Raw genomic sequence first — 72,089 nt, 5'->3', positions numbered from 1 at the left:
ATGTGAAGATATTTCCTTTTCCAGCATAGGACTCAAACGGCTCCAAATATCCACTTGCAGATTCTACAAAAAGAGTGTTTCCAAACTTCTCTATCAATTGGTAGGTTCAACTCTGTGAGTTGAATGAACTCATCACAAAGAAGTTTCTGAGAATCCTTCTCTCTAGTTTTTATGTGAAGATATTTCCTTTTCCAACATAGGCCTCAAGGTGCTCCGAATAAACACTTGCAGATTCTACAAACGTAATGTTTCAAAACTGTTCTATCAAAAGAAACGTTCAAGTCTGTGAGTTGAATGCACTCATCACACAGAAGTTTCTGAGAATGCTTCTGTCTAGTTTTTAGGTGAAGATATTTCCTTTTCCAGCATAGGCCTCAAAACGCTCCAAATATCCTCTTGCAGATTCTACAAAAAGAGTGTTTCAAAACTGTTCTATCAAAAGGAAGGTTCAACTCTGTGAGTTGAATGAATGCATCGTGAAGAACTTTCTGAGAATGCTTCTCTGTAGTTTTTAGGTGAAGATATTCCATATCCCAGCACAGGCCTCGAAGTGCTCCAAATAACCACTTGCAGATTTCACCAATAGAGTGTTTCAAAACTGCTCTTTCTACAGGTAAGTTCAAGTCTGTGAGTTGAATGCACTCAACACAAAGAAGTTTCTGAGAATGCTTCTGTTCAGTTTTTATGTGAAGATATTTCCTTTTCCAGCATAGGCCTCAAACGGCTCCAAATATCCACTTGCAGATTCTACAAAAAGAGTGTTTCCAAACTTCTCTATCAATGGGTAGGTTCAACTCTGTGAGTTGAATGAACTCATCACAAAGAAGTTTCTGAGAATCCTTCTCTCTAGTTTTTATGTGAAGATATTTCCTTTTCCAACATAGGCCTCAAGGTGCTCCGAATAAACACTTGCAGATTCTACAAACGTAATGTTTCAAAACTGTTCTATCAAAAGAAACGTTCAAGTCTGTGAGTTGAATGCACTCATCACACAGAAGTTTCTGAGAATGCTTCTGTCTAGTTTTTAGGTGAAGATATTTCCTTTTCCAGCATAGGCCTCAAAACGCTCCAAATATCCTCTTGCAGATTCTACAAAAAGAGTGTTTCAAAACTGTTCTATCAAAAGGAAGGTTCAACTCTGTGAGTTGAATGAATGCATCGTGAAGAACTTTCTGAGAATGCTTCTCTGTAGTTTTTAGGTGAAGATATTCCATATCCCAGCACAGGCCTCGAAGTGCTCCAAATAACCACTTGCAGATTTCACCAAAAGAGTGTTTCAAAACTGCTCTTTCTACAGGTAAGTTCAAGTCTGTGAGTTGAATGCACTCAACACAAAGAAGTTTCTGAGAATGCTTCTGTTCAGTTTTTATGTGAAGATATTTCCTTTTCCAGCATAGGCCTCAAACGGCTCCAAATATCCACTTGCAGATTCTACAAAAAGAGTGTTTCCAAACTTCTCTATCAATGGGTAGGTTCAACTCTGTGAGTTGAATGAACTCATCACAAAGAAGTTTCTGAGAATCCTTCTCTCTAGTTTTTATGTGAAGATATTTCCTTTTCCAACATAGGCCTCAAGGTGCTCCGAATAAACACTTGCAGATTCTACAAACGTAATGTTTCAAAACTGTTCTATCAAAAGAAACGTTCAAGTCTGTGAGTTGAATGCACTCATCACACAGAAGTTTCTGAGAATGCTTCTGTCTAGTTTTTAGGTGAAGATATTTCCTTTTCCAGCATAGGCCTCAAAACGCTCCAAATATCCTCTTGCAGATTCTACAAAAAGAGTGTTTCAAAACTGTTCTATCAAAAGGAAGGTTCAACTCTGTGAGTTGAATGAATGCATCGTGAAGAACTTTCTGAGAATGCTTCTCTGTAGTTTTTAGGTGAAGATATTCCATATCCCAGCACAGGCCTCGAAGTGCTCCAAATAACCACTTGCAGATTTCACCAAAAGAGTGTTTCAAAACTGCTCTTTCTACAGGTAAGTTCAAGTCTGTGAGTTGAATGCACTCAACACAAAGAAGTTTCTGAGAATGCTTCTGTTCAGTTTTTATGTGAAGATATTTCCTTTTCCAGCATAGGCCTCAAACGGCTCCAAATATCCACTTGCAGATTCTACAAAAAGAGTGTTTCCAAACTTCTCTCTCAATGGGTAGGTTCAACTCTGTGAGTTGAATGAACTCATCACAAAGAAGTTTCTGAGAATCCTTCTCTCTAGTTTTTATGTGAAGATATTTCCTTTTCCAACATAGGCCTCAAGGTGCTCCGAATAAACACTTGCAGATTCTACAAACGTAATGTTTCAAAACTGTTCTATCAAAAGAAACGTTCAAGTCTGTGAGTTGAATGCACTCATCACACAGAAGTTTCTGAGAATGCTTCTGTCTAGTTTTTAGGTGAAGATATTTCCTTTTCCAGCATAGGCCTCAAAACGCTCCAAATATCCTCTTGCAGATTCTAGAAAAAGAGGGTTTCAAAACTGTTCTATCAAAAGGAAGGTTCAACTCTGTGAGTTGAATGAATGCATCGTGAAGAACTTTCTGAGAATGCTTCTCTGTAGTTTTTAGGTGAAGATATTCCATATCCCAGCACAGGCCTCGAAGTGCTCCAAATAACCACTTGCAGATTTCACCAAAAGAGTGTTTCAAAACTGCTCTTTCTACAGGTAAGTTCAAGTCTGTGAGTTGAATGCACTCAACACAAAGAAGTTTCTGAGAATGCTTCTGTTCAGTTTTTATGTGAAGATATTTCCTTTTCCAGCATAGGCCTCAAACGGCTCCAAATATCCACTTGCAGATTCTACAAAAAGAGTGTTTCCAAACTTCTCTATCAATGGGTGGGTTCAACTCTGTGAGTTGAATGAACTCATCACAAAGAAGTTTCTGAGAATCCTTCTCTCTAGTTTTTATGTGAAGATATTTCCTTTTCCAACATAGGCCTCAAGGTGCTCCGAATAAACACTTGCAGATTCTACAAACGTAATGTTTCAAAACTGTTCTATCAAAAGAAACGTTCAAGTCTGTGAGTTGAATGCACTCATCACACAGAAGTTTCTGAGAATGCTTCTGTCTAGTTTTTAGGTGAAGATATTTCCTTTTCCAGCATAGGCCTCAAAACGCTCCAAATATCCTCTTGCAGATTCTACAAAAAGAGTGTTTCAAAACTGTTCTATCAAAAGGAAGGTTCAACTCTGTGAGTTGAATGAATGCATCGTGAAGAACTTTCTGAGAATGCTTCTCTGTAGTTTTTAGGTGAAGATATTCCATATCCCAGCACAGGCCTCGAAGTGCTCCAAATAACCACTTGCAGATTTCACCAATAGAGTGTTTCAAAACTGCTCTTTCTACAGGTAAGTTCAAGTCTGTGAGTTGAATGCACTCAACACAAAGAAGTTTCTGAGAATGCTTCTGTTCAGTTTTTATGTGAAGATATTTCCTTTTCCAGCATAGGCCTCAAATGGCTCCAAATATCCACTTGCAGATTCTACAAAAAGAGTGTTTCCAAACTTCTCTATCAATGGGTAGGTTCAACTCTGTGGGTTGAATGAACTCATCACAAAGAAGTTTCTGAGAATCCTTCTCTCTAGTTTTTATGTGAAGATATTTCCTTTTCCAACATAGGCCTCAAGGTGCTCCGAATAAACACTTGCAGATTCTACAAACGTAATGTTTCAAAACTGTTCTATCAAAAGAAACGTTCAAGTCTGTGAGTTGAATGCACTCATCACACAGAAGTTTCTGAGAATGCTTCTGTCTAGTTTTTAGGTGAAGATATTTCCTTTTCCAGCATAGGCCTCAAAACGCTCCAAATATCCTCTTGCAGATTCTACAAAAAGAGTGTTTCAAAACTGTTCTATCAAAAGGAAGGTTCAACTCTGTGAGTTGAATGAATGCATCGTGAAGAACTTTCTGAGAATGCTTCTCTGTAGTTTTTAGGTGAAGATATTCCATATCCCAGCACAGGCCTCGAAGTGCTCCAAATAACCACTTGCAGATTTCACCAAAAGAGTGTTTCAAAACTGCTCTTTCTACAGGTTAGTTCAAGTCCGTGAGTTGAATGCACTCAACACAAAGAAGTTTCTGAGAATGCTTCTGTTCAGTTTTTATGTGAAGATATTTCCTTTTCCAGCATAGGCCTCAAACGGCTCCAAATATCCACTTGCAGATTCTACAAAAAGAGTGTTTCCAAACTTCTCTATCAATGGGTAGGTTCAACTCTGTGAGTTGAATGAACTCATCACAAAGAAGTTTCTGAGAATCCTTCTCTCTAGTTTTTATGTGAAGATATTTCCTTTTCCAACATAGGCCTCAAGGTGCTCCGAATAAACACTTGCAGATTCTACAAACGTAATGTTTCAAAACTGTTCTATCAAAAGAAACGTTCAAGTCTGTGAGTTGAATGCACTCATCACACAGAAGTTTCTGAGAATGCTTCTGTCTAGTTTTTAGGTGAAGATATTTCCTTTTCCAGCATAGGCCTCAAAACGCTCCAAATATCCTCTTGCAGATTCTACAAAAAGAGTGTTTCAAAACTGTTCTATCAAAAGGAAGGTTCAACTCTGTGAGTTGAATGAATGCATCGTGAAGAACTTTCTGAGAATGCTTCTCTGTAGTTTTTAGGTGAAGATATTCCATATCCCAGCAAAGGCCTCGAAGTGCTCCAAATAACCACTTGCAGATTTCACCAATAGAGTGTTTCAAAACTGCTCTTTCTACAGGTAAGTTTAAGTCCGTGAGTTGAATGCACTCAACACAAAGAAGTTTCTGAGAATGCTTCTGTTCAGTTTTTATGTGAAGATATTTCCTTTTCCAGCATAGGCCTCAAACGGCTCCAAATATCCACTTGCAGATTCTACAAAAAGAGTGTTTCCAAACTTCTCTATCAATTGGTAGGTTCAACTCTGTGAGTTGAATGAACTCATCACAAAGAAGTTTCTGAGAATCCTTCTCTCTAGTTTTTATGTGAAGATATTTCCTTTTCCAACATAGGCCTCAAGGTGCTCCGAATAAACACTTGCAGATTCTACAAACGTAATGTTTCAAAACTGTTCTATCAAAAGAAACGTTCAAGTCTGTGAGTTGAATGCACTCATCACACAGAAGTTTCTGAGAATGCTTCTGTCTAGTTTTTAGGTGAAGATATTTCCTTTTCCAGCATAGGCCTCAAAACGCTCCAAATATCCTCTTGCAGATTCTACAAAAAGAGTGTTTCAAAACTGTTCTATCAAAAGGAAGGTTCAACTCTGTGAGTTGAATGAATGCATCGTGAAGAACTTTCTGAGAATGCTTCTCTGTAGTTTTTAGGTGAAGATATTCCATATCCCAGCACAGGCCTCGAAGTGCTCCAAATAACCACTTGCAGATTTCACCAAAAGAGTGTTTCAAAACTGCTCTTTCTACAGGTAAGTTCACGTCTGTGAGTTGAATGCACTCAACACAAAGAAGTTTCTGAGAATGCTTCTGTTCAGTTTTTATGTAAGATATTTCCTTTTCCAGCATAGGCCTCAAACGGCTCCAAATATCCACTTGCAGATTCTACAAAAAGAGTGTTTCCAAACTTCTCTATCAATTGGTAGGTTCAACTCTGTGAGTTGAATGAACTCATCACAAAGAAGTTTCTGAGAATCCTTCTCTCTAGTTTTTATGTGAAGATATTTCCTTTTCCAACATAGGCCTCAAGGTGCTCCGAATAAACACTTGCAGATTCTACAAACGTAATGTTTCAAAACTGTTCTATCAAAAGAAACGTTCAAGTCTGTGAGTTGAATGCACTCATCACACAGAAGTTTCTGAGAATGCTTCTGTCTAGTTTTTAGGTGAAGATATTTCCTTTTCCAGCATAGGCCTCAAAACGCTCCAAATATCCTCTTGCAGATTCTACAAAAAGAGTGTTTCAAAACTGTTCTATCAAAAGGAAGGTTCAACTCTGTGAGTTGAATGACTGCATCATGAAGAACTTTCTGAGAATGCTTCTCTGTAGTTTTTAGGTGAAGATATTCCATATCCCAGCACAGGCCTCGAAGTGCTCCAAATAACCACTTGCAGATTTTACCAAAAGAGTGTTTCAAAACTGCTCTTTCTACAGGTAAGTTCAAGTCCGTGAGTTGAATGCACTCAACACAAAGAAGTTTCTGAGAATACTTCTGTTCAGTTTTTATGTGAAGATATTTCCTTTTCCAGCATAGGCCTCAAACGGCTCCAAATATCCACTTGCAGATTCTACAAAAAGAGTGTTTCCAAACTTCTCTATCAATTGGTAGGTTCAAATCTGTGAGTTGAATGAACTCATCACAAAGAAGTTTCTGAGAATCCTTCTCTCTAGTTTTTATGTGAAGATATTTCCTTTTCCAACATAGGCCTCAAGGTGCTCCGAATAAACACTTGCAGATTCTACAAACGTAATGTTTCAAAACTGTTCTATCAAAAGAAACGTTCAAGTCTGTGAGTTGAATGCACTCATCACACAGAAGTTTCTGAGAATGCTTCTGTCTAGTTTTTAGGTGAAGATATTTCCTTTTCCAGCATAGGCCTCAAAACGCTCCAAATATCCTCTTGCAGATTCTACAAAAAGAGTGTTTCAAAACTGTTCTATCAAAAGGAAGGTTCAACTCTGTGAGTTGAATGAATGCATCGTGAAGAACTTTCTGAGAATGCTTCTCTGTAGTTTTTAGGTGAAGATATTCCATATCCCAGCACAGGCCTCGAAGTGCTCCAAATAACCACTTGCAGATTTCACCAAAAGAGTGTTTCAAAACTGCTCTTTCTACAGGTAAGTTCACGTCTGTGAGTTGAATGCACTCAACACAAAGAAGTTTCTGAGAATGCTTCTGTTCAGTTTTTATGTGAAGATATTTCCTTTTCCAGCATAGGCCTCAAACGGCTCCAAATATCCACTTGCAGATTCTACAAAAAGAGTGTTTCCAAACTTCTCTATCAATTGGTAGGTTCAACTCTGTGAGTTGAATGAACTCATCACAAAGAAGTTTCTGAGAATCCTTCTCTCTAGTTTTTATGTGAAGATATTTCCTTTTCCAACATAGGCCTCAAGGTGCTCCGAATAAACACTTGCAGATTCTACAAACGTAATGTTTCAAAACTGTTCTATCAAAAGAAACGTTCAAGTCTGTGAGTTGAATGCACTCATCACACAGAAGTTTCTGAGAATGCTTCTGTCTAGTTTTTAGGTGAAGATATTTCCTTTTCCAGCATAGGCCTCAAAACGCTCCAAATATCCTCTTGCAGATTCTACAAAAAGAGTGTTTCAAAACTGTTCTATCAAAAGGAAGGTTCAACTCTGTGAGTTGAATGACTGCATCATGAAGAACTTTCTGAGAATGCTTCTCTGTAGTTTTTAGGTGAAGATATTCCATATCCCAGCACAGGCCTCGAAGTGCTCCAAATAACCACTTGCAGATTTTACCAAAAGAGTGTTTCAAAACTGCTCTTTCTACAGGTAAGTTCAAGTCCGTGAGTTGAATGCACTCAACACAAAGAAGTTTCTGAGAATACTTCTGTTCAGTTTTTATGTGAAGATATTTCCTTTTCCAGCATAGGCCTCAAACGGCTCCAAATATCCACTTGCAGATTCTACAAAAAGAGTGTTTCCAAACTTCTCTATCAATTGGTAGGTTCAAATCTGTGAGTTGAATGAACTCATCACAAAGAAGTTTCTGAGAATCCTTCTCTCTAGTTTTTATGTGAAGATATTTCCTTTTCCAACATAGGCCTCAAGGTGCTCCGAATAAACACTTGCAGATTCTACAAACGTAATGTTTCAAAACTGTTCTATCAAAAGAAACGTTCAAGTCTGTGAGTTGAATGCACTCATCACACAGAAGTTTCTGAGAATGCTTCTGTCTAGTTTTTAGGTGAAGATATTTCCTTTTCCAGCATAGGCCTCAAAACGCTCCAAATACCCTCTTGCAGATTCTACAAAAAGAGTGTTTCAAAACTGTTCTATCAAAAGGAAGGTTCAACTCTGTGAGTTGAATGAATGCATCGTGAAGAACTTTCTGAGAATGCTTCTCTGTAGTTTTTAGGTGAAGATATTCCATATCCCAGCACAGGCCTCGAAGTGCTCCAAATAACCACTTGCAGATTTCACCAAAAGAGTGTTTCAAAACTGCTCTTTCTACAGGTAAGTTCAAGTCGGTGAGTTGAATGCACTCAACACAAAGAAGTTTCTGAGAATGCTTCTGTTCAGTTTTTATGTGAAGATATTTCCTTTTCCAGCATAGGCCTCAAACGGCTCCAAATATCCCCTTGCAGATTCTACAAAAAGAGTGTTTCCAAACTTCTCTATCAATGGGTAGGTTCAACTCTGTGGGTTGAATGAACTCATCACAAAGAAGTTTCTGAGAATCCTTCTCTCTAGTTTTTATGTGAAGATATTTCCTTTTCCAACATAGGCCTCAAGGTGCTCCGAATAAACACTTGCAGATTCTACAAACGTAATGTTTCAAAACTGTTCTATCAAAAGAAACGTTCAAGTCTGTGAGTTGAATGCACTCATCACACAGAAGTTTCTGAGAATGCTTCTGTCTAGTTTTTAGGTGAAGATATTTCCTTTTCCAGCATAGGCCTCAAAACGCTCCAAATATCCTCTTGCAGATTCTACAAAAAGAGTGTTTCAAAACTGTTCTATCAAAAGGAAGGTTCAACTCTGTGAGTTGAATGAATGCATCGTGAAGAACTTTCTGAGAATGCTTCTCTGTAGTTTTTAGGTGAAGATATTCCATATCCCAGCACAGGCCTCGAAGTGCTCCAAATAACCAATTGCAGATTTCACCAAAAGAGTGTTTCAAAACTGCTCTTTCTACAGGTTAGTTCAAGTCCGTGAGTTGAATGCACTCAACACAAAGAAGTTTCTGAGAATGCTTCTGTTCAGTTTTTATGTGAAGATATTTCCTTTTCCAGCATAGGCCTCAAACGGCTCCAAATATCCACTTGCAGATTCTACAAAAAGAGTGTTTCCAAACTTCTCTATCAATGGGTAGGTTCAACTCTGTGAGTTGAATGAACTCATCACAAAGAAGTTTCTGAGAATCCTTCTCTCTAGTTTTTATGTGAAGATATTTCCTTTTCCAACATAGGCCTCAAGGTGCTCCGAATAAACACTTGCAGATTCTACAAACGTAATGTTTCAAAACTGTTCTATCAAAAGAAACGTTCAAGTCTGTGAGTTGAATGCACTCATCACACAGAAGTTTCTGAGAATGCTTCTGTCTAGTTTTTAGGTGAAGATATTTCCTTTTCCAGCATAGGCCTCAAAACGCTCCAAATATCCTCTTGCAGATTCTACAAAAAGAGTGTTTCAAAACTGTTCTATCAAAAGGAAGGTTCAACTCTGTGAGTTGAATGAATGCATCGTGAAGAACTTTCTGAGAATGCTTCTCTGTAGTTTTTAGGTGAAGATATTCCATATCCCAGCAAAGGCCTCGAAGTGCTCCAAATAACCACTTGCAGATTTCACCAATAGAGTGTTTCAAAACTGCTCTTTCTACAGGTAAGTTTAAGTCCGTGAGTTGAATGCACTCAACACAAAGAAGTTTCTGAGAATGCTTCTGTTCAGTTTTTATGTGAAGATATTTCCTTTTCCAGCATAGGCCTCAAACGGCTCCAAATATCCACTTGCAGATTCTACAAAAAGAGTGTTTCCAAACTTCTCTATCAATTGGTAGGTTCAACTCTGTGAGTTGAATGAACTCATCACAAAGAAGTTTCTGAGAATCCTTCTCTCTAGTTTTTATGTGAAGATATTTCCTTTTCCAACATAGGCCTCAAGGTGCTCCGAATAAACACTTGCAGATTCTACAAACGTAATGTTTCCAAACTGTTCTATCAAAAGAAACGTTCAAGTCTGTGAGTTGAATGCACTCATCACACAGAAGTTTCTGAGAATGCTTCTGTCTAGTTTTTAGGTGAAGATATTTCCTTTTCCAGCATAGGCCTCAAAACGCTCCAAATATCCTCTTGCAGATTCTACAAAAAGAGTGTTTCAAAACTGTTCTATCAAAAGGAAGGTTCAACTCTGTGAGTTGAATGAATGCATCGTGAAGAACTTTCTGAGAATGCTTCTCTGTAGTTTTTAGGTGAAGATATTCCATATCCCAGCACAGGCCTCGAAGTGCTCCAAATAACCACTTGCAGATTTCACCAAAAGAGTGTTTCAAAACTGCTCTTTCTACAGGTAAGTTCACGTCTGTGAGTTGAATGCACTCAACACAAAGAAGTTTCTGAGAATGCTTCTGTTCAGTTTTTATGTGAAGATATTTCCTTTTCCAGCATAGGCCTCAAACGGCTCCAAATATCCACTTGCAGATTCTACAAAAAGAGTGTTTCCAAACTTCTCTATCAATTGGTAGGTTCAACTCTGTGAGTTGAATGAACTCATCACAAAGAAGTTTCTGAGAATCCTTCTCTCTAGTTTTTATGTGAAGATATTTCCTTTTCCAACATAGGCCTCAAGGTGCTCCGAATAAACACTTGCAGATTCTACAAACGTAATGTTTCAAAACTGTTCTATCAAAAGAAACGTTCAAGTCTGTGAGTTGAATGCACTCATCACACAGAAGTTTCTGAGAATGCTTCTGTCTAGTTTTTAGGTGAAGATATTTCCTTTTCCAGCATAGGCCTCAAAACGCTCCAAATATCCTCTTGCAGATTCTACAAAAAGAGTGTTTCAAAACTGTTCTATCAAAAGGAAGGTTCAACTCTGTGAGTTGAATGACTGCATCATGAAGAACTTTCTGAGAATGCTTCTCTGTAGTTTTTAGGTGAAGATATTCCATATCCCAGCACAGGCCTCGAAGTGCTCCAAATAACCACTTGCAGATTTTACCAAAAGAGTGTTTCAAAACTGCTCTTTCTACAGGTAAGTTCAAGTCCGTGAGTTGAATGCACTCAACACAAAGAAGTTTCTGAGAATACTTCTGTTCAGTTTTTATGTGAAGATATTTCCTTTTCCAGCATAGGCCTCAAACGGCTCCAAATATCCACTTGCAGATTCTACAAAAAGAGTGTTTCCAAACTTCTCTATCAATTGGTAGGTTCAAATCTGTGAGTTGAATGAACTCATCACAAAGAAGTTTCTGAGAATCCTTCTCTCTAGTTTTTATGTGAAGATATTTCCTTTTCCAACATAGGCCTCAAGGTGCTCCGAATAAACACTTGCAGATTCTACAAACGTAATGTTTCAAAACTGTTCTATCAAAAGAAACGTTCAAGTCTGTGAGTTGAATGCACTCATCACACAGAAGTTTCTGAGAATGCTTCTGTCTAGTTTTTAGGTGAAGATATTTCCTTTTCCAGCATAGGCCTCAAAACGCTCCAAATATCCTCTTGCAGATTCTACAAAAAGAGTGTTTCAAAACTGTTCTATCAAAAGGAAGGTTCAACTCTGTGAGTTGAATGAATGCATCGTGAAGAACTTTCTGAGAATGCTTCTCTGTAGTTTTTAGGTGAAGATATTCCATATCCCAGCACAGGCCTCGAAGTGCTCCAAATAACCACTTGCAGATTTCACCAAAAGAGTGTTTCAAAACTGCTCTTTCTACAGGTAAGTTCACGTCTGTGAGTTGAATGCACTCAACACAAAGAAGTTTCTGAGAATGCTTCTGTTCAGTTTTTATGTGAAGATATTTCCTTTTCCAGCATAGGCCTCAAACGGCTCCAAATATCCACTTGCAGATTCTACAAAAAGAGTGTTTCCAAACTTCTCTATCAATTGGTAGGTTCAACTCTGTGAGTTGAATGAACTCATCACAAAGAAGTTTCTGAGAATCCTTCTCTCTAGTTTTTATGTGAAGATATTTCCTTTTCCAACATAGGCCTCAAGGTGCTCCGAATAAACACTTGCAGATTCTACAAACGTAATGTTTCAAAACTGTTCTATCAAAAGAAACGTTCAAGTCTGTGAGTTGAATGCACTCATCACACAGAAGTTTCTGAGAATGCTTCTGTCTAGTTTTTAGGTGAAGATATTTCCTTTTCCAGCATAGGCCTCAAAACGCTCCAAATATCCTCTTGCAGATTCTACAAAAAGAGTGTTTCAAAACTGTTCTATCAAAAGGAAGGTTCAACTCTGTGAGTTGAATGACTGCATCATGAAGAACTTTCTGAGAATGCTTCTCTGTAGTTTTTAGGTGAAGATATTCCATATCCCAGCACAGGCCTCGAAGTGCTCCAAATAACCACTTGCAGATTTTACCAAAAGAGTGTTTCAAAACTGCTCTTTCTACAGGTAAGTTCAAGTCCGTGAGTTGAATGCACTCAACACAAAGAAGTTTCTGAGAATACTTCTGTTCAGTTTTTATGTGAAGATATTTCCTTTTCCAGCATAGGCCTCAAACGGCTCCAAATATCCACTTGCAGATTCTACAAAAAGAGTGTTTCCAAACTTCTCTATCAATTGGTAGGTTCAAATCTGTGAGTTGAATGAACTCATCACAAAGAAGTTTCTGAGAATCCTTCTCTCTAGTTTTTATGTGAAGATATTTCCTTTTCCAACATAGGCCTCAAGGTGCTCCGAATAAACACTTGCAGATTCTACAAACGTAATGTTTCAAAACTGTTCTATCAAAAGAAACGTTCAAGTCTGTGAGTTGAATGCACTCATCACACAGAAGTTTCTGAGAATGCTTCTGTCTAGTTTTTAGGTGAAGATATTTCCTTTTCCAGCATAGGCCTCAAAACGCTCCAAATATCCTCTTGCAGATTCTACAAAAAGAGTGTTTCAAAACTGTTCTATCAAAAGGAAGGTTCAACTCTGTGAGTTCAATGAATGCATCGTGAAGAACTTTCTGAGAATGCTTCTCTGTAGTTTTTAGGTGAAGATATTCCATATCCCAGCACAGGCCTCGAAGTGCTCCAAATAACCACTTGCAGATTTCACCAAAAGAGTGTTTCAAAACTGCTCTTTCTACAGGTAAGTTCAAGTCGGTGAGTTGAATGCACTCAACACAAAGAAGTTTCTGAGAATGCTTCTGTTCAGTTTTTATGTGAAGATATTTCCTTTTCCAGCATAGGCCTCAAACGGCTCCAAATATCCCCTTGCAGATTCTACAAAAAGAGTGTTTCCAAACTTCTCTATCAATTGGTAGGTTCAACTCTGTGAGTTGAATGAACTCATCACAAAGAAGTTTCTGAGAATCCTTCTCTCTAGTTTTTATGTGAAGATATTTCCTTTTCCAACATAGGCCTCAAGGTGCTCCGAATAAACACTTGCAGATTCTACAAACGTAATGTTTCAAAACTGTTCTATCAAAAGAAACGTTCAAGTCTGTGAGTTGAATGCACTCATCACACAGAAGTTTCTGAGAATGCTTCTGTCTAGTTTTTAGGTGAAGATATTTCCTTTTCCAGCATAGGCCTCAAAACGCTCCAAATATCCTCTTGCAGATTCTACAAAAAGAGTGTTTCAAAACTGTTCTATCAAAAGGAAGGTTCAACTCTGTGAGTTGAATGAATGCATCGTGAAGAACTTTCTGAGAATGCTTCTCTGTAGTTTTTAGGTGAAGATATTCCATATCCCAGCACAGGCCTCGAAGTGCTCCAAATAACCACTTGCAGATTTCACCAATAGAGTGTTTCAAAACTGCTCTTTCTACAGGTAAGTTCAAGTCTGTGAGTTGAATGCACTCAACACAAAGAAGTTTCTGAGAATGCTTCTGTTCAGTTTTTATGTGAAGATATTTCCTTTTCCAGCATAGGCCTCAAACGGCTCCAAATATCCACTTGCAGATTCTACAAAAAGAGTGTTTCCAAACTTCTCTATCAATTGGTAGGTTCAACTCTGTGAGTTGAATGAACTCATCACAAAGAAGTTTCTGAGAATCCTTCTCTCTAGTTTTTATGTGAAGATATTTCCTTTTCCAACATAGGCCTCAAGGTGCTCCGAATAAACACTTGCAGATTCTACAAACGTAATGTTTCAAAACTGTTCTATCAAAAGAAACGTTCAAGTCTGTGAGTTGAATGCACTCATCACACAGAAGTTTCTGAGAATGCTTCTGTCTAGTTTTTAGGTGAAGATATTTCCTTTTCCAGCATAGGCCTCAAAACGCTCCAAATATCCTCTTGCAGATTCTACAAAAAGAGTGTTTCAAAACTGTTCTATCAAAAGGAAGGTTCAACTCTGTGAGTTGAATGAATGCATCGTGAAGAACTTTCTGAGAATGCTTCTCTGTAGTTTTTAGGTGAAGATATTCCATATCCCAGCACAGGCCTCGAAGTGCTCCAAATAACCACTTGCAGATTTCACCAATAGAGTGTTTCAAAACTGCTCTTTCTACAGGTAAGTTCAAGTCTGTGAGTTGAATGCACTCAACACAAAGAAGTTTCTGAGAATGCTTCTGTTCAGTTTTTATGTGAAGATATTTCCTTTTCCAGCATAGGCCTCAAACGGCTCCAAATATCCACTTGCAGATTCTACAAAAAGAGTGTTTCCAAACTTCTCTATCAATTGGTAGGTTCAACTCTGTGAGTTGAATGAACTCATCACAAAGAAGTTTCTGAGAATCCTTCTCTCTAGTTTTTATGTGAAGATATTTCCTTTTCCAACATAGGCCTCAAGGTGCTCCGAATAAACACTTGCAGATTCTACAAACGTAATGTTTCAAAACTGTTCTATCAAAAGAAACGTTCAAGTCTGTGAGTTGAATGCACTCATCACACAGAAGTTTCTGAGAATGCTTCTGTCTAGTTTTTAGGTGAAGATATTTCCTTTTCCAGCATAGGCCTCAAAACGCTCCAAATATCCTCTTGCAGATTCTACAAAAAGAGTGTTTCAAAACTGTTCTATCAAAAGGAAGGTTCAACTCTGTGAGTTGAATGACTGCATCATGAAGAACTTTCTGAGAATGCTTCTCTGTAGTTTTTAGGTGAAGATATTCCATATCCCAGCACAGGCCTCGAAGTGCTCCAAATAACCACTTGCAGATTTTACCAAAAGAGTGTTTCAAAACTGCTCTTTCTACAGGTAAGTTCAAGTCCGTGAGTTGAATGCACTCAACACAAAGAAGTTTCTGAGAATACTTCTGTTCAGTTTTTATGTGAAGATATTTCCTTTTCCAGCATAGGCCTCAAACGGCTCCAAATATCCACTTGCAGATTCTACAAAAAGAGTGTTTCCAAACTTCTCTATCAATTGGTAGGTTCAAATCTGTGAGTTGAATGAACTCATCACAAAGAAGTTTCTGAGAATCCTTCTCTCTAGTTTTTATGTGAAGATATTTCCTTTTCCAACATAGGCCTCAAGGTGCTCCGAATAAACACTTGCAGATTCTACAAACGTAATGTTTCAAAACTGTTCTATCAAAAGAAACGTTCAAGTCTGTGAGTTGAATGCACTCATCACACAGAAGTTTCTGAGAATGCTTCTGTCTAGTTTTTAGGTGAAGATATTTCCTTTTCCAGCATAGGCCTCAAAACGCTCCAAATATCCTCTTGCAGATTCTACAAAAAGAGTGTTTCAAAACTGTTCTATCAAAAGGAAGGTTCAACTCTGTGAGTTGAATGAATGCATCGTGAAGAACTTTCTGAGAATGCTTCTCTGTAGTTTTTAGGTGAAGATATTCCATATCCCAGCACAGGCCTCGAAGTGCTCCAAATAACCACTTGCAGATTTCACCAAAAGAGTGTTTCAAAACTGCTCTTTCTACAGGTAAGTTCACGTCTGTGAGTTGAATGCACTCAACACAAAGAAGTTTCTGAGAATGCTTCTGTTCAGTTTTTATGTGAAGATATTTCCTTTTCCAGCATAGGCCTCAAACGGCTCCAAATATCCACTTGCAGATTCTACAAAAAGAGTGTTTCCAAACTTCTCTATCAATTGGTAGGTTCAACTCTGTGAGTTGAATGAACTCATCACAAAGAAGTTTCTGAGAATCCTTCTCTCTAGTTTTTATGTGAAGATATTTCCTTTTCCAACATAGGCCTCAAGGTGCTCCGAATAAACACTTGCAGATTCTACAAACGTAATGTTTCAAAACTGTTCTATCAAAAGAAACGTTCAAGTCTGTGAGTTGAATGCACTCATCACACAGAAGTTTCTGAGAATGCTTCTGTCTAGTTTTTAGGTGAAGATATTTCCTTTTCCAGCATAGGCCTCAAAACGCTCCAAATATCCTCTTGCAGATTCTACAAAAAGAGTGTTTCAAAACTGTTCTATCAAAAGGAAGGTTCAACTCTGTGAGTTGAATGACTGCATCATGAAGAACTTTCTGAGAATGCTTCTCTGTAGTTTTTAGGTGAAGATATTCCATATCCCAGCACAGGCCTCGAAGTGCTCCAAATAACCACTTGCAGATTTTACCAAAAGAGTGTTTCAAAACTGCTCTTTCTACAGGTAAGTTCAAGTCCGTGAGTTGAATGCACTCAACACAAAGAAGTTTCTGAGAATACTTCTGTTCAGTTTTTATGTGAAGATATTTCCTTTTCCAGCATAGGCCTCAAACGGCTCCAAATATCCACTTGCAGATTCTACAAAAAGAGTGTTTCCAAACTTCTCTATCAATTGGTAGGTTCAAATCTGTGAGTTGAATGAACTCATCACAAAGAAGTTTCTGAGAATCCTTCTCTCTAGTTTTTATGTGAAGATATTTCCTTTTCCAACATAGGCCTCAAGGTGCTCCGAATAAACACTTGCAGATTCTACAAACGTAATGTTTCAAAACTGTTCTATCAAAAGAAACGTTCAAGTCTGTGAGTTGAATGCACTCATCACACAGAAGTTTCTGAGAATGCTTCTGTCTAGTTTTTAGGTGAAGATATTTCCTTTTCCAGCATAGGCCTCAAAACGCTCCAAATATCCTCTTGCAGATTCTACAAAAAGAGTGTTTCAAAACTGTTCTATCAAAAGGAAGGTTCAACTCTGTGAGTTCAATGAATGCATCGTGAAGAACTTTCTGAGAATGCTTCTCTGTAGTTTTTAGGTGAAGATATTCCATATCCCAGCACAGGCCTCGAAGTGCTCCAAATAACCACTTGCAGATTTCACCAAAAGAGTGTTTCAAAACTGCTCTTTCTACAGGTAAGTTCAAGTCGGTGAGTTGAATGCACTCAACACAAAGAAGTTTCTGAGAATGCTTCTGTTCAGTTTTTATGTGAAGATATTTCCTTTTCCAGCATAGGCCTCAAACGGCTCCAAATATCCCCTTGCAGATTCTACAAAAAGAGTGTTTCCAAACTTCTCTATCAATTGGTAGGTTCAACTCTGTGAGTTGAATGAACTCATCACAAAGAAGTTTCTGAGAATCCTTCTCTCTAGTTTTTATGTGAAGATATTTCCTTTTCCAACATAGGCCTCAAGGTGCTCCGAATAAACACTTGCAGATTCTACAAACGTAATGTTTCAAAACTGTTCTATCAAAAGAAACGTTCAAGTCTGTGAGTTGAATGCACTCATCACACAGAAGTTTCTGAGAATGCTTCTGTCTAGTTTTTAGGTGAAGATATTTCCTTTTCCAGCATAGGCCTCAAAACGCTCCAAATATCCTCTTGCAGATTCTACAAAAAGAGTGTTTCAAAACTGTTCTATCAAAAGGAAGGTTCAACTCTGTGAGTTGAATGAATGCATCGTGAAGAACTTTCTGAGAATGCTTCTCTGTAGTTTTTAGGTGAAGATATTCCATATCCCAGCACAGGCCTCGAAGTGCTCCAAATAACCACTTGCAGATTTCACCAATAGAGTGTTTCAAAACTGCTCTTTCTACAGGTAAGTTCAAGTCTGTGAGTTGAATGCACTCAACACAAAGAAGTTTCTGAGAATGCTTCTGTTCAGTTTTTATGTGAAGATATTTCCTTTTCCAGCATAGGCCTCAAACGGCTCCAAATATCCACTTGCAGATTCTACAAAAAGAGTGTTTCCAAACTTCTCTATCAATTGGTAGGTTCAACTCTGTGAGTTGAATGAACTCATCACAAAGAAGTTTCTGAGAATCCTTCTCTCTAGTTTTTATGTGAAGATATTTCCTTTTCCAACATAGGCCTCAAGGTGCTCCGAATAAACACTTGCAGATTCTACAAACGTAATGTTTCAAAACTGTTCTATCAAAAGAAACGTTCAAGTCTGTGAGTTGAATGCACTCATCACACAGAAGTTTCTGAGAATGCTTCTGTCTAGTTTTTAGGTGAAGATATTTCCTTTTCCAGCATAGGCCTCAAAACGCTCCAAATATCCTCTTGCAGATTCTACAAAAAGAGTGTTTCAAAACTGTTCTATCAAAAGGAAGGTTCAACTCTGTGAGTTGAATGAATGCATCGTGAAGAACTTTCTGAGAATGCTTCTCTGTAGTTTTTAGGTGAAGATATTCCATATCCCAGCACAGGCCTCGAAGTGCTCCAAATAACCACTTGCAGATTTCACCAATAGAGTGTTTCAAAACTGCTCTTTCTACAGGTAAGTTCAAGTCTGTGAGTTGAATGCACTCAACACAAAGAAGTTTCTGAGAATGCTTCTGTTCAGTTTTTATGTGAAGATATTTCCTTTTCCAGCATAGGCCTCAAACGGCTCCAAATATCCACTTGCAGATTCTACAAAAAGAGTGTTTCCAAACTTCTCTATCAATTGGTAGGTTCAACTCTGTGAGTTGAATGAACTCATCACAAAGAAGTTTCTGAGAATCCTTCTCTCTAGTTTTTATGTGAAGATATTTCCTTTTCCAACATAGGCCTCAAGGTGCTCCGAATAAACACTTGCAGATTCTACAAACGTAATGTTTCAAAACTGTTCTATCAAAAGAAACGTTCAAGTCTGTGAGTTGAATGCACTCATCACACAGAAGTTTCTGAGAATGCTTCTGTCTAGTTTTTAGGTGAAGATATTTCCTTTTCCAGCATAGGCCTCAAAACGCTCCAAATATCCTCTTGCAGATTCTACAAAAAGAGTGTTTCAAAACTGTTCTATCAAAAGGAAGGTTCAACTCTGTGAGTTCAATGAATGCATCGTGAAGAACTTTCTGAGAATGCTTCTCTGTACTTTTTAGGTGAAGATATTCCATATCCCAGCACAGGCCTCGAAGTGCTCCAAATAACCACTTGCAGATTTCACCAAAAGAGTGTTTCAAAACTGCTCTTTCTACAGGTAAGTTCAAGTCTGTGAGTTGAATGCACTCAACACAAAGAAGTTTCTGAGAATGCTTCTGTTCAGTTTTTATGTGAAGATATTTCCTTTTCCAGCATAGGCCTCAAACGGCTCCAAATATCCACTTGCAGATTCTACAAAAAGAGTGTTTCCAAACTTCTCGATCAATCGGTAGGTTCAACTCTGTGAGTTGAATGAACTCATCACAAAGAAGTTTCTGAGAATCCTTCTCTCTAGTTTTTATGTGAAGATATTTCCTTTTCCAACATAGGCCTCAAGGTGCTCCGAATAAACACTTGCAGATTCTACAAACGTAATGTTTCAAAACTGTTCTATCAAAAGAAACGTTCAAGTCTGTGAGTTGAATGAACTCATCACACAGAAGTTTCTGAGAATGCTTCTGTCTAGTTTTTAGGTGAAGATATTTCCTTTTCCAGCATAGGCCTCAAAACGCTCCAAATATCCTCTTGCAGATTCTACAAAAAGAGTGTTTCAAAACTGTTCTATCAAAAGGAAGGTTCAACTCTGTGAGTTGAATGAATGCATCGTGAAGAACTTTCTGAGAATGCTTCTCTGTAGTTTTTAGGTGAAGATATTCCATATCCCAGCACAGGCCTCGAAGTGCTCCAAATAACCACTTGCAGATTTTACCAAAAGAGTGTTTCAAAACTGCTCTTTCTACAGGTAAGTTCAAGTCCGTGAGTTGAATGCACTCAACACAAAGAAGTTTCTGAGAATGCTTCTGTTCAGTTTTTATGTGAAGATATTTCCTTTTCCAGCATAGGCCTCAAACGGCTCCAAATATCCACTTGCAGATTCTACAAAAAGAGTGTTTCCAAACTTCTCTATCAATTGGTAGGTTCAACTCTGTGAGTTGAATGAACTCATCACAAAGAAGTTTCTGAGAATCCTTCTCTCTAGTTTTTATGTGAAGATATTTCCTTTTCCAACATAGGCCTCAAGGTGCTCCGAATAAACACTTGCAGATTCTACAAACGTAATGTTTCAAAACTGTTCTATCAAAAGAAACGTTCAAGTCTGTGAGTTGAATGCACTCATCACACAGAAGTTTCTGAGAATGCTTCTGTCTAGTTTTTAGGTGAAGATATTTCCTTTTCCAGCATAGGCCTCAAAACGCTCCAAATATCCTCTTGCAGATTCTACAAAAAGAGTGTTTCAAAACTGTTCTATCAAAAGGAAGGTTCAACTCTGTGAGTTGAATGAATGCATCGTGAAGAACTTTCTGAGAATGCTTCTCTGTAGTTTTTAGGTGAAGATATTCCATATCCCAGCAAAGGCCTCGAAGTGCTCCAAATAACCACTTGCAGATTTCACCAATAGAGTGTTTCAAAACTGCTCTTTCTACAGGTAAGTTTAAGTCCGTGAGTTGAATGCACTCAACACAAAGAAGTTTCTGAGAATGCTTCTGTTCAGTTTTTATGTGAAGATATTTCCTTTTCCAGCATAGGCCTCAAACGGCTCCAAATATCCACTTGCAGATTCTACAAAAAGAGTGTTTCCAAACTTCTCTATCAATGGGTAGGTTCAACTCTGTGAGTTGAATGAACTCATCACAAAGAAGTTTCTGAGAATCCTTCTCTCTAGTTTTTATGTGAAGATATTTCCTTTTCCAACATAGGCCTCAAGGTGCTCCGAATAAACACTTGCAGATTCTACAAACGTAATGTTTCAAAACTGTTCTATCAAAAGAAACGTTCAAGTCTGTGAGTTGAATGCACTCATCACACAGAAGTTTCTGAGAATGCTTCTGTCTAGTTTTTAGGTGAAGATATTTCCTTTTCCAGCATAGGCCTCAAAACGCTCCAAATATCCTCTTGCAGATTCTACAAAAAGAGTGTTTCAAAACTGTTCTATCAAAAGGAAGGTTCAACTCTGTGAGTTGAATGACTGCATCATGAAGAACTTTCTGAGAATGCTTCTCTGTAGTTTTTAGGTGAAGATATTCCATATCCCAGCACAGGCCTCGAAGTGCTCCAAATAACCACTTGCAGATTTTACCAAAAGAGTGTTTCAAAACTGCTCTTTCTACAGGTAAGTTCAAGTCCGTGAGTTGAATGCACTCAACACAAAGAAGTTTCTGAGAATACTTCTGTTCAGTTTTTATGTGAAGATATTTCCTTTTCCAGCATAGGCCTCAAACGGCTCCAAATATCCACTTGCAGATTCTACAAAAAGAGTGTTTCCAAACTTCTCTATCAATTGGTAGGTTCAAATCTGTGAGTTGAATGAACTCATCACAAAGAAGTTTCTGAGAATCCTTCTCTCTAGTTTTTATGTGAAGATATTTCCTTTTCCAACATAGGCCTCAAGGTGCTCCGAATAAACACTTGCAGATTCTACAAACGTAATGTTTCAAAACTGTTCTATCAAAAGAAACGTTCAAGTCTGTGAGTTGAATGCACTCATCACACAGAAGTTTCTGAGAATGCTTCTGTCTAGTTTTTAGGTGAAGATATTTCCTTTTCCAGCATAGGCCTCAAAACGCTCCAAATACCCTCTTGCAGATTCTACAAAAAGAGTGTTTCAAAACTGTTCTATCAAAAGGAAGGTTCAACTCTGTGAGTTGAATGAATGCATCGTGAAGAACTTTCTGAGAATGCTTCTCTGTAGTTTTTAGGTGAAGATATTCCATATCCCAGCACAGGCCTCGAAGTGCTCCAAATAACCACTTGCAGATTTCACCAAAAGAGTGTTTCAAAACTGCTCTTTCTACAGGTAAGTTCAAGTCGGTGAGTTGAATGCACTCAACACAAAGAAGTTTCTGAGAATGCTTCTGTTCAGTTTTTATGTGAAGATATTTCCTTTTCCAGCATAGGCCTCAAACGGCTCCAAATATCCCCTTGCAGATTCTACAAAAAGAGTGTTTCCAAACTTCTCTATCAATGGGTAGGTTCAACTCTGTGGGTTGAATGAACTCATCAGAAAGAAGTTTCTGAGAATCCTTCTCTCTAGTTTTTATGTGAAGATATTTCCTTTTCCAACATAGGCCTCAAGGTGCTCCGAATAAACACTTGCAGATTCTACAAACGTAATGTTTCAAAACTGTTCTATCAAAAGAAACGTTCAAGTCTGTGAGTTGAATGCACTCATCACACAGAAGTTTCTGAGAATGCTTCTGTCTAGTTTTTAGGTGAAGATATTTCCTTTTCCAGCATAGGCCTCAAAACGCTCCAAATATCCTCTTGCAGATTCTACAAAAAGAGTGTTTCAAAACTGTTCTATCAAAAGGAAGGTTCAACTCTGTGAGTTGAATGAATGCATCGTGAAGAACTTTCTGAGAATGCTTCTCTGTAGTTTTTAGGTGAAGATATTCCATATCCCAGCACAGGCCTCGAAGTGCTCCAAATAACCAATTGCAGATTTCACCAAAAGAGTGTTTCAAAACTGCTCTTTCTACAGGTTAGTTCAAGTCCGTGAGTTGAATGCACTCAACACAAAGAAGTTTCTGAGAATGCTTCTGTTCAGTTTTTATGTGAAGATATTTCCTTTTCCAGCATAGGCCTCAAACGGCTCCAAATATCCACTTGCAGATTCTACAAAAAGAGTGTTTCCAAACTTCTCTATCAATGGGTAGGTTCAACTCTGTGAGTTGAATGAACTCATCACAAAGAAGTTTCTGAGAATCCTTCTCTCTAGTTTTTATGTGAAGATATTTCCTTTTCCAACATAGGCCTCAAGGTGCTCCGAATAAACACTTGCAGATTCTACAAACGTAATGTTTCAAAACTGTTCTATCAAAAGAAACGTTCAAGTCTGTGAGTTGAATGCACTCATCACACAGAAGTTTCTGAGAATGCTTCTGTCTAGTTTTTAGGTGAAGATATTTCCTTTTCCAGCATAGGCCTCAAAACGCTCCAAATATCCTCTTGCAGATTCTACAAAAAGAGTGTTTCAAAACTGTTCTATCAAAAGGAAGGTTCAACTCTGTGAGTTGAATGAATGCATCGTGAAGAACTTTCTGAGAATGCTTCTCTGTAGTTTTTAGGTGAAGATATTCCATATCCCAGCAAAGGCCTCGAAGTGCTCCAAATAACCACTTGCAGATTTCACCAATAGAGTGTTTCAAAACTGCTCTTTCTACAGGTAAGTTTAAGTCCGTGAGTTGAATGCACTCAACACAAAGAAGTTTCTGAGAATGCTTCTGTTCAGTTTTTATGTGAAGATATTTCCTTTTCCAGCATAGGCCTCAAACGGCTCCAAATATCCACTTGCAGATTCTACAAAAAGAGTGTTTCCAAACTTCTCTATCAATTGGTAGGTTCAACTCTGTGAGTTGAATGAACTCATCACAAAGAAGTTTCTGAGAATCCTTCTCTCTAGTTTTTATGTGAAGATATTTCCTTTTCCAACATAGGCCTCAAGGTGCTCCGAATAAACACTTGCAGATTCTACAAACGTAATGTTTCAAAACTGTTCTATCAAAAGAAACGTTCAAGTCTGTGAGTTGAATGCACTCATCACACAGAAGTTTCTGAGAATGCTTCTGTCTAGTTTTTAGGTGAAGATATTTCCTTTTCCAGCATAGGCCTCAAAACGCTCCAAATATCCTCTTGCAGATTCTACAAAAAGAGTGTTTCAAAACTGTTCTATCAAAAGGAAGGTTCAACTCTGTGAGTTGAATGAATGCATCGTGAAGAACTTTCTGAGAATGCTTCTCTGTAGTTTTTAGGTGAAGATATTCCATATCCCAGCACAGGCCTCGAAGTGCTCCAAATAACCACTTGCAGATTTCACCAAAAGAGTGTTTCAAAACTGCTCTTTCTACAGGTAAGTTCACGTCTGTGAGTTGAATGCACTCAACACAAAGAAGTTTCTGAGAATGCTTCTGTTCAGTTTTTATGTGAAGATATTTCCTTTTCCAGCATAGGCCTCAAACGGCTCCAAATATCCACTTGCAGATTCTACAAAAAGAGTGTTTCCAAACTTCTCTATCAATTGGTAGGTTCAACTCTGTGAGTTGAATGAACTCATCACAAAGAAGTTTCTGAGAATCCTTCTCTCTAGTTTTTATGTGAAGATATTTCCTTTTCCAACATAGGCCTCAAGGTGCTCCGAATAAACACTTGCAGATTCTACAAACGTAATGTTTCAAAACTGTTCTATCAAAAGAAACGTTCAAGTCTGTGAGTTGAATGCACTCATCACACAGAAGTTTCTGAGAATGCTTCTGTCTAGTTTTTAGGTGAAGATATTTCCTTTTCCAGCATAGGCCTCAAAACGCTCCAAATATCCTCTTGCAGATTCTACAAAAAGAGTGTTTCAAAACTGTTCTATCAAAAGGAAGGTTCAACTCTGTGAGTTGAATGACTGCATCATGAAGAACTTTCTGAGAATGCTTCTCTGTAGTTTTTAGGTGAAGATATTCCATATCCCAGCACAGGCCTCGAAGTGCTCCAAATAACCACTTGCAGATTTTACCAAAAGAGTGTTTCAAAACTGCTCTTTCTACAGGTAAGTTCAAGTCCGTGAGTTGAATGCACTCAACACAAAGAAGTTTCTGAGAATACTTCTGTTCAGTTTTTATGTGAAGATATTTCCTTTTCCAGCATAGGCCTCAAACGGCTCCAAATATCCACTTGCAGATTCTACAAAAAGAGTGTTTCCAAACTTCTCTATCAATTGGTAGGTTCAAATCTGTGAGTTGAATGAACTCATCACAAAGAAGTTTCTGAGAATCCTTCTCTCTAGTTTTTATGTGAAGATATTTCCTTTTCCAACATAGGCCTCAAGGTGCTCCGAATAAACACTTGCAGATTCTACAAACGTAATGTTTCAAAACTGTTCTATCAAAAGAAACGTTCAAGTCTGTGAGTTGAATGCACTCATCACACAGAAGTTTCTGAGAATGCTTCTGTCTAGTTTTTAGGTGAAGATATTTCCTTTTCCAGCATAGGCCTCAAAACGCTCCAAATATCCTCTTGCAGATTCTACAAAAAGAGTGTTTCAAAACTGTTCTATCAAAAGGAAGGTTCAACTCTGTGAGTTGAATGAATGCATCGTGAAGAACTTTCTGAGAATGCTTCTCTGTACTTTTTAGGTGAAGATATTCCATATCCCAGCACAGGCCTCGAAGTGCTCCAAATAACCACTTGCAGATTTCACCAAAAGAGTGTTTCAAAACTGCTCTTTCTACAGGTAAGTTCACGTCTGTGAGTTGAATGCACTCAACACAAAGAAGTTTCTGAGAATGCTTCTGTTCAGTTTTTATGTGAAGATATTTCCTTTTCCAGCATAGGCCTCAAACGGCTCCAAATATCCACTTGCAGATTCTACAAAAAGAGTGTTTCCAAACTTCTCTATCAATTGGTAGGTTCAACTCTGTGAGTTGAATGAACTCATCACAAAGAAGTTTCTGAGAATCCTTCTCTCTAGTTTTTATGTGAAGATATTTCCTTTTCCAACATAGGCCTCAAGGTGCTCCGAATAAACACTTGCAGATTCTACAAACGTAATGTTTCAAAACTGTTCTATCAAAAGAAACGTTCAAGTCTGTGAGTTGAATGCACTCATCACACAGAAGTTTCTGAGAATGCTTCTGTCTAGTTTTTAGGTGAAGATATTTCCTTTTCCAGCATAGGCCTCAAAACGCTCCAAATATCCTCTTGCAGATTCTACAAAAAGAGTGTTTCAAAACTGTTCTATCAAAAGGAAGGTTCAACTCTGTGAGTTGAATGAATGCATCGTGAAGAACTTTCTGAGAATGCTTCTCTGTAGTTTTTAGGTGAAGATATTCCATATCCCAGCACAGGCCTCGAAGTGCTCCAAATAACCACTTGCAGATTTCACCAATAGAGTGTTTCAAAACTGCTCTTTCTACAGGTAAGTTCAAGTCTGTGAGTTGAATGCACTCAACACAAAGAAGTTTCTGAGAATGCTTCTGTTCAGTTTTTATGTGAAGATATTTTCTTTTCCAGCATAGGCCTCAAACGGCTCCAAATATCCACTTGCAGATTCTACAAAAAGAGTGTTTCCAAACTTCTCGATCAATCGGTAGGTTCAACTCTGTGAGTTGAATGAACTCATCACAAAGAAGTTTCTGAGAATCCTTCTCTCTAGTTTTTATGTGAAGATATTTCCTTTTCCAACATAGGCCTCAAGGTGCTCCGAATAAACACTTGCAGATTCTACAAACGTAATGTTTCAAAACTGTTCTATCAAAAGAAACGTTCAAGTCTGTGAGTTGAATGAACTCATCACACAGAAGTTTCTGAGAATGCTTCTGTCTAGTTTTTAGGTGAAGATATTTCCTTTTCCAGCATAGGCCTCAAAACGCTCCAAATATCCTCTTGCAGATTCTACAAAAAGAGTGTTTCAAAACTGTTCTATCAAAAGGAAGGTTCAACTCTGTGAGTTGAATGAATGCATCGTGAAGAACTTTCTGAGAATGCTTCTCTGTAGTTTTTAGGTGAAGATATTCCATATCCCAGCACAGGCCTCGAAGTGCTCCAAATAACCACTTGCAGATTTTACCAAAAGAGTGTTTCAAAACTGCTCTTTCTACAGGTAAGTTCAAGTCCGTGAGTTGAATGCACTCAACACAAAGAAGTTTCTGAGAATGCTTCTGTTCAGTTTTTATGTGAAGATATTTCCTTTTCCAGCATAGGCCTCAAACGGCTCCAAATATCCACTTGCAGATTCTACAAAAAGAGTGTTTCCAAACTTCTCTATCAATTGGTAGGTTCAACTCTGTGAGTTGAATGAACTCATCACAAAGAAGTTTCTGAGAATCCTTCTCTCTAGTTTTTATGTGAAGATATTTCCTTTTCCAACATAGGCCTCAAGGTGCTCCGAATAAACACTTGCAGATTCTACAAACGTAATGTTTCAAAACTGTTCTATCAAAAGAAACGTTCAAGTCTGTGAGTTGAATGCACTCATCACACAGAAGTTTCTGAGAATGCTTCTGTCTAGTTTTTAGGTGAAGATATTTCCTTTTCCAGCATAGGCCTCAAAACGCTCCAAATATCCTCTTGCAGATTCTACAAAAAGAGTGTTTCAAAACTGTTCTATCAAAAGGAAGGTTCAACTCTGTGAGTTGAATGAATGCATCGTGAAGAACTTTCTGAGAATGCTTCTCTGTAGTTTTTAGGTGAAGATATTCCATATCCCAGCAAAGGCCTCGAAGTGCTCCAAATAACCACTTGCAGATTTCACCAATAGAGTGTTTCAAAACTGCTCTTTCTACAGGTAAGTTTAAGTCCGTGAGTTGAATGCACTCAACACAAAGAAGTTTCTGAGAATGCTTCTGTTCAGTTTTTATGTGAAGATATTTCCTTTTCCAGCATAGGCCTCAAACGGCTCCAAATATCCACTTGCAGATTCTACAAAAAGAGTGTTTCCAAACTTCTCTATCAATTGGTAGGTTCAACTCTGTGAGTTGAATGAACTCATCACAAAGAAGTTTCTGAGAATCCTTCTCTCTAGTTTTTATGTGAAGATATTTCCTTTTCCAACATAGGCCTCAAGGTGCTCCGAATAAACACTTGCAGATTCTACAAACGTAATGTTTCAAAACTGTTCTATCAAAAGAAACGTTCAAGTCTGTGAGTTGAATGCACTCATCACACAGAAGTTTCTGAGAATGCTTCTGTCTAGTTTTTAGGTGAAGATATTTCCTTTTCCAGCATAGGCCTCAAAACGCTCCAAATATCCTCTTGCAGATTCTACAAAAAGAGTGTTTCAAAACTGTTCTATCAAAAGGAAGGTTCAACTCTGTGAGTTGAATGAATGCATCGTGAAGAACTTTCTGAGAATGCTTCTCTGTAGTTTTTAGGTGAAGATATTCCATATCCCAGCACAGGCCTCGAAGTGCTCCAAATAACCACTTGCAGATTTCACCAAAAGAGTGTTTCAAAACTGCTCTTTCTACAGGTAAGTTCACGTCTGTGAGTTGAATGCACTCAACACAAAGAAGTTTCTGAGAATGCTTCTGTTCAGTTTTTATGTGAAGATATTTCCTTTTCCAGCATAGGCCTCAAACGGCTCCAAATATCCACTTGCAGATTCTACAAAAAGAGTGTTTCCAAACTTCTCTATCAATTGGTAGGTTCAACTCTGTGAGTTGAATGAACTCATCACAAAGAAGTTTCTGAGAATCCTTCTCTCTAGTTTTTATGTGAAGATATTTCCTTTTCCAACATAGGCCTCAAGGTGCTCCGAATAAACACTTGCAGATTCTACAAACGTAATGTTTCAAAACTGTTCTATCAAAAGAAACGTTCAAGTCTGTGAGTTGAATGCACTCATCACACAGAAGTTTCTGAGAATGCTTCTGTCTAGTTTTTAGGTGAAGATATTTCCTTTTCCAGCATAGGCCTCAAAACGCTCCAAATATCCTCTTGCAGATTCTACAAAAAGAGTGTTTCAAAACTGTTCTATCAAAAGGAAGGTTCAACTCTGTGAGTTGAATGACTGCATCATGAAGAACTTTCTGAGAATGCTTCTCTGTAGTTTTTAGGTGAAGATATTCCATATCCCAGCACAGGCCTCGAAGTGCTCCAAATAACCACTTGCAGATTTTACCAAAAGAGTGTTTCAAAACTGCTCTTTCTACAGGTAAGTTCAAGTCCGTGAGTTGAATGCACTCAACACAAAGAAGTTTCTGAGAATACTTCTGTTCAGTTTTTATGTGAAGATATTTCCTTTTCCAGCATAGGCCTCAAACGGCTCCAAATATCCACTTGCAGATTCTACAAAAAGAGTGTTTCCAAACTTCTCTATCAATTGGTAGGTTCAAATCTGTGAGTTGAATGAACTCATCACAAAGAAGTTTCTGAGAATCCTTCTCTCTAGTTTTTATGTGAAGATATTTCCTTTTCCAACATAGGCCTCAAGGTGCTCCGAATAAACACTTGCAGATTCTACAAACGTAATGTTTCAAAACTGTTCTATCAAAAGAAACGTTCAAGTCTGTGAGTTGAATGCACTCATCACACAGAAGTTTCTGAGAATGCTTCTGTCTAGTTTTTAGGTGAAGATATTTCCTTTTCCAGCATAGGCCTCAAAACGCTCCAAATATCCTCTTGCAGATTCTACAAAAAGAGTGTTTCAAAACTGTTCTATCAAAAGGAAGGTTCAACTCTGTGAGTTGAATGAATGCATCGTGAAGAACTTTCTGAGAATGCTTCTCTGTAGTTTTTAGGTGAAGATATTCCATATCCCAGCACAGGCCTCGAAGTGCTCCAAATAACCACTTGCAGATTTCACCAAAAGAGTGTTTCAAAACTGCTCTTTCTACAGGTAAGTTCACGTCTGTGAGTTGAATGCACTCAACACAAAGAAGTTTCTGAGAATGCTTCTGTTCAGTTTTTATGTGAAGATATTTCCTTTTCCAGCATAGGCCTCAAACGGCTCCAAATATCCACTTGCAGATTCTACAAAAAGAGTGTTTCCAAACTTCTCTATCAATTGGTAGGTTCAACTCTGTGAGTTGAATGAACTCATCACAAAGAAGTTTCTGAGAATCCTTCTCTCTAGTTTTTATGTGAAGATATTTCCTTTTCCAACATAGGCCTCAAGGTGCTCCGAATAAACACTTGCAGATTCTACAAACGTAATGTTTCAAAACTGTTCTATCAAAAGAAACGTTCAAGTCTGTGAGTTGAATGCACTCATCACACAGAAGTTTCTGAGAATGCTTCTGTCTAGTTTTTAGGTGAAGATATTTCCTTTTCCAGCATAGGCCTCAAAACGCTCCAAATATCCTCTTGCAGATTCTACAAAAAGAGTGTTTCAAAACTGTTCTATCAAAAGGAAGGTTCAACTCTGTGAGTTGAATGACTGCATCATGAAGAACTTTCTGAGAATGCTTCTCTGTAGTTTTTAGGTGAAGATATTCCATATCCCAGCACAGGCCTCGAAGTGCTCCAAATAACCACTTGCAGATTTTACCAAAAGAGTGTTTCAAAACTGCTCTTTCTACAGGTAAGTTCAAGTCCGTGAGTTGAATGCACTCAACACAAAGAAGTTTCTGAGAATACTTCTGTTCAGTTTTTATGTGAAGATATTTCCTTTTCCAGCATAGGCCTCAAACGGCTCCAAATATCCACTTGCAGATTCTACAAAAAGAGTGTTTCCAAACTTCTCTATCAATTGGTAGGTTCAAATCTGTGAGTTGAATGAACTCATCACAAAGAAGTTTCTGAGAATCCTTCTCTCTAGTTTTTATGTGAAGATATTTCCTTTTCCAACATAGGCCTCAAGGTGCTCCGAATAAACACTTGCAGATTCTACAAACGTAATGTTTCAAAACTGTTCTATCAAAAGAAACGTTCAAGTCTGTGAGTTGAATGCACTCATCACACAGAAGTTTCTGAGAATGCTTCTGTCTAGTTTTTAGGTGAAGATATTTCCTTTTCCAGCATAGGCCTCAAAACGCTCCAAATATCCTCTTGCAGATTCTACAAAAAGAGTGTTTCAAAACTGTTCTATCAAAAGGAAGGTTCAACTCTGTGAGTTGAATGAATGCATCGTGAAGAACTTTCTGAGAATGCTTCTCTGTAGTTTTTAGGTGAAGATATTCCATATCCCAGCACAGGCCTCGAAGTGCTCCAAATAACCACTTGCAGATTTCACCAAAAGAGTGTTTCAAAACTGCTCTTTCTACAGGTAAGTTCAAGTCGGTGAGTTGAATGCACTCAACACAAAGAAGTTTCTGAGAATGCTTCTGTTCAGTTTTTATGTGAAGATATTTCCTTTTCCAGCATAGGCCTCAAACGGCTCCAAATATCCCCTTGCAGATTCTACAAAAAGAGTGTTTCCAAACTTCTCTATCAATTGGTAGGTTCAACTCTGTGAGTTGAATGAACTCATCACAAAGAAGTTTCTGAGAATCCTTCTCTCTAGTTTTTATGTGAAGATATTTCCTTTTCCAACATAGGCCTCAAGGTGCTCCGAATAAACACTTGCAGATTCTACAAACGTAATGTTTCAAAACTGTTCTATCAAAAGAAACGTTCAAGTCTGTGAGTTGAATGCACTCATCACACAGAAGTTTCTGAGAATGCTTCTGTCTAGTTTTTAGGTGAAGATATTTCCTTTTCCAGCATAGGCCTCAAAACGCTCCAAATATCCTCTTGCAGATTCTACAAAAAGAGTGTTTCAAAACTGTTCTATCAAAAGGAAGGTTCAACTCTGTGAGTTGAATGAATGCATCGTGAAGAACTTTCTGAGAATGCTTCTCTGTACTTTTTAGGTGAAGATATTCCATATCCCAGCACAGGCCTCGAAGTGCTCCAAATAACCACTTGCAGATTTCACCAATAGAGTGTTTCAAAACTGCTCTTTCTACAGGTAAGTTCAAGTCTGTGAGTTGAATGCACTCAACACAAAGAAGTTTCTGAGAATGCTTCTGTTCAGTTTTTATGTGAAGATATTTCCTTTTCCAGCATAGGCCTCAAACGGCTCCAAATATCCACTTGCAGATTCTACAAAAAGAGTGTTTCCAAACTTCTCTATCAATTGGTAGGTTCAACTCTGTGAGTTGAATGAACTCATCACAAAGAAGTTTCTGAGAATCCTTCTCTCTAGTTTTTATGTGAAGATATTTCCTTTTCCAACATAGGCCTCAAGGTGCTCCGAATAAACACTTGCAGATTCTACAAACGTAATGTTTCAAAACTGTTCTATCAAAAGAAACGTTCAAGTCTGTGAGTTGAATGCACTCATCACACAGAAGTTTCTGAGAATGCTTCTGTCTAGTTTTTAGGTGAAGATATTTCCTTTTCCAGCATAGGCCTCAAAACGCTCCAAATATCCTCTTGCAGATTCTACAAAAAGAGTGTTTCAAAACTGTTCTATCAAAAGGAAGGTTCAACTCTGTGAGTTGAATGAATGCATCGTGAAGAACTGTCTGAGAATGCTTCTCTGTAGTTTTTAGGTGAAGATATTCCATATCCCAGCACAGGCCTCGAAGTGCTCCAAATAACCACTTGCAGATTTCACCAATAGAGTGTTTCAAAACTGCTCTTTCTACAGGTAAGTTCAAGTCTGTGAGTTGAATGCACTCAACACAAAGAAGTTTCTGAGAATGCTTCTGTTCAGTTTTTATGTGAAGATATTTCCTTTTCCAGCATAGGCCTCAAACGGCTCCAAATATCCACTTGCAGATTCTACAAAAAGAGTGTTTCCAAACTTCTCTATCAATTGGTAGGTTCAACTCTGTGAGTTGAATGAACTCATCACAAAGAAGTTTCTGAGAATCCTTCTCTCTAGTTTTTATGTGAAGATATTTCCTTTTCCAACATAGGCCTCAAGGTGCTCCGAATAAACACTTGCAGATTCTACAAACGTAATGTTTCAAAACTGTTCTATCAAAAGAAACATTCAAGTCTGTGAGTTGAATGCACTCATCACACAGAAGTTTCTGAGAATGCTTCTGTCTAGTTTTTAGGTGAAGATATTTCCTTTTCCAGCATAGGCCTCAAAACGCTCCAAATATCCTCTTGCAGATTCTACAAAAAGAGTGTTTCAAAACTGTTCTATCAAAAGGAAGGTTCAACTCTGTGAGTTGAATGAATGCATCGTGAAGAACTTTCTGAGAATGCTTCTCTGTACTTTTTAGGTGAAGATATTCCATATCCCAGCACAGGCCTCGAAGTGCTCCAAATAACCACTTGCAGATTTCACCAAAAGAGTGTTTCAAAACTGCTCTTTCTACAGGTAAGTTCAAGTCTGTGAGTTGAATGCACTCAACACAAAGAAGTTTCTGAGAATGCTTCTGTTCAGTTTTTATGTGAAGATATTTCCTTTTCCAGCATAGGCCTCAAACGGCTCCAAATATCCACTTGCAGATTCTACAAAAAGAGTGTTTCCAAACTTCTCGATCAATCGGTAGGTTCAACTCTGTGAGTTGAATGAACTCATCACAAAGAAGTTTCTGAGAATCCTTCTCTCTAGTTTTTATGTGAAGATATTTCCTTTTCCAACATAGGCCTCAAGGTGCTCCGAATAAACACTTGCAGATTCTACAAACGTAATGTTTCAAAACTGTTCTATCAAAAGAAACGTTCAAGTCTGTGAGTTGAATGAACTCATCACACAGAAGTTTCTGAGAATGCTTCTGTCTAGTTTTTAGGTGAAGATATTTCCTTTTCCAGCATAGGCCTCAAAACGCTCCAAATATCCTCTTGCAGATTCTACAAAAAGAGTGTTTCAAAACTGTTCTATCAAAAGGAAGGTTCAACTCTGTGAGTTGAATGAATGCATCGTGAAGAACTTTCTGAGAATGCTTCTCTGTAGTTTTTAGGTGAAGATATTCCATATCCCAGCACAGGCCTCGAAGTGCTCCAAATAACCACTTGCAGATTTTACCAAAAGAGTGTTTCAAAACTGCTCTTTCTACAGGTAAGTTCAAGTCCGTGAGGTGAATGCACTCAACACAAAGAAGTTTCTGAGAATGCTTCTGTTCAGTTTTTATGTGAAGATATTTCCTTTTCCAGCATAGGCCTCAAACGGCTCCAAATATCCACTTGCAGATTCTACAAAAAGAGTGTTTCCAAACTTCTCTATCAATTGGTAGGTTCAACTCTGTGAGTTGAATGAACTCATCACAAAGAAGTTTCTGAGAATCCTTCTCTCTAGTTTTTATGTGAAGATATTTCCTTTTCCAACATAGGCCTCAAGGTGCTCCGAATAAACACTTGCAGATTCTACAAACGTAATGTTTCAAAACTGTTCTATCAAAAGAAACATTCAAGTCTGTGAGTTGAATGCACTCATCACACAGAAGTTTCTGAGAATGCTTCTGTCTAGTTTTTAGGTGAAGATATTTCCTTTTCCAGCATAGGCCTCAAAACGCTCCAAATATCCTCTTGCAGATTCTACAAAAAGAGTGTTTCAAAACTGTTCTATCAAAAGGAAGGTTCAACTCTGTGAGTTCAATGAATGCATCGTGAAGAACTTTCTGAGAATGCTTCTCTGTACTTTTTAGGTGAAGATATTCCATATCCCAGCACAGGCCTCGAAGTGCTCCAAATAACCACTTGCAGATTTCACCAAAAGAGTGTTTCAAAACTGCTCTTTCTACAGGTAAGTTCAAGTCTGTGAGTTGAATGCACTCAACACAAAGAAGTTTCTGAGAATGCTTCTGTTCAGTTTTTATGTGAAGATATTTCCTTTTCCAGCATAGGCCTCAAACGGCTCCAAATATCCACTTGCAGATTCTACAAAAAGAGTGTTTCCAAACTTCTCGATCAATCGGTAGGTTCAACTCTGTGAGTTGAATGAACTCATCACAAAGAAGTTTCTGAGAATCCTTCTCTCTAGTTTTTATGTGAAGATATTTCCTTTTCCAACATAGGCCTCAAGGTGCTCCGAATAAACACTTGCAGATTCTACAAACGTAATGTTTCAAAACTGTTCTATCAAAAGAAACGTTCAAGTCTGTGAGTTGAATGAACTCATCACACAGAAGTTTCTGAGAATGCTTCTGTCTAGTTTTTAGGTGAAGATATTTCCTTTTCCAGCATAGGCCTCAAAACGCTCCAAATATCCTCTTGCAGATTCTACAAAAAGAGTGTTTCAAAACTGTTCTATCAAAAGGAAGGTTCAACTCTGTGAGTTGAATGAATGCATCGTGAAGAACTTTCTGAGAATGCTTCTCTGTAGTTTTTAGGTGAAGATATTCCATATCCCAGCACAGGCCTCGAAGTGCTCCAAATAACCACTTGCAGATTTTACCAAAAGAGTGTTTCAAAACTGCTCTTTCTACAGGTAAGTTCAAGTCCGTGAGTTGAATGCACTCAACACAAAGAAGTTTCTGAGAATGCTTCTGTTCAGTTTTTATGTGAAGATATTTCCTTTTCCAGCATAGGCCTCAAACGGCTCCAAATATCCACTTGCAGATTCTACAAAAAGAGTGTTTCCAAACTTCTCTATCAATTGGTAGGTTCAACTCTGTGAGTTGAATGAACTCATCACAAAGAAGTTTCTGAGAATCCTTCTCTCTAGTTTTTATGTGAAGATATTTCCTTTTCCAACATAGGCCTCAAGGTGCTCCGAATAAACACTTGCAGATTCTACAAACGTAATGTTTCAAAACTGTTCTATCAAAAGAAACGTTCAAGTCTGTGAGTTGAATGCACTCATCACACAGAAGTTTCTGAGAATGCTTCTGTCTAGTTTTTAGGTGAAGATATTTCCTTTTCCAGCATAGGCCTCAAAACGCTCCAAATATCCTCTTGCAGATTCTACAAAAAGAGTGTTTCAAAACTGTTCTATCAAAAGGAAGGTTCAACTCTGTGAGTTGAATGAATGCATCGTGAAGAACTTTCTGAGAATGCTTCTCTGTAGTTTTTAGGTGAAGATATTCCATATCCCAGCAAAGGCCTCGAAGTGCTCCAAATAACCACTTGCAGATTTCACCAATAGAGTGTTTCAAAACTGCTCTTTCTACAGGTAAGTTTAAGTCCGTGAGTTGAATGCACTCAACACAAAGAAGTTTCTGAGAATGCTTCTGTTCAGTTTTTATGTGAAGATATTTCCTTTTCCAGCATAGGCCTCAAACGGCTCCAAATATCCACTTGCAGATTCTACAAAAAGAGTGTTTCCAAACTTCTCTATCAATTGGTAGGTTCAACTCTGTGAGTTGAATGAACTCATCACAAAGAAGTTTCTGAGAATCCTTCTCTCTAGTTTTTATGTGAAGATATTTCCTTTTCCAACATAGGCCTCAAGGTGCTCCGAATAAACACTTGCAGATTCTACAAACGTAATGTTTCAAAACTGTTCTATCAAAAGAAACGTTCAAGTCTGTGAGTTGAATGCACTCATCACACAGAAGTTTCTGAGAATGCTTCTGTCTAGTTTTTAGGTGAAGATATTTCCTTTTCCAGCATAGGCCTCAAAACGCTCCAAATATCCTCTTGCAGATTCTACAAAAAGAGTGTTTCAAAACTGTTCTATCAAAAGGAAGGTTCAACTCTGTGAGTTGAATGAATGCATCGTGAAGAACTTTCTGAGAATGCTTCTCTGTAGTTTTTAGGTGAAGATATTCCATATCCCAGCACAGGCCTCGAAGTGCTCCAAATAACCACTTGCAGATTTCACCAAAAGAGTGTTTCAAAACTGCTCTTTCTACAGGTAAGTTCACGTCTGTGAGTTGAATGCACTCAACACAAAGAAGTTTCTGAGAATGCTTCTGTTCAGTTTTTATGTGAAGATATTTCCTTTTCCAGCATAGGCCTCAAACGGCTCCAAATATCCACTTGCAGATTCTACAAAAAGAGTGTTTCCAAACTTCTCTATCAATTGGTAGGTTCAACTCTGTGAGTTGAATGAACTCATCAGAAAGAAGTTTCTGAGAATCCTTCTCTCTAGTTTTTATGTGAAGATATTTCCTTTTCCAACATAGGCCTCAAGGTGCTCCGAATAAACACTTGCAGATTCTACAAACGTAATGTTTCAAAACTGTTCTATCAAAAGAAACGTTCAAGTCTGTGAGTTGAATGCACTCATCACACAGAAGTTTCTGAGAATGCTTCTGTCTAGTTTTTAGGTGAAGATATTTCCTTTTCCAGCATAGGCCTCAAAACGCTCCAAATATCCTCTTGCAGATTCTACAAAAAGAGTGTTTCAAAACTGTTCTATCAAAAGGAAGGTTCAACTCTGTGAGTTGAATGACTGCATCATGAAGAACTTTCTGAGAATGCTTCTCTGTAGTTTTTAGGTGAAGATATTCCATATCCCAGCACAGGCCTCGAAGTGCTCCAAATAACCACTTGCAGATTTTACCAAAAGAGTGTTTCAAAACTGCTCTTTCTACAGGTAAGTTCAAGTCCGTGAGTTGAATGCACTCAACACAAAGAAGTTTCTGAGAATACTTCTGTTCAGTTTTTATGTGAAGATATTTCCTTTTCCAGCATAGGCCTCAAACGGCTCCAAATATCCACTTGCAGATTCTACAAAAAGAGTGTTTCCAAACTTCTCTATCAATTGGTAGGTTCAAATCTGTGAGTTGAATGAACTCATCACAAAGAAGTTTCTGAGAATCCTTCTCTCTAGTTTTTATGTGAAGATATTTCCTTTTCCAACATAGGCCTCAAGGTGCTCCGAATAAACACTTGCAGATTCTACAAACGTAATGTTTCAAAACTGTTCTATCAAAAGAAACGTTCAAGTCTGTGAGTTGAATGCACTCATCACACAGAAGTTTCTGAGAATGCTTCTGTCTAGTTTTTAGGTGAAGATATTTCCTTTTCCAGCATAGGCCTCAAAACGCTCCAAATATCCTCTTGCAGATTCTACAAAAAGAGTGTTTCAAAACTGTTCTATCAAAAGGAAGGTTCAACTCTGTGAGTTGAATGAATGCATCGTGAAGAACTTTCTGAGAATGCTTCTCTGTAGTTTTTAGGTGAAGATATTCCATATCCCAGCACAGGCCTCGAAGTGCTCAAAATAACCACTTGCAGATTTCACCAAAAGAGTGTTTCAAAACTGCTCTTTCTACAGGTAAGTTCACGTCTGTGAGTTGAATGCACTCAACACAAAGAAGTTTCTGAGAATGCTTCTGTTCAGTTTTTATGTGAAGATATTTCCTTTTCCAGCATAGGCCTCAAACGGCTCCAAATATCCACTTGCAGATTCTACAAAAAGAGTGTTTCCAAACTTCTCTATCAATTGGTAGGTTCAACTCTGTGAGTTGAATGAACTCATCACAAAGAAGTTTCTGAGAATCCTTCTCTCTAGTTTTTATGTGAAGATATTTCCTTTTCCAACATAGGCCTCAAGGTGCTCCGAATAAACACTTGCAGATTCTACAAACGTAATGTTTCAAAACTGTTCTATCAAAAGAAACGTTCAAGTCTGTGAGTTGAATGCACTCATCACACAGAAGTTTCTGAGAATGCTTCTGTCTAGTTTTTAGGTGAAGATATTTCCTTTTCCAGCATAGGCCTCAAAACGCTCCAAATATCCTCTTGCAGATTCTACAAAAAGAGTGTTTCAAAACTGTTCTATCAAAAGGAAGGTTCAACTCTGTGAGTTGAATGACTGCATCATGAAGAACTTTCTGAGAATGCTTCTCTGTAGTTTTTAGGTGAAGATATTCCATATCCCAGCACAGGCCTCGAAGTGCTCCAAATAACCACTTGCAGATTTTACCAAAAGAGTGTTTCAAAACTGCTCTTTCTACAGGTAAGTTCAAGTCCGTGAGTTGAATGCACTCAACACAAAGAAGTTTCTGAGAATACTTCTGTTCAGTTTTTATGTGAAGATATTTCCTTTTCCAGCATAGGCCTCAAACGGCTCCAAATATCCACTTGCAGATTCTACAAAAAGAGTGTTTCCAAACTTCTCTATCAATTGGTAGGTTCAAATCTGTGAGTTGAATGAACTCATCACAAAGAAGTTTCTGAGAATCCTTCTCTCTAGTTTTTATGTGAAGATATTTCCTTTTCCAACATAGGCCTCAAGGTGCTCCGAATAAACACTTGCAGATTCTACAAACGTAATGTTTCAAAACTGTTCTATCAAAAGAAACGTTCAAGTCTGTGAGTTGAATGCACTCATCACACAGAAGTTTCTGAGAATGCTTCTGTCTAGTTTTTAGGTGAAGATATTTCCTTTTCCAGCATAGGCCTCAAAACGCTCCAAATATCCTCTTGCAGATTCTACAAAAAGAGTGTTTCAAAACTGTTCTATCAAAAGGAAGGTTCAACTCTGTGAGTTGAATGAATGCATCGTGAAGAACTTTCTGAGAATGCTTCTCTGTAGTTTTTAGGTGAAGATATTCCATATCCCAGCACAGGCCTCGAAGTGCTCCAAATAACCACTTGCAGATTTCACCAAAAGAGTGTTTCAAAACTGCTCTTTCTACAGGTAAGTTCAAGTCGGTGAGTTGAATGCACTCAACACAAAGAAGTTTCTGAGAATGCTTCTGTTCAGTTTTTATGTGAAGATATTTCCTTTTCCAGCATAGGCCTCAAACGGCTCCAAATATCCCCTTGCAGATTCTACAAAAAGAGTGTTTCCAAACTTCTCTATCAATTGGTAGGTTCAACTCTGTGAGTTGAATGAACTCATCACAAAGAAGTTTCTGAGAATCCTTCTCTCTAGTTTTTATGTGAAGATATTTCCTTTTCCAACATAGGCCTCAAGGTGCTCCGAATAAACACTTGCAGATTCTACAAACGTAATGTTTCAAAACTGTTCTATCAAAAGAAACGTTCAAGTCTGTGAGTTGAATGCACTCATCACACAGAAGTTTCTGAGAATGCTTCTGTCTAGTTTTTAGGTGAAGATATTTCCTTTTCCAGCATAGGCCTCAAAACGCTCCAAATATCCTCTTGCAGATTCTACAAAAAGAGTGTTTCAAAACTGTTCTATCAAAAGGAAGGTTCAACTCTGTGAGTTGAATGAATGCATCGTGAAGAACTTTCTGAGAATGCTTCTCTGTACTTTTTAGGTGAAGATATTCCATATCCCAGCACAGGCCTCGAAGTGCTCCAAATAACCACTTGCAGATTTCACCAATAGAGTGTTTCAAAACTGCTCTTTCTACAGGTAAGTTCAAGTCTGTGAGTTGAATGCACTCAACACAAAGAAGTTTCTGAGAATGCTTCTGTTCAGTTTTTATGTGAAGATATTTCCTTTTCCAGCATAGGCCTCAAACGGCTCCAAATATCCACTTGCAGATTCTACAAAAAGAGTGTTTCCAAACTTCTCTATCAATTGGTAGGTTCAACTCTGTGAGTTGAATGAACTCATCACAAAGAAGTTTCTGAGAATCCTTCTCTCTAGTTTTTATGTGAAGATATTTCCTTTTCCAACATAGGCCTCAAGGTGCTCCGAATAAACACTTGCAGATTCTACAAACGTAATGTTTCAAAACTGTTCTATCAAAAGAAACGTTCAAGTCTGTGAGTTGAATGCACTCATCACACAGAAGTTTCTGAGAATGCTTCTGTCTAGTTTTTAGGTGAAGATATTTCCTTTTCCAGCATAGGCCTCAAAACGCTCCAAATATCCTCTTGCAGATTCTACAAAAAGAGTGTTTCAAAACTGTTCTATCAAAAGGAAGGTTCAACTCTGTGAGTTGAATGAATGCATCGTGAAGAACTGTCTGAGAATGCTTCTCTGTAGTTTTTAGGTGAAGATATTCCATATCCCAGCACAGGCCTCGAAGTGCTCCAAATAACCACTTGCAGATTTCACCAATAGAGTGTTTCAAAACTGCTCTTTCTACAGGTAAGTTCAAGTCTGTGAGTTGAATGCACTCAACACAAAGAAGTTTCTGAGAATGCTTCTGTTCAGTTTTTATGTGAAGATATTTCCTTTTCCAGCATAGGCCTCAAACGGCTCCAAATATCCACTTGCAGATTCTACAAAAAGAGTGTTTCCAAACTTCTCTATCAATTGGTAGGTTCAACTCTGTGAGTTGAATGAACTCATCACAAAGAAGTTTCTGAGAATCCTTCTCTCTAGTTTTTATGTGAAGATATTTCCTTTTCCAACATAGGCCTCAAGGTGCTCCGAATAAACACTTGCAGATTCTACAAACGTAATGTTTCAAAACTGTTCTATCAAAAGAAACATTCAAGTCTGTGAGTTGAATGCACTCATCACACAGAAGTTTCTGAGAATGCTTCTGTCTAGTTTTTAGGTGAAGATATTTCCTTTTCCAGCATAGGCCTCAAAACGCTCCAAATATCCTCTTGCAGATTCTACAAAAAGAGTGTTTCAAAACTGTTCTATCAAAAGGAAGGTTCAACTCTGTGAGTTGAATGAATGCATCGTGAAGAACTTTCTGAGAATGCTTCTCTGTACTTTTTAGGTGAAGATATTCCATATCCCAGCACAGGCCTCGAAGTGCTCCAAATAACCACTTGCAGATTTCACCAAAAGAGTGTTTCAAAACTGCTCTTTCTACAGGTAAGTTCAAGTCTGTGAGTTGAATGCACTCAACACAAAGAAGTTTCTGAGAATGCTTCTGTTCAGTTTTTATGTGAAGATATTTCCTTTTCCAGCATAGGCCTCAAACGGCTCCAAATATCCACTTGCAGATTCTACAAAAAGAGTGTTTCCAAACTTCTCGATCAATCGGTAGGTTCAACTCTGTGAGTTGAATGAACTCATCACAAAGAAGTTTCTGAGAATCCTTCTCTCTAGTTTTTATGTGAAGATATTTCCTTTTCCAACATAGGCCTCAAGGTGCTCCGAATAAACACTTGCAGATTCTACAAACGTAATGTTTCAAAACTGTTCTATCAAAAGAAACGTTCAAGTCTGTGAGTTGAATGAACTCATCACACAGAAGTTTCTGAGAATGCTTCTGTCTAGTTTTTAGGTGAAGATATTTCCTTTTCCAGCATAGGCCTCAAAACGCTCCAAATATCCTCTTGCAGATTCTACAAAAAGAGTGTTTCAAAACTGTTCTATCAAAAGGAAGGTTCAACTCTGTGAGTTGAATGAATGCATCGTGAAGAACTTTCTGAGAATGCTTCTCTGTAGTTTTTAGGTGAAGATATTCCATATCCCAGCACAGGCCTCGAAGTGCTCCAAATAACCACTTGCAGATTTTACCAAAAGAGTGTTTCAAAACTGCTCTTTCTACAGGTAAGTTCAAGTCCGTGAGTTGAATGCACTCAACACAAAGAAGTTTCTGAGAATGCTTCTGTTCAGTTTTTATGTGAAGATATTTCCTTTTCCAGCATAGGCCTCAAACGGCTCCAAATATCCACTTGCAGATTCTACAAAAAGAGTGTTTCCAAACTTCTCTATCAATTGGTAGGTTCAACTCTGTGAGTTGAATGAACTCATCACAAAGAAGTTTCTGAGAATCCTTCTCTCTAGTTTTTATGTGAAGATATTTCCTTTTCCAACATAGGCCTCAAGGTGCTCCGAATAAACACTTGCAGATTCTACAAACGTAATGTTTCAAAACTGTTCTATCAAAAGAAACGTTCAAGTCTGTGAGTTGAATGCACTCATCACACAGAAGTTTCTGAGAATGCTTCTGTCTAGTTTTTAGGTGAAGATATTTCCTTTTCCAGCATAGGCCTCAAAACGCTCCAAATATCCTCTTGCAGATTCTACAAAAAGAGTGTTTCAAAACTGTTCTATCAAAAGGAAGGTTCAACTCTGTGAGTTGAATGAATGCATCGTGAAGAACTTTCTGAGAATGCTTCTCTGTAGTTTTTAGGTGAAGATATTCCATATCCCAGCAAAGGCCTCGAAGTGCTCCAAATAACCACTTGCAGATTTCACCAATAGAGTGTTTCAAAACTGCTCTTTCTACAGGTAAGTTTAAGTCCGTGAGTTGAATGCACTCAACACAAAGAAGTTTCTGAGAATGCTTCTGTTCAGTTTTTATGTGAAGATATTTCCTTTTCCAGCATAGGCCTCAAACGGCTCCAAATATCCACTTGCAGATTCTACAAAAAGAGTGTTTCCAAACTTCTCTATCAATTGGTAGGTTCAACTCTGTGAGTTGAATGAACTCATCACAAAGAAGTTTCTGAGAATCCTTCTCTCTAGTTTTTATGTGAAGATATTTCCTTTTCCAACATAGGCCTCAAGGTGCTCCGAATAAACACTTGCAGATTCTACAAACGTAATGTTTCAAAACTGTTCTATCAAAAGAAACGTTCAAGTCTGTGAGTTGAATGCACTCATCACACAGAAGTTTCTGAGAATGCTTCTGTCTAGTTTTTAGGTGAAGATATTTCCTTTTCCAGCATAGGCCTCAAAACGCTCCAAATATCCTCTTGCAGATTCTACAAAAAGAGTGTTTCAAAACTGTTCTATCAAAAGGAAGGTTCAACTCTGTGAGTTGAATGAATGCATCGTGAAGAACTTTCTGAGAATGCTTCTCTGTAGTTTTTAGGTGAAGATATTCCATATCCCAGCACAGGCCTCGAAGTGCTCCAAATAACCACTTGCAGATTTCACCAAAAGAGTGTTTCAAAACTGCTCTTTCTACAGGTAAGTTCACGTCTGTGAGTTGAATGCACTCAACACAAAGAAGTTTCTGAGAATGCTTCTGTTCAGTTTTTATGTGAAGATATTTCCTTTTCCAGCATAGGCCTCAAACGGCTCCAAATATCCACTTGCAGATTCTACAAAAAGAGTGTTTCCAAACTTCTCTATCAATTGGTAGGTTCAACTCTGTGAGTTGAATGAACTCATCACAAAGAAGTTTCTGAGAATCCTTCTCTCTAGTTTTTATGTGAAGATATTTCCTTTTCCAACATAGGCCTCAAGGTGCTCCGAATAAACACTTGCAGATTCTACAAACGTAATGTTTCAAAACTGTTCTATCAAAAGAAACGTTCAAGTCTGTGAGTTGAATGCACTCATCACACAGAAGTTTCTGAGAATGCTTCTGTCTAGTTTTTAGGTGAAGATATTTCCTTTTCCAGCATAGGCCTCAAAACGCTCCAAATATCCTCTTGCAGATTCTACAAAAAGAGTGTTTCAAAACTGTTCTATCAAAAGGAAGGTTCAACTCTGTGAGTTGAATGACTGCATCATGAAGAACTTTCTGAGAATGCTTCTCTGTAGTTTTTAGGTGAAGATATTCCATATCCCAGCACAGGCCTCGAAGTGCTCCAAATAACCACTTGCAGATTTTACCAAAAGAGTGTTTCAAAACTGCTCTTTCTACAGGTAAGTTCAAGTCCGTGAGTTGAATGCACTCAACACAAAGAAGTTTCTGAGAATACTTCTGTTCAGTTTTTATGTGAAGATATTTCCTTTTCCAGCATAGGCCTCAAACGGCTCCAAATATCCACTTGCAGATTCTACAAAAAGAGTGTTTCCAAACTTCTCTATCAATTGGTAGGTTCAAATCTGTGAGTTGAATGAACTCATCACAAAGAAGTTTCTGAGAATCCTTCTCTCTAGTTTTTATGTGAAGATATTTCCTTTTCCAACATAGGCCTCAAGGTGCTCCGAATAAACACTTGCAGATTCTACAAACGTAATGTTTCAAAACTGTTCTATCAAAAGAAACGTTCAAGTCTGTGAGTTGAATGCACTCATCACACAGAAGTTTCTGAGAATGCTTCTGTCTAGTTTTTAGGTGAAGATATTTCCTTTTCCAGCATAGGCCTCAAAACGCTCCAAATATCCTCTTGCAGATTCTACAAAAAGAGTGTTTCAAAACTGTTCTATCAAAAGGAAGGTTCAACTCTGTGAGTTGAATGAATGCATCGTGAAGAACTTTCTGAGAATGCTTCTCTGTAGTTTTTAGGTGAAGATATTCCATATCCCAGCACAGGCCTCGAAGTGCTCAAAATAACCACTTGCAGATTTCACCAAAAGAGTGTTTCAAAACTGCTCTTTCTACAGGTAAGTTCACGTCTGTGAGTTGAATGCACTCAACACAAAGAAGTTTCTGAGAATGCTTCTGTTCAGTTTTTATGTGAAGATATTTCCTTTTCCAGCATAGGCCTCAAACGGCTCCAAATATCCACTTGCAGATTCTACAAAAAGAGTGTTTCCAAACTTCTCTATCAATTGGTAGGTTCAACTCTGTGAGTTGAATGAACTCATCACAAAGAAGTTTCTGAGAATCCTTCTCTCTAGTTTTTATGTGAAGATATTTCCTTTTCCAACATAGGCCTCAAGGTGCTCCGAATAAACACTTGCAGATTCTACAAACGTAATGTTTCAAAACTGTTCTATCAAAAGAAACGTTCAAGTCTGTGAGTTGAATGCACTCATCACACAGAAGTTTCTGAGAATGCTTCTGTCTAGTTTTTAGGTGAAGATATTTCCTTTTCCAGCATAGGCCTCAAAACGCTCCAAATATCCTCTTGCAGATTCTACAAAAAGAGTGTTTCAAAACTGTTCTATCAAAAGGAAGGTTCAACTCTGTGAGTTGAATGACTGCATCATGAAGAACTTTCTGAGAATGCTTCTCTGTAGTTTTTAGGTGAAGATATTCCATATCCCAGCACAGGCCTCGAAGTGCTCCAAATAACCACTTGCAGATTTTACCAAAAGAGTGTTTCAAAACTGCTCTTTCTCCAGGTAAGTTCAAGTCCGTGAGTTGAATGCACTCAACACAAAGAAGTTTCTGAGAATACTTCTGTTCAGTTTTTATGTGAAGATATTTCCTTTTCCAGCATAGGCCTCAAACGGCTCCAAATATCCACTTGCAGATTCTACAAAAAGAGTGTTTCCAAACTTCTCTATCAATTGGTAGGTTCAAATCTGTGAGTTGAATGAACTCATCACAAAGAAGTTTCTGAGAATCCTTCTCTCTAGTTTTTATGTGAAGATATTTCCTTTTCCAACATAGGCCTCAAGGTGCTCCGAATAAACACTTGCAGATTCTACAAACGTAATGTTTCAAAACTGTTCTATCAAAAGAAACGTTCAAGTCTGTGAGTTGAATGCACTCATCACACAGAAGTTTCTGAGAATGCTTCTGTCTAGTTTTTAGGTGAAGATATTTCCTTTTCCAGCATAGGCCTCAAAACGCTCCAAATATCCTCTTGCAGATTCTACAAAAAGAGTGTTTCAAAACTGTTCTATCAAAAGGAAGGTTCAACTCTGTGAGTTGAATGAATGCATCGTGAAGAACTTTCTGAGAATGCTTCTCTGTAGTTTTTAGGTGAAGATATTCCATATCCCAGCACAGGCCTCGAAGTGCTCCAAATAACCACTTGCAGATTTCACCAAAAGAGTGTTTCAAAACTGCTCTTTCTACAGGTAAGTTCAAGTCGGTGAGTTGAATGCACTCAACACAAAGAAGTTTCTGAGAATGCTTCTGTTCAGTTTTTATGTGAAGATATTTCCTTTTCCAGCATAGGCCTCAAACGGCTCCAAATATCCCCTTGCAGATTCTACAAAAAGAGTGTTTCCAAACTTCTCTATCAATTGGTAGGTTCAACTCTGTGAGTTGAATGAACTCATCACAAAGAAGTTTCTGAGAATCCTTCTCTCTAGTTTTTATGTGAAGATATTTCCTTTTCCAACATAGGCCTCAAGGTGCTCCGAATAAACACTTGCAGATTCTACAAACGTAATGTTTCAAAACTGTTCTATCAAAAGAAAGGTTCAAGTCTGTGAGTTGAATGCACTCATCACACAGAAGTTTCTGAGAATGCTTCTGTCTAGTTTTTAGGTGAAGATATTTCCTTTTCCAGCATAGGCCTCAAAACGCTCCAAATATCCTCTTGCAGATTCTACAAAAAGAGTGTTTCAAAACTGTTCTATCAAAAGGAAGGTTCAACTCTGTGAGTTGAATGAATGCATCGTGAAGAACTTTCTGAGAATGCTTCTCTGTACTTTTTAGGTGAAGATATTCCATATCCCAGCACAGGCCTCGAAGTGCTCCAAATAACCACTTGCAGATTTCACCAAAAGAGTGTTTCAAAACTGCTCTTTCTACAGGTAAGTTCAAGTCTGTGAGTTGAATGCACTCAACACAAAGAAGTTTCTGAGAATGCTTCTGTTCAGTTTTTATGTGAAGATATTTCCTTTTCCAGCATAGGCCTCAAACGGCTCCAAATATCCACTTGCAGATTCTACAAAAAGAGTGTTTCCAAACTTCTCGATCAATCGGTAGGTTCAACTCTGTGAGTTGAATGAACTCATCACAAAGAAGTTTCTGAGAATCCTTCTCTCTAGTTTTTATGTGAAGATATTTCCTTTTCCAACATAGGCCTCAAGGTGCTCCGAATAAACACTTGCAGATTCTACAAACGTAATGTTTCAAAACTGTTCTATCAAAAGAAACGTTCAAGTCTGTGAGTTGAATGAACTCATCACACAGAAGTTTCTGAGAATGCTTCTGTCTAGTTTTTAGGTGAAGATATTTCCTTTTCCAGCATAGGCCTCAAAACGCTCCAAATATCCTCTTGCAGATTCTACAAAAAGAGTGTTTCAAAACTGTTCTATCAAAAGGAAGGTTCAACTCTGTGAGTTGAATGAATGCATCGTGAAGAACTTTCTGAGAATGCTTCTCTGTAGTTTTTAGGTGAAGATATTCCATATCCCAGCACAGGCCTCGAAGTGCTCCAAATAACCACTTGCAGATTTTACCAAAAGAGTGTTTCAAAACTGCTCTTTCTACAGGTAAGTTCAAGTCCGTGAGTTGAATGCACTCAACACAAAGAAGTTTCTGAGAATGCTTCTGTTCAGTTTTTATGTGAAGATATTTCCTTTTCCAGCATAGGCCTCAAACGGCTCCAAATATCCACTTGCAGATTCTACAAAAAGAGTGTTTCCAAACTTCTCTATCAATTGTTAGGTTCAACTCTGTGAGTTGAATGAACTCATCACAAAGAAGTTTCTGAGAATCCTTCTCTCTAGTTTTTATGTGAAGATATTTCCTTTTCCAACATAGGCCTCAAGGTGCTCCGAATAAACACTTGCAGATTCTACAAACGTAATGTTTCAAAACTGTTCTATCAAAAGAAACGTTCAAGTCTGTGAGTTGAATGCACTCATCACACAGAAGTTTCTGAGAATGCTTCTGTCTAGTTTTTAGGTGAAGATATTTCCTTTTCCAGCATAGGCCTCAAAACGCTCCAAATATCCTCTTGCAGATTCTACAAAAAGAGTGTTTCAAAACTGTTCTATCAAAAGGAAGGTTCAACTCTGTGAGTTGAATGAATGCATCGTGAAGAACTTTCTGAGAATGCTTCTCTGTAGTTTTTAGGTGAAGATATTCCATATCCCAGCAAAGGCCTCGAAGTGCTCCAAATAACCACTTGCAGATTTCACCAATAGAGTGTTTCAAAACTGCTCTTTCTACAGGTAAGTTTAAGTCCGTGAGTTGAATGCACTCAACACAAAGAAGTTTCTGAGAATGCTTCTGTTCAGTTTTTATGTGAAGATATTTCCTTTTCCAGCATAGGCCTCAAACGGCTCCAAATATCCACTTGCAGATTCTACAAAAAGAGTGTTTCCAAACTTCTCTATCAATTGGTAGGTTCAACTCTGTGAGTTGAATGAACTCATCACAAAGAAGTTTCTGAGAATCCTTCTCTCTAGTTTTTATGTGAAGATATTTCCTTTTCCAACATAGGCCTCAAGGTGCTCCGAATAAACACTTGCAGATTCTACAAACGTAATGTTTCAAAACTGTTCTATCAAAAGAAACGTTCAAGTCTGTGAGTTGAATGCACTCATCACACAGAAGTTTCTGAGAATGCTTCTGTCTAGTTTTTAGGTGAAGATATTTCCTTTTCCAGCATAGGCCTCAAAACGCTCCAAATATCCTCTTGCAGATTCTACAAAAAGAGTGTTTCAAAACTGTTCTATCAAAAGGAAGGTTCAACTCTGTGAGTTGAATGAATGCATCGTGAAGAACTTTCTGAGAATGCTTCTCTGTAGTTTTTAGGTGAAGATATTCCATATCCCAGCACAGGCCTCGAAGTGCTCCAAATAACCACTTGCAGATTTCACCAAAAGAGTGTTTCAAAACTGCTCTTTCTACAGGTAAGTTCACGTCTGTGAGTTGAATGCACTCAACACAAAGAAGTTTCTGAGAATGCTTCTGTTCAGTTTTTATGTGAAGATATTTCCTTTTCCAGCATAGGCCTCAAACGGCTCCAAATATCCACTTGCAGATTCTACAAAAAGAGTGTTTCCAAACTTCTCTATCAATTGGTAGGTTCAACTCTGTGAGTTGAATGAACTCATCACAAAGAAGTTTCTGAGAATCCTTCTCTCTAGTTTTTATGTGAAGATATTTCCTTTTCCAACATAGGCCTCAAGGTGCTCCGAATAAACACTTGCAGATTCTACAAACGTAATGTTTCAAAACTGTTCTATCAAAAGAAACGTTCAAGTCTGTGAGTTGAATGCACTCATCACACAGAAGTTTCTGAGAATGCTTCTGTCTAGTTTTTAGGTGAAGATATTTCCTTTTCCAGCATAGGCCTCAAAACGCTCCAAATATCCTCTTGCAGATTCTACAAAAAGAGTGTTTCAAAACTGTTCTATCAAAAGGAAGGTTCAACTCTGTGAGTTGAATGACTGCATCATGAAGAACTTTCTGAGAATGCTTCTCTGTAGTTTTTAGGTGAAGATATTCCATATCCCAGCACAGGCCTCGAAGTGCTCCAAATAACCACTTGCAGATTTTACCAAAAGAGTGTTTCAAAACTGCTCTTTCTCCAGGTAAGTTCAAGTCCGTGAGTTGAATGCACTCAACACAAAGAAGTTTCTGAGAATACTTCTGTTCAGTTTTTATGTGAAGATATTTCCTTTTCCAGCATAGGCCTCAAACGGCTCCAAATATCCACTTGCAGATTCTACAAAAAGAGTGTTTCCAAACTTCTCTATCAATTGGTAGGTTCAAATCTGTGAGTTGAATGAACTCATCACAAAGAAGTTTCTGAGAATCCTTCTCTCTAGTTTTTATGTGAAGATATTTCCTTTTCCAACATAGGCCTCAAGGTGCTCCGAATAAACACTTGCAGATTCTACAAACGTAATGTTTCAAAACTGTTCTATCAAAAGAAACGTTCAAGTCTGTGAGTTGAATGCACTCATCACACAGAAGTTTCTGAGAATGCTTCTGTCTAGTTTTTAGGTGAAGATATTTCCTTTTCCAGCATAGGCCTCAAAACGCTCCAAATATCCTCTTGCAGATTCTACAAAAAGAGTGTTTCAAAACTGTTCTATCAAAAGGAAGGTTCAACTCTGTGAGTTGAATGAATGCATCGTGAAGAACTTTCTGAGAATGCTTCTCTGTAGTTTTTAGGTGAAGATATTCCATATCCCAGCACAGGCCTCGAAGTGCTCCAAATAACCACTTGCAGATTTCACCAAAAGAGTGTTTCAAAACTGCTCTTTCTACAGGTAAGTTCAAGTCGGTGAGTTGAATGCACTCAACACAAAGAAGTTTCTGAGAATGCTTCTGTTCAGTTTTTATGTGAAGATATTTCCTTTTCCAGCATAGGCCTCAAACGGCTCCAAATATCCCCTTGCAGATTCTACAAAAAGAGTGTTTCCAAACTTCTCTATCAATTGGTAGGTTCAACTCTGTGAGTTGAATGAACTCATCACAAAGAAGTTTCTGAGAATCCTTCTCTCTAGTTTTTATGTGAAGATATTTCCTTTTCCAACATAGGCCTCAAGGTGCTCCGAATAAACACTTGCAGATTCTACAAACGTAATGTTTCAAAACTGTTCTATCAAAAGAAACGTTCAAGTCTGTGAGTTGAATGCACTCATCACACAGAAGTTTCTGAGAATGCTTCTGTCTAGTTTTTAGGTGAAGATATTTCCTTTTCCAGCATAGGCCTCAAAACGCTCCAAATATCCTCTTGCAGATTCTACAAAAAGAGTGTTTCAAAACTGTTCTATCAAAAGGAAGGTTCAACTGTGTGAGTTGAATGAATGCATCGTGAAGAACTTTCTGAGAATGCTTCTCTGTACTTTTTAGGTGAAGATATTCCATATCCCAGCACAGGCCTCGAAGTGCTCCAAATAACCACTTGCAGATTTCACCAAAAGAGTGTTTCAAAACTGCTCTTTCTACAGGTAAGTTCAAGTCTGTGAGTTGAATGCACTCAACACAAAGAAGTTTCTGAGAATGCTTCTGTTCAGTTTTTATGTGAAGATATTTCCTTTTCCAGCATAGGCCTCAAACGGCTCCAAATATCCACTTGCAGATTCTACAAAAAGAGTGTTTCCAAACTTCTCGATCAATCGGTAGGTTCAACTCTGTGAGTTGAATGAACTCATCACAAAGAAGTTTCTGAGAATCCTTCTCTCTAGTTTTTATGTGAAGATATTTCCTTTTCCAACATAGGCCTCAAGGTGCTCCGAATAAACACTTGCAGATTCTACAAACGTAATGTTTCAAAACTGTTCTATCAAAAGAAACGTTCAAGTCTGTGAGTTGAATGAACTCATCACACAGAAGTTTCTGAGAATGCTTCTGTCTAGTTTTTAGGTGAAGATATTTCCTTTTCCAGCATAGGCCTCAAAACGCTCCAAATATCCTCTTGCAGATTCTACAAAAAGAGTGTTTCAAAACTGTTCTATCAAAAGGAAGGTTCAACTCTGTGAGTTGAATGAATGCATCGTGAAGAACTTTCTGAGAATGCTTCTCTGTAGTTTTTAGGTGAAGATATTCCATATCCCAGCACAGGCCTCGAAGTGCTCCAAATAACCACTTGCAGATTTTACCAAAAGAGTGTTTCAAAACTGCTCTTTCTACAGGTAAGTTCAAGTCCGTGAGTTGAATGCACTCAACACAAAGAAGTTTCTGAGAATGCTTCTGTTCAGTTTTTATGTGAAGATATTTCCTTTTCCAGCATAGGCCTCAAACGGCTCCAAATATCCACTTGCAGATTCTACAAAAAGAGTGTTTCCAAACTTCTCTATCAATTGTTAGGTTCAACTCTGTGAGTTGAATGAACTCATCACAAAGAAGTTTCTGAGAATCCTTCTCTCTAGTTTTTATGTGAAGATATTTCCTTTTCCAACATAGGCCTCAAGGTGCTCCGAATAAACACTTGCAGATTCTACAAACGTAATGTTTCAAAACTGTTCTATCAAAAGAAACGTTCAAGTCTGTGAGTTGAATGCACTCATCACACAGAAGTTTCTGAGAATGCTTCTGTCTAGTTTTTAGGTGAAGATATTTCCTTTTCCAGCATAGGCCTCAAAACGCTCCAAATATCCTCTTGCAGATTCTACAAAAAGAGTGTTTCAAAACTGTTCTATCAAAAGGAAGGTTCAACTCTGTGAGTTGAATGAATGCATCGTGAAGAACTTTCTGAGAATGCTTCTCTGTAGTTTTTAGGTGAAGATATTCCATATCCCAGCAAAGGCCTCGAAGTGCTCCAAATAACCACTTGCAGATTTCACCAATAGAGTGTTTCAAAACTGCTCTTTCTACAGGTAAGTTTAAGTCCGTGAGTTGAATGCACTCAACACAAAGAAGTTTCTGAGAATGCTTCTGTTCAGTTTTTATGTGAAGATATTTCCTTTTCCAGCATAGGCCTCAAACGGCTCCAAATATCCACTTGCAGATTCTACAAAAAGAGTGTTTCCAAACTTCTCTATCAATTGGTAGGTTCAACTCTGTGAGTTGAATGAACTCATCACAAAGAAGTTTCTGAGAATCCTTCTCTCTAGTTTTTATGTGAAGATATTTCCTTTTCCAACATAGGCCTCAAGGTGCTCCGAATAAACACTTGCAGATTCTACAAACGTAATGTTTCAAAACTGTTCTATCAAAAGAAACGTTCAAGTCTGTGAGTTGAATGCACTCATCACACAGAAGTTTCTGAGAATGCTTCTGTCTAGTTTTTAGGTGAAGATATTTCCTTTTCCAGCATAGGCCTCAAAACGCTCCAAATATCCTCTTGCAGATTCTACAAAAAGAGTGTTTCAAAACTGTTCTATCAAAAGGAAGGTTCAACTCTGTGAGTTGAATGAATGCATCGTGAAGAACTTTCTGAGAATGCTTCTCTGTAGTTTTTAGGTGAAGATATTCCATATCCCAGCACAGGCCTCGAAGTGCTCCAAATAACCACTTGCAGATTTCACCAAAAGAGTGTTTCAAAACTGCTCTTTCTACAGGTAAGTTCACGTCTGTGAGTTGAATGCACTCAACACAAAGAAGTTTCTGAGAATGCTTCTGTTCAGTTTTTATGTGAAGATATTTCCTTTTCCAGCATAGGCCTCAAACGGCTCCAAATATCCACTTGCAGATTCTACAAAAAGAGTGTTTCCAAACTTCTCTATCAATTGGTAGGTTCAACTCTGTGAGTTGAATGAACTCATCACAAAGAAGTTTCTGAGAATCCTTCTCTCTAGTTTTTATGTGAAGATATTTCCTTTTCCAACATAGGCCTCAAGGTGCTCCGAATAAACACTTGCAGATTCTACAAACGTAATGTTTCAAAACTGTTCTATCAAAAGAAACGTTCAAGTCTGTGAGTTGAATGCACTCATCACACAGAAGTTTCTGAGAATGCTTCTGTCTAGTTTTTAGGTGAAGATATTTCCTTTTCCAGCATAGGCCTCAAAACGCTCCAAATATCCTCTTGCAGATTCTACAAAAAGAGTGTTTCAAAACTGTTCTATCAAAAGGAAGGTTCAACTCTGTGAGTTGAATGACTGCATCATGAAGAACTTTCTGAGAATGCTTCTCTGTAGTTTTTAGGTGAAGATATTCCATATCCCAGCACAGGCCTCGAAGTGCTCCAAATAACCACTTGCAGATTTTACCAAAAGAGTGTTTCAAAACTGCTCTTTCTACAGGTAAGTTCAAGTCCGTGAGTTGAATGCACTCAACACAAAGAAGTTTCTGAGAATACTTCTGTTCAGTTTTTATGTGAAGATATTTCCTTTTCCAGCATAGGCCTCAAACGGCTCCAAATATCCACTTGCAGATTCTACAAAAAGAGTGTTTCCAAACTTCTCTATCAATTGGTAGGTTCAAATCTGTGAGTTGAATGAACTCATCACAAAGAAGTTTCTGAGAATCCTTCTCTCTAGTTTTTATGTGAAGATATTTCCTTTTCCAACATAGGCCTCAAGGTGCTCCGAATAAACACTTGCAGATTCTACAAACGTAATGTTTCAAAACTGTTCTATCAAAAGAAACGTTCAAGTCTGTGAGTTGAATGCACTCATCACACAGAAGTTTCTGAGAATGCTTCTGTCTAGTTTTTAGGTGAAGATATTTCCTTTTCCAGCATAGGCCTCAAAACGCTCCAAATATCCTCTTGCAGATTCTACAAAAAGAGTGTTTCAAAACTGTTCTATCAAAAGGAAGGTTCAACTCTGTGAGTTGAATGAATGCATCGTGAAGAACTTTCTGAGAATGCTTCTCTGTAGTTTTTAGGTGAAGATATTCCATATCCCAGCACAGGCCTCGAAGTGCTCCAAATAACCACTTGCAGATTTCACCAAAAGAGTGTTTCAAAACTGCTCTTTCTACAGGTAAGTTCACGTCTGTGAGTTGAATGCACTCAACACAAAGAAGTTTCTGAGAATGCTTCTGTTCAGTTTTTATGTGAAGATATTTCCTTTTCCAGCATAGGCCTCAAACGGCTCCAAATATCCACTTGCAGATTCTACAAAAAGAGTGTTTCCAAACTTCTCTATCAATTGGTAGGTTCAACTCTGTGAGTTGAATGAACTCATCACAAAGAAGTTTCTGAGAATCCTTCTCTCTAGTTTTTATGTGAAGATATTTCCTTTTCCAACATAGGCCTCAAGGTGCTCCGAATAAACACTTGCAGATTCTACAAACGTAATGTTTCAAAACTGTTCTATCAAAAGAAACGTTCAAGTCTGTGAGTTGAATGCACTCATCACACAGAAGTTTCTGAGAATGCTTCTGTCTAGTTTTTAGGTGAAGATATTTCCTTTTCCAGCATAGGCCTCAAAACGCTCCAAATATCCTCTTGCAGATTCTACAAAAAGAGTGTTTCAAAACTGTTCTATCAAAAGGAAGGTTCAACTCTGTGAGTTGAATGACTGCATCATGAAGAACTTTCTGAGAATGCTTCTCTGTAGTTTTTAGGTGAAGATATTCCATATCCCAGCACAGGCCTCGAAGTGCTCCAAATAACCACTTGCAGATTTTACCAAAAGAGTGTTTCAAAACTGCTCTTTCTACAGGTAAGTTCAAGTCCGTGAGTTGAATGCACTCAACACAAAGAAGTTTCTGAGAATACTTCTGTTCAGTTTTTATGTGAAGATATTTCCTTTTCCAGCATAGGCCTCAAACGGCTCCAAATATCCACTTGCAGATTCTACAAAAAGAGTGTTTCCAAACTTCTCTATCAATTGGTAGGTTCAAATCTGTGAGTTGAATGAACTCATCACAAAGAAGTTTCTGAGAATCCTTCTCTCTAGTTTTTATGTGAAGATATTTCCTTTTCCAACATAGGCCTCAAGGTGCTCCGAATAAACACTTGCAGATTCTACAAACGTAATGTTTCAAAACTGTTCTATCAAAAGAAACGTTCAAGTCTGTGAGTTGAATGCACTCATCACACAGAAGTTTCTGAGAATGCTTCTGTCTAGTTTTTAGGTGAAGATATTTCCTTTTCCAGCATAGGCCTCAAAACGCTCCAAATATCCTCTTGCAGATTCTACAAAAAGAGTGTTTCAAAACTGTTCTATCAAAAGGAAGGTTCAACTCTGTGAGTTGAATGAATGCATCGTGAAGAACTTTCTGAGAATGCTTCTCTGTAGTTTTTAGGTGAAGATATTCCATATCCCAGCACAGGCCTCGAAGTGCTCCAAATAACCACTTGCAGATTTCACCAAAAGAGTGTTTCAAAACTGCTCTTTCTACAGGTAAGTTCAAGTCGGTGAGTTGAATGCACTCAACACAAAGAAGTTTCTGAGAATGCTTCTGTTCAGTTTTTATGTGAAGATATTTCCTTTTCCAGCATAGGCCTCAAACGGCTCCAAATATCCCCTTGCAGATTCTACAAAAAGAGTGTTTCCAAACTTCTCTATCAATTGGTAGGTTCAACTCTGTGAGTTGAATGAACTCATCACAAAGAAGTTTCTGAGAATCCTTCTCTCTAGTTTTTATGTGAAGATATTTCCTTTTCCAACATAGGCCTCAAGGTGCTCCGAATAAACACTTGCAGATTCTACAAACGTAATGTTTCAAAACTGTTCTATCAAAAGAAACGTTCAAGTCTGTGAGTTGAATGCACTCATCACACAGAAGTTTCTGAGAATGCTTCTGTCTAGTTTTTAGGTGAAGATATTTCCTTTTCCAGCATAGGCCTCAAAACGCTCCAAATATCCTCTTGCAGATTCTACAAAAAGAGTGTTTCAAAACTGTTCTATCAAAAGGAAGGTTCAACTCTGTGAGTTGAATGAATGCATCGTGAAGAACTTTCTGAGAATGCTTCTCTGTACTTTTTAGGTGAAGATATTCCATATCCCAGCACAGGCCTCGAAGTGCTCCAAATAACCACTTGCAGATTTCACCAATAGAGTGTTTCAAAACTGCTCTTTCTACAGGTAAGTTTAAGTCCGTGAGTTGAATGCACTCAACACAAAGAAGTTTCTGAGAATGCTTCTGTTCAGTTTTTATGTGAAGATATTTCCTTTTCCAGCATAGGCCTCAAACGGCTCCAAATATCCACTTGCAGATTCTACAAAAAGAGTGTTTCCAAACTTCTCTATCAATTGGTAGGTTCAACTCTGTGAGTTGAATGAACTCATCACAAAGAAGTTTCTGAGAATCCTTCTCTCTAGTTTTTATGTGAAGATATTTCCTTTTCCAACATAGGCCTCAAGGTGCTCCGAATAAACACTTGCAGATTCTACAAACGTAATGTTTCAAAACTGTTCTATCAAAAGAAACGTTCAAGTCTGTGAGTTGAATGCACTCATCACACAGAAGTTTCTGAGAATGCTTCTGTCTAGTTTTTAGGTGAAGATATTTCCTTTTCCAGCATAGGCCTCAAAACGCTCCAAATATCCTCTTGCAGATTCTACAAAAAGAGTGTTTCAAAACTGTTCTATCAAAAGGAAGGTTCAACTCTGTGAGTTGAATGAATGCATCGTGAAGAACTTTCTGAGAATGCTTCTCTGTAGTTTTTAGGTGAAGATATTCCATATCCCAGCACAGGCCTCGAAGTGCTCCAAATAACCACTTGCAGATTTCACCAAAAGAGTGTTTCAAAACTGCTCTTTCTACAGGTAAGTTCACGTCTGTGAGTTGAATGCACTCAACACAAAGAAGTTTCTGAGAATGCTTCTGTTCAGTTTTTATGTGAAGATATTTCCTTTTCCAGCATAGGCCTCAAACGGCTCCAAATATCCACTTGCAGATTCTACAAAAAGAGTGTTTCCAAACTTCTCTATCAATTGGTAGGTTCAACTCTGTGAGTTGAATGAACTCATCACAAAGAAGTTTCTGAGAATCCTTCTCTCTAGTTTTTATGTGAAGATATTTCCTTTTCCAACATAGGCCTCAAGGTGCTCCGAATAAACACTTGCAGATTCTACAAACGTAATGTTTCAAAACTGTTCTATCAAAAGAAACGTTCAAGTCTGTGAGTTGAATGCACTCATCACACAGAAGTTTCTGAGAATGCTTCTGTCTAGTTTTTAGGTGAAGATATTTCCTTTTCCAGCATAGGCCTCAAAACGCTCCAAATATCCTCTTGCAGATTCTACAAAAAGAGTGTTTCAAAACTGTTCTATCAAAAGGAAGGTTCAACTCTGTGAGTTGAATGACTGCATCATGAAGAACTTTCTGAGAATGCTTCTCTGTAGTTTTTAGGTGAAGATATTCCATATCCCAGCACAGGCCTCGAAGTGCTCCAAATAACCACTTGCAGATTTTACCAAAAGAGTGTTTCAAAACTGCTCTTTCTACAGGTAAGTTCAAGTCCGTGAGTTGAATGCACTCAACACAAAGAAGTTTCTGAGAATACTTCTGTTCAGTTTTTATGTGAAGATATTTCCTTTTCCAGCATAGGCCTCAAACGGCTCCAAATATCCACTTGCAGATTCTACAAAAAGAGTGTTTCCAAACATCTCTATCAATTGGTAGGTTCAAATCTGTGAGTTGAATGAACTCATCACAAAGAAGTTTCTGAGAATCCTTCTCTCTAGTTTTTATGTGAAGATATTTCCTTTTCCAACATAGGCCTCAAGGTGCTCCGAATAAACACTTGCAGATTCTACAAACGTAATGTTTCAAAACTGTTCTATCAAAAGAAACGTTCAAGTCTGTGAGTTGAATGCACTCATCACACAGAAGTTTCTGAGAATGCTTCTGTCTAGTTTTTAGGTGAAGATATTTCCTTTTCCAGCATAGGCCTCAAAACGCTCCAAATATCCTCTTGCAGATTCTACAAAAAGAGTGTTTCAAAACTGTTCTATCAAAAGGAAGGTTCAACTCTGTGAGTTGAATGAATGCATCGTGAAGAACTTTCTGAGAATGCTTCTCTGTAGTTTTTAGGTGAAGATATTCCATATCCCAGCACAGGCCTCGAAGTGCTCCAAATAACCACTTGCAGATTTCACCAAAAGAGTGTTTCAAAACTGCTCTTTCTACAGGTAAGTTCACGTCTGTGAGTTGAATGCACTCAACACAAAGAAGTTTCTGAGAATGCTTCTGTTCAGTTTTTATGTGAAGATATTTCCTTTTCCAGCATAGGCCTCAAACGGCTCCAAATATCCACTTGCAGATTCTACAAAAAGAGTGTTTCCAAACTTCTCTATCAATTGGTAGGTTCAACTCTGTGAGTTGAATGAACTCATCACAAAGAAGTTTCTGAGAATCCTTCTCTCTAGTTTTTATGTGAAGATATTTCCTTTTCCAACATAGGCCTCAAGGTGCTCCGAATAAACACTTGCAGATTCTACAAACGTAATGTTTCAAAACTGTTCTATCAAAAGAAACGTTCAAGTCTGTGAGTTGAATGCACTCATCACACAGAAGTTTCTGAGAATGCCTCTGTCTAGTTTTTAGGTGAAGATATTTCCTTTTCCAGCATAGGCCTCAAAACGCTCCAAATATCCTCTTGCAGATTCTACAAAAAGAGTGTTTCAAAACTGTTCTATCAAAAGGAAGGTTCAACTCTGTGAGTTGAATGACTGCATCATGAAGAACTTTCTGAGAATGCTTCTCTGTAGTTTTTAGGTGAAGATATTCCATATCCCAGCACAGGCCTCGAAGTGCTCCAAATAACCACTTGCAGATTTTACCAAAAGAGTGTTTCAAAACTGCTCTTTCTACAGGTAAGTTCAAGTCCGTGAGTTGAATGCACTCAACACAAAGAAGTTTCTGAGAATACTTCTGTTCAGTTTTTATGTGAAGATATTTCCTTTTCCAGCATAGGCCTCAAACGGCTCCAAATATCCACTTGCAGATTCTACAAAAAGAGTGTTTCCAAACTTCTCTATCAATTGGTAGGTTCAAATCTGTGAGTTGAATGAACTCATCACAAAGAAGTTTCTGAGAATCCTTCTCTCTAGTTTTTATGTGAAGATATTTCCTTTTCCAACATAGGCCTCAAGGTGCTCCGAATAAACACTTGCAGATTCTACAAACGTAATGTTTCAAAACTGTTCTATCAAAAGAAACGTTCAAGTCTGTGAGTTGAATGCACTCATCACACAGAAGTTTCTGAGAATGCTTCTGTCTAGTTTTTAGGTGAAGATATTTCCTTTTCCAGCATAGGCCTCAAAACGCTCCAAATATCCTCTTGCAGATTCTACAAAAAGAGTGTTTCAAAACTGTTCTATCAAAAGGAAGGTTCAACTCTGTGAGTTGAATGAATGCATCGTGAAGAACTTTCTGAGAATGCTTCTCTGTAGTTTTTAGGTGAAGATATTCCATATCCCAGCACAGGCCTCGAAGTGCTCCAAATAACCACTTGCAGATTTCACCAAAAGAGTGTTTCAAAACTGCTCTTTCTACAGGTAAGTTCAAGTCGGTGAGTTGAATGCACTCAACACAAAGAAGTTTCTGAGAATGCTTCTGTTCAGTTTTTATGTGAAGATATTTCCTTTTCCAGCATAGGCCTCAAACGGCTCCAAATATCCCCTTGCAGATTCTACAAAAAGAGTGTTTCCAAACTTCTCTATCAATTGGTAGGTTCAACTCTGTGAGTTGAATGAACTCATCACAAAGAAGTTTCTGAGAATCCTTCTCTCTAGTTTTTATGTGAAGATATTTCCTTTTCCAACATAGGCCTCAAGGTGCTCCGAATAAACACTTGCAGATTCTACAAACGTAATGTTTCAAAACTGTTCTATCAAAAGAAACGTTCAAGTCTGTGAGTTGAATGCACTCATCACACAGAAGTTTCTGAGAATGCTTCTGTCTAGTTTTTAGGTGAAGATATTTCCTTTTCCAGCATAGGCCTCAAAACGCTCCAAATATCCTCTTGCAGATTCTACAAAAAGAGTGTTTCAAAACTGTTCTATCAAAAGGAAGGTTCAACTCTGTGAGTTGAATGAATGCATCGTGAAGAACTTTCTGAGAATGCTTCTCTGTACTTTTTAGGTGAAGATATTCCATATCCCAGCACAGGCCTCGAAGTGCTCCAAATAACCACTTGCAGATTTCACCAATAGAGTGTTTCAAAACTGCTCTTTCTACAGGTAAGTTCAAGTCTGTGAGTTGAATGCACTCAACACAAAGAAGTTTCTGAGAATGCTTCTGTTCAGTTTTTATGTGAAGATATTTCCTTTTCCAGCATAGGCCTCAAACGGCTCCAAATATCCACTTGCAGATTCTACAAAAAGAGTGTTTCCAAACTTCTCTATCAATTGGTAGGTTCAACTCTGTGAGTTGAATGAACTCATCACAAAGAAGTTTCTGAGAATCCTTCTCTCTAGTTTTTATGTGAAGATATTTCCTTTTCCAACATAGGCCTCAAGGTGCTCCGAATAAACACTTGCAGATTCTACAAACGTAATGTTTCAAAACTGTTCTATCAAAAGAAACGTTCAAGTCTGTGAGTTGAATGCACTCATCACACAGAAGTTTCTGAGAATGCTTCTGTCTAGTTTTTAGGTGAAGATATTTCCTTTTCCAGCATAGGCCTCAAAACGCTCCAAATATCCTCTTGCAGATTCTACAAAAAGAGTGTTTCAAAACTGTTCTATCAAAAGGAAGGTTCAACTCTGTGAGTTGAATGAATGCATCGTGAAGAACTGTCTGAGAATGCTTCTCTGTAGTTTTTAGGTGAAGATATTCCATATCCCAGCACAGGCCTCGAAGTGCTCCAAATAACCACTTGCAGATTTCACCAATAGAGTGTTTCAAAACTGCTCTTTCTACAGGTAAGTTCAAGTCTGTGAGTTGAATGCACTCAACACAAAGAAGTTTCTGAGAATGCTTCTGTTCAGTTTTTATGTGAAGATATTTCCTTTTCCAGCATAGGCCTCAAACGGCTCCAAATATCCACTTGCAGATTCTACAAAAAGAGTGTTTCCAAACTTCTCTATCAATTGGTAGGTTCAACTCTGTGAGTTGAATGAACTCATCACAAAGAAGTTTCTGAGAATCCTTCTCTCTAGTTTTTATGTGAAGATATTTCCTTTTCCAACATAGGCCTCAAGGTGCTCCGAATAAACACTTGCAGATTCTACAAACGTAATGTTTCAAAACTGTTCTATCAAAAGAAACATTCAAGTCTGTGAGTTGAATGCACTCATCACACAGAAGTTTCTGAGAATGCTTCTGTCTAGTTTTTAGGTGAAGATATTTCCTTTTCCAGCATAGGCCTCAAAACGCTCCAAATATCCTCTTGCAGATTCTACAAAAAGAGTGTTTCAAAACTGTTCTATCAAAAGGAAGGTTCAACTCTGTGAGTTGAATGAATGCATCGTGAAGAACTTTCTGAGAATGCTTCTCTGTAGTTTTTAGGTGAAGATATTCCATATCCCAGCACAGGCCTCGAAGTGCTCCAAATAACCACTTGCAGATTTCACCAATAGAGTGTTTCAAAACTGCTCTTTCTACAGGTAAGTTCAAGTCTGTGAGTTGAATGCACTCAACACAAAGAAGTTTCTGAGAATGCTTCTGTTCAGTTTTTATGTGAAGATATTTCCTTTTCCAGCATAGGCCTCAAACGGCTCCAAATATCCACTTGCAGATTCTACAAAAAGAGTGTTTCCAAACTTCTCTATCAATTGGTAGGTTCAACTCTGTGAGTTGAATGAACTCATCACAAAGAAGTTTCTGAGAATCCTTCTCTCTAGTTTTTATGTGAAGATATTTCCTTTTCCAACATAGGCCTCAAGGTGCTCCGAATAAACACTTGCAGATTCTACAAACGTAATGTTTCAAAACTGTTCTATCAAAAGAAACGTTCAAGTCTGTGAGTTGAATGCACTCATCACACAGAAGTTTCTGAGAATGCTTCTGTCTAGTTTTTAGGTGAAGATATTTCCTTTTCCAGCATAGGCCTCAAAACGCTCCAAATATCCTCTTGCAGATTCTACAAAAAGAGTGTTTCAAAACTGTTCTATCAAAAGGAAGGTTCAACTCTGTGAGTTGAATGAATGCATCGTGAAGAACTTTCTGAGAATGCTTCTCTGTAGTTTTTAGGTGAAGATATTCCATATCCCAGCACAGGCCTCGAAGTGCTCCAAATAACCACTTGCAGATTTCACCAATAGAGTGTTTCAAAACTGCTCTTTCTACAGGTAAGTTCAAGTCTGTGAGTTGAATGCACTCAACACAAAGAAGTTTCTGAGAATGCTTCTGTTCAGTTTTTATGTGAAGATATTTCCTTTTCCAGCATAGGCCTCAAACGGCTCCAAATATCCACTTGCAGATTCTACAAAAAGAGTGTTTCCAAACTTCTCTATCAATGGGTAGGTTCAACTCTGTGAGTTGAATGAACTCATCACAAAGAAGTTTCTGAGAATCCTTCTCTCTAGTTTTTATGTGAAGATATTTCCTTTTCCAACATAGGCCTCAAGGTGCTCCGAATAAACACTTGCAGATTCTACAAACGTAATGTTTCAAAACTGTTCTATCAAAAGAAACGTTCAAGTCTGTGAGTTGAATGCACTCATCACACAGAAGTTTCTGAGAATGCTTCTGTCTAGTTTTTAGGTGAAGATATTTCCTTTTCCAGCATAGGCCTCAAAACGCTCCAAATATCCTCTTGCAGATTCTACAAAAAGAGTGTTTCAAAACTGTTCTATCAAAAGGAAGGTTCAACTCTGTGAGTTGAATGAATGCGTCGTGAAGAACTTTCTGAGAATGCTTCTCTGTAGTTTTTAGGTGAAGATATTCCATATCCCAGCAAGGCCTCGAAGTGCTCCAAATAACCACTTGCAGATTTCACCAATAGAGTGTTTCAAAACTGCTCTTTCTACAGGTAAGTTCAAGTCTGTGAGTTGAATGCACTCAACACAAAGAAGTTTCTGAGAATGCTTCTGTTCAGTTTTTATGTGAAGATATTTCCTTTTCCAGCATAGGACTCAAACGGCTCCAAATATCCACTTGCAGATTCTACAAAAAGAGTGTTTCCAAACTTCTCTATCAATGGGTAGGTTCAACTCTGTGAGTTGAATGAACTCATCACAAAGAAGTTTCTGAGAATCCTTCTCTCTAGTTTTTATGTGAAGATATTTCCTTTTCCAACATAGGCCTCAAGGTGCTCCGAATAAACACTTGCAGATTCTACAAACGTAATGTTTCAAAACTGTTCTATCAAAAGAAACGTTCAAGTCTGTGAGTTGAATGCACTCATCACACAGAAGTTTCTGAGAATGCTTCTGTCTAGTTTTTAGGTGAAGATATTTCCTTTTCCAGCATAGGCCTCAAAACGCTCCAAATATCCTCTTGCAGATTCTACAAAAAGAGTGTTTCAAAACTGTTCTATCAAAAGGAAGGTTCAACTCTGTGAGTTGAATGAATGCATCGTGAAGAACTTTCTGAGAATGCTTCTCTGTAGTTTTTAGGTGAAGATATTCCATATCCCAGCACAGGCCTCGAAGTGCTCCAAATAACCACTTGCAGATTTCACCAATAGAGTGTTTCAAAACTGCTCTTTCTACAGGTAAGTTCAAGTCTGTGAGTTGAATGCACTCAACACAAAGAAGTTTCTGAGAATGCTTCTGTTCAGTTTTTATGTGAAGATATTTCCTTTTCCAGCATAGGCCTCAAACGGCTCCAAATATCCACTTGCAGATTCTACAAAAAGAGTGTTTCCAAACTTCTCTATCAATGGGTAGGTTCAACTCTGTGAGTTGAATGAACTCATCACAAAGAAGTTTCTGAGAATCCTTCTCTCTAGTTTTTATGTGAAGATATTTCCTTTTCCAACATAGGCCTCAAGGTGCTCCGAATAAACACTTGCAGATTCTACAAACGTAATGTTTCAAAACTGTTCTATCAAAAGAAACGTTCAAGTCTGTGAGTTGAATGCACTCATCACACAGAAGTTTCTGAGAATGCTTCTGTCTAGTTTTTAGGTGAAGATATTTCCTTTTCCAGCATAGGCCTCAAAACGCTCCAAATATCCTCTTGCAGATTCTACAAAAAGAGTGTTTCAAAACTGTTCTATCAAAAGGAAGGTTCAACTCTGTGAGTTGAATGAATGCATCGTGAAGAACTTTCTGAGAATGCTTCTCTGTAGTTTTTAGGTGAAGATATTCCATATCCCAGCACAGGCCTCGAAGTGCTCCAAATAACCACTTGCAGATTTCACCAAAAGAGTGTTTCAAAACTGCTCTTTCTACAGGTAAGTTCAAGTCTGTGAGTTGAATGCACTCAACACAAAGAAGTTTCTGAGAATGCTTCTGTTCAGTTTTTATGTGAAGATATTTCCTTTTCCAGCATAGGCCTCAAACGGCTCCAAATATCCACTTGCAGATTCTACAAAAAGAGTGTTTCCAAACTTCTCTATCAATTGGTAGGTTCAACTCTGTGAGTTGAATGAACTCATCACAAAGAAGTTTCTGAGAATCCTTCTCTCTAGTTTTTATGTGAAGATATTTCCTTTTCCAACATAGGCCTCAAGGTGCTCCGAATAAACACTTGCAGATTCTACAAACGTAATGTTTCAAAACTGTTCTATCAAAAGAAACGTTCAAGTCTGTGAGTTGAATGCACTCATCACACAGAAGTTTCTGAGAATGCTTCTGTCTAGTTTTTAGGTGAAGATATTTCCTTTTCCAGCATAGGCCTCAAAACGCTCCAAATATCCTCTTGCAGATTCTACAAAAAGAGTGTTTCAAAACTGTTCTATCAAAAGGAAGGTTCAACTCTGTGAGTTGAATGAATGCATCGTGAAGAACTTTCTGAGAATGCTTCTCTGTAGTTTTTAGGTGAAGATATTCCATATCCCAGCACAGGCCTCGAAGTGCTCCAAATAACCACTTGCAGATTTCACCAAAAGAGTGTTTCAAAACTGCTCTTTCTACAGGTAAGTTCAAGTCTGTGAGTTGAATGCACTCAACACAAAGAAGTTTCTGAGAATGCTTCTGTTCAGTTTTTATGTGAAGATATTTCCTTTTCCAGCATAGGCCTCAAACGGCTCCAAATATCCACTTGCAGATTCTACAAAAAGAGTGTTTCCAAACTTCTCTCTCAATGGGTAGGTTCAACTCTGTGAGTTGAATGAACTCATCACAAAGAAGTTTCTGAGAATCCTTCTCTCTAGTTTTTATGTGAAGATATTTCCTTTTCCAACATAGGCCTCAAGGTGCTCCGAATAAACACTTGCAGATTCTACAAACGTAATGTTTCAAAACTGTTCTATCAAAAGAAACGTTCAAGTCTGTGAGTTGAATGCACTCATCACACAGAAGTTTCTGAGAATGCTTCTGTCTAGTTTTTAGGTGAAGATATTTCCTTTTCCAGCATAGGCCTCAAAACGCTCCAAATATCCTCTTGCAGATTCTAGAAAAAGAGGGTTTCAAAACTGTTCTATCAAAAGGAAGGTTCAACTCTGTGAGTTGAATGAATGCATCGTGAAGAACTTTCTGAGAATGCTTCTCTGTAGTTTTTAGGTGAAGATATTCCATATCCCAGCACAGGCCTCGAAGTGCTCCAAATAACCACTTGCAGATTTCAACAAAAGAGTGTTTCAAAACTGCTCTTTCTACAGGTAAGTTCAAGTCTGTGAGTTGAATGCACTCAACACAAAGAAGTTTCTGAGAATGCTTCTGTTCAGTTTTTATGTGAAGATATTTCCTTTTCCAGCATAGGCCTCAAACGGCTCCAAATATCCACTTGCAGATTCTACAAAAAGAGTGTTTCCAAACTTCTCTATCAATGGGTAGGTTCAACTCTGTGAGTTGAATGAACTCATCACAAAGAAGTTTCTGAGAATCCTTCTCTCTAGTTTTTATGTGAAGATATTTCCTTTTCCAACATAGGCCTCAAGGTGCTCCGAATAAACACTTGCAGATTCTACAAACGTAATGTTTCAAAACTGTTCTATCAAAAGAAACGTTCAAGTCTGTGAGTTGAATGCACTCATCACACAGAAGTTTCTGAGAATGCTTCTGTCTAGTTTTTAGGTGAAGATATTTCCTTTTCCAGCATAGGCCTCAAAACGCTCCAAATATCCTCTTGCAGATTCTACAAAAAGAGTGTTTCAAAACTGTTCTATCAAAAGGAAGGTTCAACTCTGTGAGTTGAATGAATGCATCGTGAAGAACTTTCTGAGAATGCTTCTCTGTAGTTTTTAGGTGAAGATATTCCATATCCCAGCACAGGCCTCGAAGTGCTCCAAATAACCACTTGCAGATTTCACCAATAGAGTGTTTCAAAACTGCTCTTTCTACAGGTAAGTTCAAGTCTGTGAGTTGAATGCACTCAACACAAAGAAGTTTCTGAGAATGCTTCTGTTCAGTTTTTATGTGAAGATATTTCCTTTTCCAGCATAGGCCTCAAATGGCTCCAAATATCCACTTGCAGATTCTACAAAAAGAGTGTTTCCAAACTTCTCTATCAATGGGTAGGTTCAACTCTGTGGGTTGAATGAACTCATCACAAAGAAGTTTCTGAGAATCCTTCTCTCTAGTTTTTATGTGAAGATATTTCCTTTTCCAACATAGGCCTCAAGGTGCTCCGAATAAACACTTGCAGATTCTACAAACGTAATGTTTCAAAACTGTTCTATCAAAAGAAACGTTCAAGTCTGTGAGTTGAATGCACTCATCACACAGAAGTTTCTGAGAATGCTTCTGTCTAGTTTTTAGGTGAAGATATTTCCTTTTCCAGCATAGGCCTCAAAACGCTCCAAATATCCTCTTGCAGATTCTACAAAAAGAGTGTTTCAAAACTGTTCTATCAAAAGGAAGGTTCAACTCTGTGAGTTGAATGAATGCATCGTGAAGAACTTTCTGAGAATGCTTCTCTGTAGTTTTTAGGTGAAGATATTCCATATCCCAGCACAGGCCTCGAAGTGCTCCAAATAACCACTTGCAGATTTCACCAAAAGAGTGTTTCAAAACTGCTCTTTCTACAGGTAAGTTCAAGTCCGTGAGTTGAATGCACTCAACACAAAGAAGTTTCTGAGAATGCTTCTGTTCAGTTTTTATGTGAAGATATTTCCTTTTCCAGCATAGGCCTCAAACGGCTCCAAATATCCACTTGCAGATTCTACAAAAAGAGTGTTTCCAAACTTCTCTATCAATGGGTAGGTTCAACTCTGTGAGTTGAATGAACTCATCACAAAGAAGTTTCTGAGAATCCTTCTCTCTAGTTTTTATGTGAAGATATTTCCTTTTCCAACATAGGCCTCAAGGTGCTCCGAATAAACACTTGCAGATTCTACAAACGTAATGTTTCAAAACTGTTCTATCAAAAGAAACGTTCAAGTCTGTGAGTTGAATGCACTCATCACACAGAAGTTTCTGAGAATGCTTCTGTCTAGTTTTTAGGTGAAGATATTTCCTTTTCCAGCATAGGCCTCAAAACGCTCCAAATATCCTCTTGCAGATTCTACAAAAAGAGTGTTTCAAAACTGTTCTATCAAAAGGAAGGTTCAACTCTGTGAGTTGAATGAATGCATCGTGAAGAACTTTCTGAGAATGCTTCTCTGTAGTTTTTAGGTGAAGATATTCCATATCCCAGCACAGGCCTCGAAGTGCTCCAAATAACCACTTGCAGATTTCACCAAAAGAGTGTTTCAAAACTGCTCTTTCTACAGGTAAGTTCAAGTCTGTGAGTTGAATGCACTCAACACAAAGAAGTTTCTGAGAATGCTTCTGTTCAGTTTTTATGTGAAGATATTTCCTTTTCCAGCATAGGCCTCAAACGGCTCCAAATATCCACTTGCAGATTCTACAAAAAGAGTGTTTCCAAACTTCTCTCTCAATGGGTAGGTTCAACTCTGTGTGTTGAATGAACTCATCACAAAGAAGTTTCTGAGAATCCTTCTCTCTAGTTTTTATGTGAAGATATTTCCTTTTCCAACATAGGCCTCAAGGTGCTCCGAATAAACACTTGCAGATTCTACAAACGTAATGTTTCAAAACTGTTCTATCAAAAGAAACGTTCAAGTCTGTGAGTTGAATGCACTCATCACACAGAAGTTTCTGAGAATGCTTCTGTCTAGTTTTTAGGTGAAGATATTTCCTTTTCCAGCATAGGCCTCAAAACGCTCCAAATATCCTCTTGCAGATTCTACAAAAAGAGTGTTTCAAAACTGTTCTATCAAAAGGAAGGTTCAACTCTGTGAGTTGAATGAATGCATCGTGAAGAACTTTCTGAGAATGCTTCTCTGTAGTTTTTAGGTGAAGATATTCCATATCCCAGCACAGGCCTCGAAGTGCTCCAAATAACCACTTGCAGATTTCACCAAAAGAGTGTTTCAAAACTGCTCTTTCTACAGGTAAGTTCAAGTCCGTGAGTTGAATGCACTCAACACAAAGAAGTTTCTGAGAATGCTTCTGTTCAGTTTTTATGTGAAGATATTTCCTTTTCCAGCATAGGCCTCAAACGGCTCCAAATATCCACTTGCAGATTCTACAAAAAGAGTGTTTCCAAACTTCTCTATCAATGGGTAGGTTCAACTCTGTGAGTTGAATGAACTCATCACAAAGAAGTTTCTGAGAATCCTTCTCTCTAGTTTTTATGTGAAGATATTTCCTTTTCCAACATAGGCCTCAAGGTGCTCCGAATAAACACTTGCAGATTCTACAAACGTAATGTTTCAAAACTGTTCTATCAAAAGAAACGTTCAAGTCTGTGAGTTGAATGCACTCATCACACAGAAGTTTCTGAGAATGCTTCTGTCTAGTTTTTAGGTGAAGATATTTCCTTTTCCAGCATAGGCCTCAAAACGCTCCAAATATCCTCTTGCAGATTCTACAAAAAGAGTGTTTCAAAACTGTTCTATCAAAAGGAAGGTTCAACTCTGTGAGTTGAATGAATGCATCGTGAAGAACTTTCTGAGAATGCTTCTCTGTAGTTTTTAGGTGAAGATATTCCATATCCCAGCACAGGCCTCGAAGTGCTCCAAATAACCACTTGCAGATTTCACCAAAAGAGTGTTTCAAAACTGCTCTTTCTACAGGTAAGTTCAAGTCTGTGAGTTGAATGCACTCAACACAAAGAAGTTTCTGAGAATGCTTCTGTTCAGTTTTTATGTGAAGATATTTCCTTTTCCAGCATAGGCCTCAAACGGCTCCAAATATCCACTTGCAGATTCTACAAAAAGAGTGTTTCCAAACTTCTCTCTCAATGGGTAGGTTCAACTCTGTGTGTTGAATGAACTCATCACAAAGAAGTTTCTGAGAATCCTTCTCTCTAGTTTTTATGTGAAGATATTTCCTTTTCCAACATAGGCCTCAAGGTGCTCCGAATAAACACTTGCAGATTCTACAAACGTAATGTTTCAAAACTGTTCTATCAAAAGAAACGTTCAAGTCTGTGAGTTGAATGCACTCATCACACAGAAGTTTCTGAGAATGCTTCTGTCTAGTTTTTAGGTGAAGATATTTCCTTTTCCAGCATAGGCCTCAAAACGCTCCAAATATCCTCTTGCAGATTCTACAAAAAGAGTGTTTCAAAACTGTTCTATCAAAAGGAAGGTTCAACTCTGTGAGTTGAATGAATGCATCGTGAAGAACTTTCTGAGAATGCTTCTCTGTAGTTTTTAGGTGAAGATATTCCATATCCCAGCACAGGCCTCGAAGTGCTCCAAATAACCACTTGCAGATTTTACCAAAAGAGTGTTTCAAAACTGCTCTTTCTACAGGTAAGTTCAAGTCCGTGAGTTGAATGCACTCAACACAAAGAAGTTTCTGAGAATGCTTCTGTTCAGTTTTTATGTGAAGATATTTCCTTTTCCAGCATAGGCCTCAAACGGCTCCAAATATCCACTTGCAGATTCTACAAAAAGAGTGTTTCCAAACTTCTCTATCAATTGGTAGGTTGAACTCTGTGAGTTGAATGAACTCATCACAAAGAAGTTTCTGAGAATCCTTCTCTCTAGTTTTTATGTGAAGATATTTCCTTTTCCAACATAGGCCTCAAGGTGCTCCGAATAAACACTTGCAGATTCTACAAACGTAATGTTTCAAAACTGTTCTATCAAAAGAAACGTTCAAGTCTGTGAGTTGAATGCACTCATCACACAGAAGTTTCTGAGAATGCTTCTGTCTAGTTTTTAGGTGAAGATATTTCCTTTTCCAGCATAGGCCTCAAAACGCTCCAAATATCCTCTTGCAGATTCTACAAAAAGAGTGTTTCAAAACTGTTCTATCAAAAGGAAGGTTCAACTCTGTGAGTTGAATGAATGCATCGTGAAGAACTTTCTGAGAATGCTTCTCTGTAGTTTTTAGGTGAAGATATTCCATATCCCAGCAAAGGCCTCGAAGTGCTCCAAATAACCACTTGCAGATTTCACCAATAGAGTGTTTCAAAACTGCTCTTTCTACAGGTAAGTTTAAGTCCGTGAGTTGAATGCACTCAACACAAAGAAGTTTCTGAGAATGCTTCTGTTCAGTTTTTATGTGAAGATATTTCCTTTTCCAGCATAGGCCTCAAACGGCTCCAAATATCCACTTGCAGATTCTACAAAAAGAGTGTTTCCAAACTTCTCTATCAATTGGTAGGTTCAACTCTGTGAGTTGAATGAACTCATCACAAAGAAGTTTCTGAGAATCCTTCTCTCTAGTTTTTATGTGAAGATATTTCCTTTTCCAACATAGGCCTCAAGGTGCTCCGAATAAACACTTGCAGATTCTACAAACGTAATGTTTCAAAACTGTTCTATCAAAAGAAACGTTCAAGTCTGTGAGTTGAATGCACTCATCACACAGAAGTTTCTGAGAATGCTTCTGTCTAGTTTTTAGGTGAAGATATTTCCTTTTCCAGCATAGGCCTCAAAACGCTCCAAATATCCTCTTGCAGATTCTACAAAAAGAGTGTTTCAAAACTGTTCTATCAAAAGGAAGGTTCAACTCTGTGAGTTGAATGAATGCATCGTGAAGAACTTTCTGAGAATGCTTCTCTGTAGTTTTTAGGTGAAGATATTCCATATCCCAGCACAGGCCTCGAAGTGCTCCAAATAACCACTTGCAGATTTCACCAAAAGAGTGTTTCAAAACTGCTCTTTCTACAGGTAAGTTCACGTCTGTGAGTTGAATGCACTCAACACAAAGAAGTTTCTGAGAATGCTTCTGTTCAGTTTTTATGTGAAGATATTTCCTTTTCCAGCATAGGCCTCAAACGGCTCCAAATATCCACTTGCAGATTCTACAAAAAGAGTGTTTCCAAACTTCTCTATCAATTGGTAGGTTCAACTCTGTGAGTTGAATGAACTCATCACAAAGAAGTTTCTGAGAATCCTTCTCTCTAGTTTTTATGTGAAGATATTTCCTTTTCCAACATAGGCCTCAAGGTGCTCCGAATAAACACTTGCAGATTCTACAAACGTAATGTTTCAAAACTGTTCTATCAAAAGAAACGTTCAAGTCTGTGAGTTGAATGCACTCATCACACAGAAGTTTCTGAGAATGCTTCTGTCTAGTTTTTAGGTGAAGATATTTCCTTTTCCAGCATAGGCCTCAAAACGCTCCAAATATCCTCTTGCAGATTCTACAAAAAGAGTGTTTCAAAACTGTTCTATCAAAAGGAAGGTTCAACTCTGTGAGTTGAATGACTGCATCATGAAGAACTTTCTGAGAATGCTTCTCTGTAGTTTTTAGGTGAAGATATTCCATATCCCAGCACAGGCCTCGAAGTGCTCCAAATAACCACTTGCAGATTTTACCAAAAGAGTGTTTCAAAACTGCTCTTTCTACAGGTAAGTTCAAGTCCGTGAGTTGAATGCACTCAACACAAAGAAGTTTCTGAGAATACTTCTGTTCAGTTTTTATGTGAACATATTTCCTTTTCCAGCATAGGCCTCAAACGGCTCCAAATATCCACTTGCAGATTCTACAAAAAGAGTGTTTCCAAACTTCTCTATCAATTGGTAGGTTCAAATCTGTGAGTTGAATGAACTCATCACAAAGAAGTTTCTGAGAATCCTTCTCTCTAGTTTTTATGTGAAGATATTTCCTTTTCCAACATAGGCCTCAAGGTGCTCCGAATAAACACTTGCAGATTCTACAAACGTAATGTTTCAAAACTGTTCTATCAAAAG

The sequence above is a fragment of the Pongo abelii genome, chromosome 8 (assembly GCF_028885655.2).
Source record: "Pongo abelii isolate AG06213 chromosome 8, NHGRI_mPonAbe1-v2.0_pri, whole genome shotgun sequence".
Lineage (NCBI taxonomy): Eukaryota > Metazoa > Chordata > Mammalia > Primates > Hominidae > Pongo > Pongo abelii.
Note: the sequence above shows the minus strand (reverse complement) of the source record.